The sequence below is a fragment of the Durio zibethinus genome, chromosome 14, assembly GCF_047325235.1.
Source record: "Durio zibethinus cultivar Kanyao isolate XHJ-2024 chromosome 14, ASM4732523v1, whole genome shotgun sequence".
NCBI classification, from domain to species: domain Eukaryota; kingdom Viridiplantae; phylum Streptophyta; class Magnoliopsida; order Malvales; family Malvaceae; genus Durio; species Durio zibethinus.
The window spans coordinates 17,960,032-18,032,120 of record NC_143175.1 but is presented as its reverse complement, the minus strand read 5'-3'; the positions used below and the strand labels follow the sequence as shown (position 1 = coordinate 18,032,120).

The 72,089-nt window shown below is 30.9% G+C and overlaps 4 protein-coding genes, 1 long non-coding RNA gene and 2 pseudogenes across 8 annotated transcripts; 2 read left to right on the top strand and 5 right to left on the bottom strand.

Annotated features, from left to right (window-relative positions):
- Nucleotides 1-61: 61 nt before the first annotated feature.
- LOC111293637 (ABC transporter B family member 20-like) lies at nucleotides 62-8,888 on the top strand. 2 transcript variants are annotated; one of them, XM_022886468.2, is made up of 11 exons: nucleotides 62-820; nucleotides 2,322-2,376; nucleotides 2,475-2,650; nucleotides 2,770-2,970; nucleotides 4,101-4,360; nucleotides 4,435-4,745; nucleotides 4,863-5,083; nucleotides 5,189-5,529; nucleotides 5,684-6,471; nucleotides 6,563-6,804; nucleotides 7,032-8,888. In XM_022886468.2, exons 1-11 carry the CDS (start codon nucleotides 413-415, stop codon nucleotides 8,259-8,261), a joined length of 4,233 nt encoding a protein of 1,410 aa, XP_022742203.2. In that variant the 5' UTR covers nucleotides 62-412; the 3' UTR covers nucleotides 8,262-8,888. The 2 variants fall into 2 exon arrangements, with proteins under 2 accessions (XP_022742203.2, XP_089599755.1); XM_089743629.1 differs by having other exon boundaries at nucleotides 2,475-2,678.
- Nucleotides 8,889-9,046: 158 nt separating this feature from the next.
- Nucleotides 9,047-10,810, bottom strand: LOC111293638 (photosynthetic NDH subunit of lumenal location 1, chloroplastic-like; annotated as a pseudogene).
- A 5,316-nt stretch (nucleotides 10,811-16,126) lies between these two features.
- Nucleotides 16,127-18,122, top strand: LOC111295004 (aquaporin TIP1-2). The gene is made up of 3 exons (XM_022888335.2): nucleotides 16,127-16,384; nucleotides 16,674-16,924; nucleotides 17,506-18,122. Exons 1-3 carry the CDS (start codon nucleotides 16,252-16,254, stop codon nucleotides 17,878-17,880), a joined length of 759 nt encoding a protein of 252 aa, XP_022744070.2. The 5' UTR covers nucleotides 16,127-16,251; the 3' UTR covers nucleotides 17,881-18,122.
- A 1,324-nt stretch (nucleotides 18,123-19,446) lies between these two features.
- On the bottom strand, nucleotides 19,447-21,085 carry LOC111294841 (F-box protein At2g39490 pseudogene; annotated as a pseudogene). Its single transcript, XR_016327635.1, has 3 exons — nucleotides 20,746-21,085; nucleotides 20,438-20,598; nucleotides 19,447-20,187 (listed from the first exon to the last, which is right to left on the bottom strand). The product of XR_016327635.1 is annotated as an F-box protein At2g39490 pseudogene (transcript).
- A 2,582-nt stretch (nucleotides 21,086-23,667) lies between these two features.
- Nucleotides 23,668-25,696, bottom strand: LOC111295188 (F-box protein At2g39490-like). Its single transcript, XM_022888578.2, has 4 exons — nucleotides 25,539-25,696; nucleotides 24,553-25,450; nucleotides 24,242-24,406; nucleotides 23,668-24,113 (listed from the first exon to the last, which is right to left on the bottom strand). The coding sequence occupies exons 1-4, from the start codon at nucleotides 25,634-25,636 to the stop codon at nucleotides 23,778-23,780; spliced, it is 1,497 nt and encodes a 498-aa protein (XP_022744313.1). The 5' UTR covers nucleotides 25,637-25,696; the 3' UTR covers nucleotides 23,668-23,777.
- Nucleotides 25,697-39,994: 14,298 nt separating this feature from the next.
- On the bottom strand, nucleotides 39,995-45,039 carry LOC111295080 (uncharacterized). 2 transcript variants are annotated; one of them, XR_016327634.1, is made up of 4 exons: nucleotides 44,638-45,039; nucleotides 41,876-42,001; nucleotides 41,665-41,708; nucleotides 39,995-40,543 (listed from the first exon to the last, which is right to left on the bottom strand). It is a non-coding gene; the product is annotated as an uncharacterized LOC111295080 (long non-coding RNA). The 2 variants fall into 2 exon arrangements; XR_016327633.1 differs by lacking the exon at nucleotides 41,876-42,001 and having other exon boundaries at nucleotides 44,638-45,035.
- An 11,645-nt stretch (nucleotides 45,040-56,684) lies between these two features.
- LOC111294153 (F-box protein At2g39490-like) lies at nucleotides 56,685-62,442 on the bottom strand. Its single transcript, XM_089742978.1, has 6 exons — nucleotides 61,880-62,442; nucleotides 58,861-59,107; nucleotides 58,623-58,754; nucleotides 57,657-58,533; nucleotides 57,395-57,559; nucleotides 56,685-57,217 (listed from the first exon to the last, which is right to left on the bottom strand). The coding sequence occupies exons 2-6, from the start codon at nucleotides 58,941-58,943 to the stop codon at nucleotides 56,903-56,905; spliced, it is 1,572 nt and encodes a 523-aa protein (XP_089599104.1). The 5' UTR covers nucleotides 58,944-59,107; nucleotides 61,880-62,442; the 3' UTR covers nucleotides 56,685-56,902.
- Nucleotides 62,443-72,089: the final 9,647 nt, after the last annotated feature.

Sequence of the window (72,089 nt, the reverse complement as noted above, 5' to 3'; positions counted from 1 at the left end):
GTGAAAGTGTAATTTAATTAATTAAAAAGCAGAAAAAAGAAAAACAAGAAAAATCGAAATCGCTTTGCTGGCACTGGTTCGTTAACAAAAACAAAAATGGAATCATCAAAAGGCCACAAAAAAAAAAAAAATTAAAAAGGTGTTTTTTTTTTGGTTTTTGCTTCATGTAACTGTGAGTGACTGCATTTTTTCTCATTTTCTTCTGTCTCCTGCGCCTTGTTTGACCTGCTCTCCATTTCCACCGAAAAAACAAAACCCCATATTAAATAAAATCCCGATCCTTTAACCAACTAGAAAAAGGAAAATCTAATTTTAAAAAAATGTTTTTCGTCTCTGAATTTAGCAGATCCGCTTAAAGTTTCTGATAAATTTAGAGAAGAAAAGAGAGTTACAGTTAGGGTTTTCTTTGAAAATGATGATATCAAGAGGTTTATTCGGGTGGTCTCCACCTCACATACAACCGTTGACACCAGTCTCCGAGGTTTCGGAGCCGCCGGAATCGCCGTCGCCATACTTGGATACAACTGCGGAAGCAGCTGCTGCTGCTGCTGCGGCGGCGCAGTTGGAGGCGGAGGAAGAGATGGAGGAGGCGGAGGAGATTGAGCCGCCTCCTGCCGCCGTCCCGTTCTCGAGACTCTTTGCCTGTGCTGACAGGCTTGATTGGGCTCTCATGATCGTCGGATCGCTTGCTGCTGCAGCTCATGGGACCGCTCTCGTTGTCTACTTGCATTACTTTGCGAAGATTGTTCAGGTCCTTGGAATTGGGCCGCCAGAACAGGGACCGAAGAGATTGGATGCGCAGTTTGAGAGGTTTAAAGAGGTTAGTGTTTTTTATTAAGGAAGTAAAACCCTTCATTTTGAGGATTTTAAAGGTTTAGTTTAGTATTTTAGTTGATAATTTTGATAATTGATGTAGAGTTCTAATTTTATGCTTTTTGTAATTTTTGAGAATAATAATATTTGGATTTTACAGTTTTTAGAGAGTTCGCATTTTTTGGAGTTTAGTTAACTAATGGTGTTTTAGTTTTAGAGAGTTGGGAAAATTAAGGGAGATGGAACCTTTGATTCTACTTGAAGCAATTCGCTTGATTTTTTTTTTTTTTTTTTGCGTATGTTGGATAACAGTGTCATTCTTGACAGTGTATTTTGAAATGGGTTTTAGACTTTTACGTTTCTGTGTTTGCAATTGCCAAAATCAAGTTCTTTTATCTTTTTTTTTTTTTTTTGAGTGGGGGGGGAGGAGTTAGTCTTATTGTTTTAGGATCAAAAGAGGAGAGTTAAGTATGAGGCTATTAGCATTGAACTTTGCTCTGAGAGAATTTACTTGTTTCTATTTTAGGTGGCAATACAATGAAATGAACTGCTTTATTAGTTTTTGGCTTTTCAGCTTGATTTATTTATTTACGGAATGGCATTGTTAGATGGATTGAGTGATGTTTCCTAATATGACATCTGAAATGGGGGTGGTAGTTTCACATCAAATATTAGGAGTTGGCAGCTGAGATTTAGCTTAGAAGTGGATTGTCAGGAAATTTTTGTGGTGTAAAAGCACGATATTTTGGAAATCTTTGTTATTTCGATTAATGGTTATTGTTTGTATGGGATTCTGAAATGTCATAGTAGGATATTGCTGTTTTGGTATTTTGGGTGGATGGTCCTTAACATTAGTCTTAACTACATTTTCTTCCCTCTAGGTTGGAGACAGGGTCTTTCTTCCACATTCTAGATGCAAGACATCCTTATAACAAAAGATGAGCATATTATTACATAATGAAGGATGTGATTATCTAATTATTTGAGACTTCATATTTGTCTGAAAGTTTAGGGAGGGGGATAAGATAGGTAGTGAACAACAAAAGGATGGAATTTTTAATGTGTAATGATGTAGTTAATTTCAAATCAAACCACCACATTTTGGTTGTAGTACAAGTTAGATGCTCCAGGCACATCAGGTTACGTAGCCACACTCTCTCTTTCTCTCTCTCATGTAGATTTCCCAATGCGTGCATGTAAACTGAGTATATGTAAGTATTCTCTGCTTATTTGTGAATAATATTTTGTTTTTAATCGTTACTACGAAGATATAAAAACTCTCTATCTTCTGGGTTAACACTGGATTGCCTTTATTCTCAGAGGTGTTAATTAGTAATATAATGTGCAAATCAGATGGAGCAAAGCAAAACCATATTTTGAGGCTTGAATTTCTGTATAATTTATCTCCTTTTTGCTTGGTATAAGCAACTATCATTTGTAGTTTCCTTGAGACATTCTGTTGATTTGTATTTGCGCACACCACCAACTATTTCATTCTTGTTCTGCAGCTTTCTTCCACTATTGTTTATATTGCTGTGGGTGTTTTTGCTGCTGGCTGGGTTGGTAAGTTGATTTACAGCAAAATCAGTTATTGCTTCATTTCTGTCTTCTTCCAATTGATGTGTCTTTTCTGCCATTTGTCGCTGACTTCTGTGTAATAGAGGTTTCATGCTGGATTCTGACGGGAGAGCGGCAGACTGCTGTCATCAGGTCAAGATATGTTCAAGTATTATTGAACCAAGATATGAGCTTTTTTGATACTTACGGGAATAATGGAGACATAGTGAGCCAAGTATTGAGTGATGTACTGCTTATCCAGTCTGCTCTTAGTGAAAAAGTATGTTCAGTCACATGTTGCTTCACATGTGGGTTTCCCTGCTTTTCTAATAATTTATTCTTTCATGGGATTTCCTTACAAATGTCTACTCTAATTCTAATATTCCTTTGATGATACAGGTTGGGAATTACATTCATAACATGGCTACATTTTTCAGTGGTCTAATTATTGGTTTCATCAACTGTTGGGAAATTGCCCTCATAACTCTAGCCACTGGTCCATTAATTGTTGCTGCTGGAGGCATATCCAATATATTTCTTCATAAGCTTGCTGAGAACATTCAAGATGCTTATGCTGAGGCTGCTAGTATTGCTGAACAGGTTTTTCAACCCGTCTTACTTTTTGTTAATATAAATCTCTAGTGAATATAAGTTGGCTACTTGCGTAATGTTCTTTTTAGAATTACTTGTCCAAATGGTAGATGCTGGTTTAAGAGTGCAGTTACCATTAACATTTAATTGTAATGAGTTTGTTTGAACTGGCTGTTAATCTAAGGACCTTTGGTTATGTTCTTTGGAGATATGAGATCACTTTAGGAGTTGAGTAATGAGTACAAAACTAAACTTTGCTAGTTGTTTGTAGTAGAGATAGAAAGGGATAACATCACGAATGTACTCTAAACTATAATGAAATGTTCAATGTGATATCTGAACTTTAAAAATCTCTAATCTGGTACATGAACTATGAATATGTTAACTAATGTGGTACTTAGAGGGTTGTTTGTTCTTCACATGTCATCATTTGAAGCTAGCCACATTGGGGTTGAGTACCACATTAGTTTACAAATTTATAATTTAGGTACCCTTTCTAAAGTTCAAGTACCAGATTGAATATTTCACTATAGTTTAGGGGCCATTCATGACATTAACCCAAACAGAAATGATGGTAAAGTTACCTCCCAATTCTTACTTAATATAATATTCATAGGGAGCTTTAGATGCTTATTGTTAGGAATCTGTTTGGCCAGGCTGGAGTTGTGGGAAAAAGTGCTGGTGGCTTTCCAAAAGTATTGTCAAATTGAGATAATTTGAATTAACAAGGAATATCTTTTGTTTATTTGAAGTTTCTATTAAACTTGTCAATCAGCTTTTCCCTAAAGGTTCTTGCCAGAAGTTCCAACTTTGAGCTTCGGCTTTTAGCCCTCCAAAGCTCATTTTCAGTTTTTATAGTAGCTAAAACTAATTTTTTAGAACTCTGTTTGAACCCAACTTGTGCTTTCTGGAGTAAAGAAGCTGCTGAAGAAGCTAGGCAAAACTTGCACTAGATATTTTCTTAATAATCCATGCATAGTACATATTATGCCTTTCTGGGTTCAATAGTGTTGAATTTGTTGAAATGGTGACAAGAATTCTAAGTTGAACTTCACTTTCTCCATAGAATTAGCCTTTTGTGTGGAGAAGCACAGCGTGGGAGTGATGCTAATGTACATATAGTTCTCATTTTTTTGCAGGCAGTCTCTTACATTAGGACCTTGTATGCATTTACAAATGAAACTTTGGCCAAATATTCTTATGCAACCTCATTGCAAGCAACTTTGAGATATGGTATATTGATTAGTCTTGTGCAAGGGCTTGGGCTTGGATTTACGTATGGGCTTGCAATATGTTCTTGTGCCTTACAACTTTGGGTTGGAAGGTTCCTGGTCTCAAATGACAAAGCTCATGGTGGTGAAATCATAACAGCTCTATTTGCTGTAATTTTAAGTGGCCTGTAAACATCACTTTCTCCCTTTTTTCTTGCTCCATGTAATCTCTACTGTCTCACTAATCTTCTTTTCTGTGCAGTGGGCTGAACCAAGCAGCAACAAATTTCTATTCCTTTGACCAAGGGCGAATTGCTGCTTATAGACTTTTTGAGATGATTAGCTGGTCATCTTCTGGTTCTAATCAGGAGGGGAACATTCTTCCGTCTGTTCAAGGAAATATTGAGTTTCGGAATGTATATTTTAGTTATCTGTCTCGACCTGAAATCCCTATATTGAGTGGATTTTACCTCACTGTGCCTGCCAAAAGGGCTGTAGCCCTTGTTGGCAGAAATGGCTCTGGAAAAAGTAGTATTATCCCACTCATGGAGCGGTTTTATGATCCTACATTAGGTATTATGGTCTTTTATTTTATACATCACATTGCACTGGCATGCCATTTAAGGTTTTGAAATCATTGGTGGCCAGTCAACCTTCATTATTTAAACAATTTTATCTTTTCTGATGCAGGGGAAGTTCTTCTAGACGGAGATAATATTAAAAACCTTAGGTTGGAGTGGCTGAGAAGCCAAATAGGACTCGTAACTCAGGAACCTGCCTTACTTAGTTTAAGCATAAAAGATAATATTGCTTATGGTCGAGATGCTACATTTGATCAAATTGAAGAAGCTGCAAAAATAGCACATGCACATACATTTATTAGCTCGCTTGAGAGAGGATATGAGACACAGGTGAAATATGGAAAAATAAGATATTTGTTTTGCTTATCTTACTGATCATCTTGATTATTCTCATTTATGGCATTTTTTGTTGAAATCATTTACTGTGAATTGCAGGTGGGAAGAGCTGGCTTAGCATTGACGGAAGAACAGAAAATCAAACTTTCTATTGCGAGAGCAGTGCTTTTGAACCCAACAATCCTTCTGCTTGATGAGGTTACTGGTGGACTCGATTTTGAAGCCGAAAGAACTGTTCAGGAAGCTCTAGATCTCCTCATGTTGGGACGTTCGACTATAATAATAGCTCGACGTCTTAGTCTCATACGAAATGCTGATTATATAGCCGTAATGGAGGAAGGTCAGCTCGTTGAAATGGGTACACATGATGAGTTACTAGCCCTTGATGGCTTGTATGCAGAGCTCCTCAAATGCGAAGAGGCCATAAAACTTCCAAGGAGGTAATTACAGCTTTGGATCCTTTTACTAAGAAGGCTGGAATTCAATGTTTGAAAGTCTATTTCTTGTCAGTGATTTTTGTTCATTTAGGTTGAAAAAAATGCTCCTCTGCTTCTAAATTCTAAATTCTGGTTTATGTTGTTTGTTTTCTTTCAGGATGCCAGTTAGGAACTATAAGGAAACGTCATCTTTCCAAATTGAAAAGGATTCTTCATCGGTTCACAGCTTCCAAGAATCATCATCTCCAAAGTTGATCAAATCACCATCTCTCCAAAGAGTTCCTGGTGTATTTCGGCCACAAGATGGTGCTTTTAACTCACAAGAATCACCTAAAGCTCATAGTCCACCACCAGAGAAAATGTTGGAAAACGGCTTGCCTGTTGATGGAGGTGATAAAGAACCCTCAATTAGGAGGCAGGATAGCTTCGAAATGAGACTGCCCGAGTTGCCCAAACTTGATGTTCAGTCTATCCAGCAGCAGAAATCAAATGGTTCAGACCCAGAATCTCCTGTATCACCCCTTCTGACATCGGATCCTAAAAGTGAACGTTCCCATTCTCAGACTTTTAGTCGGCCTCACAGTCACTCTGATGACATCCCGATGAAAGTTAAGGAAGCAAAGGATGTACATCATAGGGAAGCTCCATCTTTTTGGAGGTTGGCACAGCTTAGTTTTGCAGAGTGGCTCTATGCTGTATTGGGAAGCATTGGTGCAGCAATCTTTGGTTCTTTCAATCCACTTCTTGCTTATGTTATTGCTCTGATAGTAACGGCATATTATAGGCGTGAGGAACGCCATCACTTACGTGATGAAGTAGACAAATGGTGTTTGATAATTGCCTGTATGGGTATGGTGACTGTCGTTGCCAACTTTTTGCAACACTTCTACTTTGGCATTATGGGGGAAAAGATGACTGAACGGGTTCGCAGAATGATGTTCTCAGGTATCTGAATCTTCAACTTGCTATAACTAACTTACTGGAATGTTGAATTCCATGCAATATTGTTAACCTTGTTTTGCCTATTATGTGACAGCAATGCTGCACAATGAAGTTGGATGGTTTGATGAAGAAGATAATAGTGCTGACACCTTGTCCATGCGATTGGCAAATGACGCTACATTTGTACGGGCTGCTTTTAGCAACCGACTTTCAATATTTATACAGGATAGTGCTGCTGTTATTGTTGCTATACTAATTGGGATGTTGCTAAATTGGCGGTTGGCACTCGTGGCATTTGCAACCTTGCCAGTTCTAACTGTCTCTGCTATTGCACAGGTTTGCATATTCCTACTTTTTTTTTAATATTTGGTTTTCACTTCTTTATTGCAAACATGGAGTTTCTGGAGAGTTGGGCTTCTTAGTTAATTGTTATCAGTTCCATGTCTTGTCTCTGCTTCTTTTTCTCCTCTGTATCTTTGCCTTCTCCTTTCTTATTGAATTTGGATGGAATTGTCCTCATCCTCATCCAAATTTCTGAATAGTTGCCTACTTAAATGTTGCAGAAATTATGGCTTGCTGGATTTTCTAGGGGAATCCAAGAGATGCATGGGAAGGCATCATTGGTCCTTGAGGATGCGGTGAGAAACATTTACACCGTTGTAGCATTTTGTGCTGGTAATAAGGTAATGGAGCTCTACAGACTGCAGCTGAAGAAAATATTGAAACAGAGTTTCTTTCATGGAATGGCAATAGGGTTTGTATTTGGCTTTTCGCAGTTTCTTCTTTTTGCTTGCAATGCTCTTCTCCTTTGGTACACCGCACTCTCTGTTAAAAGAGGCTATATGGATCTGCCTACAGCACTCAAGGAGTACATGGTTTTCTCTTTTGCAACTTTTGCACTGGTGGAGCCATTTGGATTGGCACCATACATACTTAAAAGGCGGCAATCCCTCACTTCAGTGTTTAAAATTATTGATCGAGTCCCTAAAATTGAGCCAGATGATGACTCGGCATTGAAACCACCTCATATCTATGGAAGCATTGAGTTGAAAAATGTTGATTTCTGCTATCCTACTCATCCTGAAATGTTGGTATTGAGCAATTTCAGTCTTAAAGTTAATGGGGGACAAACTGTAGCTGTTGTTGGAGTTTCAGGATCCGGGAAGAGTACCATAATATCACTGATTGAGAGATTCTATGATCCAGTTGCTGGTCAGGTTCTATTTGATGGGCGGGATTTGAAACTCTACAATTTGAGGTGGTTAAGGAACCACTTAGGTCTTGTTCAACAGGAACCCATTCTTTTCTCAACTACTATTAGTGAAAACATTATATATGCAAGGCACAATGCTAGTGAAGCTGAGATAAAAGAGGCTGCAAGAATAGCTAATGCTCACCATTTTATCAGCAGCTTGCCTCATGGTTATGACACACGTGTGGGTATGAGGGGTGTGGATTTGACCGCAGGACAGAAACAAAGAATTGCTATTGCTCGAGTGGTGCTGAAGAATGCTCCCATCTTGTTATTGGATGAAGCTAGCTCCTCCATTGAATCTGAGTCAAGCCGAGTGGTGCAGGAGGCACTTGATACATTGATAATGGGGAATAAAACAACCATTTTGATAGCCCATAGAGCTGCAATGATGAGGCATGTTGACAACATTGTAGTACTCAATGGTGGTCGAATTGTGGAGGAAGGGACGCATGATTCTTTGGTAGCGAAAAATGGCTTGTATGTTCGTTTAATGCAACCTCATTTTGGGAGGGGTTTGCGTCAGCACAGGCTGGTTTAGGTTGGCTTACGATTGATTATAACTTACATTGGTTCTTCTGTATAGTACTCATTTCACCCATATGAATTGCTGGATCTGCCACTATCTCTTGGTTGAAAAATCCAGAATCAGAAAGGACAAATGGGGATGCTGCAGCTTGTAATGATGTTCTCTATGGGTGGTGAACCAAGAGCATGTGACAATGATCGAGGGTGGGTAGGCATAGCAGCGGCTGTAGTTACATTGTTTAAAAGTAGGGCTTAGAATTAGGGGTTTTGGAATTTGGGTGGGTGTTAAGGGTTAGATCCATATTCTTTACGGTGGCAAGCAGCATTAGATTGGGGCTGTGCTTTGTCTCCATGGTATATTAATTTTGTTTATTGATTAGAAAAAGGGATCGATAAGTTTAGTCCTATCGAGGTGTGTTTCTGGGATTTTCCGGTTTCAGGTTTTGCCCCTGATTTCTATGAATTTCTGCAACTCTTATCTCTCACCAAAGCCTGGATGATGTATGTGTTTGGCTGTAAAATTTGCAACTTTCGATTACTCAAAGAAAGTTTAGAAGAGGAAAAAAAATGTTGTAATCTCTGTAAATAAATATGCGGATAATTTACAATTTTTTTTTTACTTTTGCCATTATTTCTGCTACTTCACGTTCAGGTAAATATCTATTAGATTTTATGCCTTGCAAAGCAATGATGGTTAAAAAAAAAAAGGTACTAGAAAATTTTGATCAACACTGGAAGCCTCACTTACAAAACCCAAGAAATGGATGGTAGTAATAGGGGAAGAAGAAGAACAGTAATAATTCTGGTTGGTGATGCTAAAACAAGAGAGAATCTCTACTGTTTCCGGCGATATACGATGAAAAGAGTTGGTTTTTATTTGTATATCTTTCCACAGGTTTGAGGATTGCCTTGCTCTGTAAAACTGCATTTCAGATGTCAAGCACCATGAAGGAGTCGGCCACCACTTTCAGCTTGTTGCGAACCATTCACCGTCTTCCAAGTGCTCCCACAACTAGTGTGTAATATCTCCCTAGAAAGAAATGCAAGCCAGAGCTTTAACAAGAAAATCTTTCTACTCGTACTTCACTTCTTCAAGAGTACCGATAATGTTCTGAATCAAATGAAACCTTTTTGGCAACTGATTTGTCTATCTATGGCTAAGCTATTATTCAAGGATTAGCATTCCAACAAATGTTAGAAGATAGCCATTTTGAGACAATGGATGCTTTACCATTTCCAATGACTATTGTTGCAAAGGAAGCACTAGCATAGCAAAGGAGAGGTGAGTTCGTATTCAAAGATGTAATAATTTTTTCCATCAGTTGTTCTCTGCATTTAGAAGATAGTCATGAAAGAAACTGTCAGGCCAACGATTAAAGCTAAGCTAGATTGATTTCTGATCAATAAAACTGAAAGAAAGTTGCATGTGTTTTGGACAAACCTCTTGCATATCAAGTATGTTGACCATTTGATTTGGCGCAGCATAAACATGATTCACCAAATTGTAAACAAAGAAAAACCTTGTAAAACTCCGATTTCTTTCTTTCCAAAAACTTATGGAAAGCAAGGAAAAGAATGCCATTTCTTTACCTCTTCTATGGGCCCCAAATCATGGATGTCTTTTTTATCAGTTGGTATGAATCTCACCCTTACATTTTGCAGTCGAAGAAATCTGTCCCTAAATGCGGAATCATGTCCCCTAAAGTCAAATTCCTAACAAAAGCAACAAACAGATATCATATAGGGGATTTGCAGTCAAAAGCTAAGGCTTCAACTTGCTATTATTAAGACAACTTACCCTCCAATCTGATGGGTAGTAATAAGAGTACCCATCAGGAATGTCAACAAAAATTTAATAGTTTTGTGGTATCTCTGTCAAATGACCAAAACAAGAAAAGTTGCATTGATATAATTTACATGAATTGAGGTCATAAAATGCTTTATTGAGGCAACTATAAGAGATTATAAGACCTTAAGCAAGAAGGGAAGTTGCAGGAAGTAAACTTGATGTTACAGCTCCAACTCCCAACAGCAACAATCTTCTCGTGCAATTGTCTAAGATTCAATCAAAAGTAAGAACATGAGACAAAGGCATCGAGTTTTTGCTTCCATGAATATGTTATATTCAATTTCATGCCATGATGGAGTACAATTTCTCTCAAAACAACGTGGGAAAAGAAGAAAAAAAAGGATATGTTAGTGTTTGTCATGAAAAATATCTTACTTTCTCCATCGGAAGTGGTCACTTTGGGGTATGTGACAGAGTTGTGCAATGAAAATGCAGTAGTTAGAGCTAGCTCATTGGAATGTGACGCGTTTGACTGGGAAATATGAACAGTAACAGAAGAAAGAACCGAATCAGCTTTGAGAGAAAAAAACATGGAGAGCAAAGCTAACAGCAGCAGCTGATGAGAGAGCAAAAACCATCTTTGTAAAGGTAGCTGGAACACAGTTGAATGAAACTGAAGACATTGCCATGTAGTTTAGATGACAATGTGAAGCAGAAGCAGCTGTAGCCTCTCACAAAGTATGGGATATATTGATTCCTATTTGATGGATAGTGGGGACTGGGGACTTGGTTTCCCTTTCTTTTCGGCTCTTTTATTACCCTTTTCTGGTAGCACGTGAGTGGCGCGTGCTTTGATTGATAATTCATTTTTTCCTGGTTCAAATAAAAGAACATCTTTGTCGTCACATTAATAACATTTTTGTGAAGAATTATTTGATTTCAAATTCAGACCTCTATTCTCAAACTACGTAGTACAAATAGTCAAATAAACCTATATATATATATATATATGATCTAAAACTAAAAGGAAGGGTAATCCATGAATGTTCTATTATTTTTAAAACTACCGTTTTAGACCTTTTTCCATTCATTGTGTATATCAAAGCTTCTTTATATACTTTATTGCTTCAGTAATGATATATTGGATTAGCTCCAGTTGAAAGTAGAGGTGAATCCAAAGATTTTCCTCGCCATTTCCAGGGTGATACAATAATTATTGACTAGAGCTGAATCTCAAATTTTTCCAATAGATTCTCACCATACGTACTGTTCAATAAATAGAGTAATACAACCAATAAATTACAGAAAAAAAAAAAAAGAACAAACATTATAAATCAAGAAAACTTTGGTCAATTCAGTTTGAGGAATTTCTGTCTGTTGCTTTAAAAATAATGGTTCAGATCCAATTTCAGAACCCATAGAGCCCACTTAATACTTTTAGGCCCCAAATTATTTTTCCGATTTATTGAATTTGCTTTCACAATCCCGAAAACAAATTCAAGCTTGTTATGAATGTTAAGTAATAAGGGAGAATCGAATCTAAAAGAAATTATGAAAACAAAATATCGGGCTTGTATATAAGTTGATATAACTTTTCATAGAATTTTCACGCAAGCTAATCTCACGAAAAATCTATAATACTCGGCTCAAAAACTCTGTGACAAGAGATATTGAACTAAAAGCTCATAAGATTTTATATAAAAAAATCATGTTACTTTTTTTAGTAGAAACTAAAAAAATTATCCGACTACAGTTACAAATTTTTTTATTTTCATACACAATTATGAAATAATAAAAAAATATTTTGTAATATAATAAGAGGATATTATAATCATTTTGATAAATTATAATATAAGCAATATTTTATTAATTATAATAAGAGGAGAATTATATTAATTTTGACAAATGATGTTAGAATGGCGTTCATGTAATTATGATCATAGGAATATTATTTTAATTTTAACCAATTATGATAAAATGAGCATTTTAGTAAATATATTAAGAGGGGTATTATATTAATTTTTATTAATTATAAAAAAAGAGGCGTTACAGTTAATTTAGATGCATATAATTCAATTATCAAGTAATTAAAAGAGTTTATGATTATTTCTAAAATGATTAATTTTATATTATTATGTGGATGTTAAAGTTTAATGTGTAATTATGAAGCCATCAAAATGATATTTTTATAATTATGCTTAGAAGGTAATATAGTAATTTTGATCAAGTATAATATGATGGATATATTTGTAATTATGGTAAGAGAGGCATTATATGAAGCAATCAAAATGATATTTTTTAATTATGATTAGAGAGTATTATAGTAATTTTAAATAATTATAATATGAGGAGAATTTTTATAATTATGGTAAGAAGATATTTTTGTGATTATGATTTTAGAGGCATTATAGTAATTTTGACCAATTATGGTAAGAGCGGTATTAATAATTATACTAAAATAGATATTATAGTAATTTTAGTTAATTATAAAAAAAAGCATTACAGTCAATTTGAATGTATGTAATTCAATTATCAAGAAATTTAAAGAGAATTATGATATTTCTAAGGGTATTCATTTCACCTTATTGTATGAATGTAAAAATTAAATACGTAATTATAAAGCAATTAAAAATATATTTTTGTAATTATATTTAGAGAGTATTATAATAATTTTAACCAATTATAATATAATGAGTATTTTGATAATTATGGTAAGAGGATATTTTTGTAATTATGGTAAGATGACATTTTCAAAATTATAGTTACATGGTATTATATAATTTCGGCAAATTATAATGAAAGATATTTTCATAAATATAGTATGAAGGGTATTATAGTAATTTTTAGCAAATGATGGTAGGAAGGCATTTTCATAATTATGGTTGTAAGGACCTTATAGTAATTTTGATCAATTATGATAAGAGGAGTATTTTAATAATTATGTTAAAAAGAGTATTATCATAATTTTAGTTAATCATAAAAAGAAAGGTATTACAATCAATTTGGATGTATGTAATTCAATGCTTATGTAATTAAAATGACATTATGATTATTTCTATGGGATTAATTTCATATTATTATAAATGTTAAAATTTAATGCACAATCATGAAGAAATTAAAAGAGTATTTTTGTAATTATACTTAGAGGGTATTATAGTAATTTCGATCAATTATAATACAAAAAATATTTTTTTAATTATGGTAGGAGATGCATAATATAAAGAAATAAAAAGGTTTTTCGTTTTTTTGTAATTATGGCTAAAGGGTATTATAATAATTTTAGTAAAATATAATATAAGAGGTATTTTCATAATTGTGGTAAGAGAAACATTATAATAATTTTAATTAATTACAGTAAGGGAAAAAGGAAAAAAAAACACACGATGTAAATTTAGTATCAAATGTGTCTTATGAAAAAATTAAATAAAAAAATTTTTTTATCAAATTTTTTAAAATATTTAAATACAAAAAAAGTTAAAAAAGAAAAAAATTTAATATAAGTGGGTTTCAAATATAAAAAATCTTTTAAAAGAATATATAATTTTATAACTTTTAAAAAGTATTTATTAAATAATTAAAAAAAATTTTGAAAAACAAAAAAAAAAGGAAAAAAGTAAAAGTGTAAAACCCAAAAAAATGACGTGCTATAGCCAAAGAAAATAGGACTGTAGATCGCATATTATTTAAGTGTGTTAAAAAAATTAAAAAAATATTAATTACTTTTTTGTTTAGAAAAGAAAAATTAAAAAGGGTAAAAAATGAAAAGTGAAAAATTGATATAAGTTGGTCTCACATATAAAAATACAATCTTTACAAATATATATTTTTTAATTTAGAAAATGAATTAATCTTTTAAAAGGAAAAAAGTAAAAACAAAAAAATGCAAAAAAAAAAAAGAAAAAGGATCAATCACAAATTTACACATGGCACTCTAACGAATGAATAATGTTCATACGTAAATTACCAAAATTAATGTTATGGATTAAAGAAAAGAGAAAAAATCCAAATAAAAGAAAAGTTGAAAGTTGAAAATTTTGTCTCTCAATTGAAAGATCAAGGTAAGATTTAGTTTTCAAAACTTAAGATCTTTTATTTTTTTAATATTTGAATGGAAAAATTTATGCCGATGTTTAATAATTGAGTGTAGAATTGAGATGTTACAAAATTTTAATATTAAAAAATTCTAACTAAAGGACAATGATCATTGGGTGGGGTCAGTCAAGAAAAAAAAATATACGTTAAGGGACAAGTTCAATTATTACAAATATGTAACTTTGATTGTAGGAGAAGCTATATTTAATGGAAATGGTCGGTCCAATATGATAAGATTGTGCTAGTATTTTCAGCTTATTAATTTCGGGGGTGATGTAACATTTGCCATCGATGTGTCGGCGTCCAATGTTTCAGTTTGGATGGATTTTTTATTCCATTCAAACATGTTTGTGTTTGATATTATAAGGTTTGAAACTTAAATTGAATTTTTGACAAATTAGGGTAGTTTTTCAAGTGCATGTAAATTAACATTAATTTATGAAACCATTGTAATAAGATAGAGATTTTTAAAAGATTGTTCTTATTGATAGTTTTATTAAAAAATTATATAAACAAATAAAATTACAACTACAAGCAAAATTTTAATACTATAAAAAGAAATCAATGAATAAATCGAATCAAATAGTTTTCAATATTCAAAATATGAGATTTTTTAAAGTGAACTCTTGTTGATTTTTGTTTTACTTTTTTAATTGTTGGTTGGTTCTCTTTTCAATTTTTTTTTTGTTCATTTTGAAAAATACCACATTTTATTCCTTTCCTTTTTTCCTTGGACTGATTTTATATCTGTCCAATACTAAGAGAAGGATGTGGTTGGTTGTCACATTTGATTTGTTTTGAATGATTGATGGCCCACCTTCTCTACTAAATGCTTAACCTAATCACCCCAACCCCTAAACATTAATTTATGCTTGAGGATAAGCCATCTCAGTTTTTTTTTTTTTTTGATAAATCAAGTTTATTGGATTAAAATAACAATTAGATAGAAACTTACTTTTTTTTTTTAATACAAAGATAGAAGATTAATTACTAATTTAAATGTACTTCATTGGTGTCTTTTTCCTAAATCTAATATCACGTGGTCAAGCCAACCTATATATGGAGCTGGCCAACAATTTTGCATTTATCGGACATAAAGCCAGAGAGCCTGCCTGCCTCCGTCACATTTTACATACATAATCTATCAACAAACTCTACAAACATCTAAGTTTGATAACCATAGCAATCAAAGTAAGTGAAAGGCCAATAATAATTCATCAACTCACCTTTTTGTCTCACGTCACGGATTTGATTATCAACGAAGTTTTAGGGCAACTTGTCTGTTAGTATACATACAATTTTAGATTACATAATAAAAATAGTTTTTTTTTTTTTTTTTCATTTTTTTAACTCCATCTTGCTTAACTTAGAATTTATTAAATTCAAGATTATCAAATTAAAATCTCATGTTTTAATAATTGAGATGTTTTTCTTAAAGACACAAAAATATAATTTAAAAATATTATTATATTCTACCAAATTTTAATGTATAAAAAATAAATTCAAAAAAGAAATATACGGAAACACATATCATATTCGAAGGTGAAAAAAAATAATGATATAGAATGATTGGATCCTAGTGCGCCCATTTACAACACACCAGAACCCTATCAAAGCGTATGTTCGTGGGCTCACAACAATCACACACAATTCACACGTTTGGTTTTGAATATTCAAATGGTCGGTTTTCGGCCGCCCATCTCGCGCCACTGTACGAGACTTTCAGGGGACCACACACCACACAATCATCATCCCGGTCCAACAACATCATTTGGTCGGCGATCCAGATCTCTTCTTTGCCTAATTCTCAGTGGCTAACAATTAATCACAACCACACACGTGGCAACCAAGGGTCCCATTTATTAGCTGCAAATGCACCGACATGTGGCTTAAAAAAGATGGCCCCTACTCTTCCAGGTGTGGTCCTTTTTTCTGGATACCTGCATTACAGTTGCCTTGGCCGTTATTTTAGGTATATATATAAGAAGCAAGCTCTTACTCAACACTAACTCAAATTTAAGAGCTATTTTCTTTCAAAGCAAAAGAGAAAGAAATATCTCTTGGTACTTATATTGGTAATAGAGAGAACTTAGGCTGAGGAAAAGAAATCATTTTAGAGAAAATGCCACTTAATCGAATTGCGGTTGGAACACCGGGAGAGGCGAGCCAGCCGGATGCTATAAAGGCGGCTTTGGCGGAGTTCTTTTCTATGCTTATTTTTGTATTTGCTGGAGAAGGGTCCGGCATGGCTTTCAGTAAGATCTCTAATTTGAATATCTTTTATGTCTTGCTAAAAATAAAATGTTCATTTTCATGTAATTACGTGTTCAAAATTTGTTTGGATGGGTGTTTTGTTATTATTTGAGTGATTCATTTTATATGTTTTTCATAATAAAGTGAATTTTTTTGACATTATACAAAAAATTTTTAGTGTGAAAATTTATGCTTTAAAATATGACGAGTCATAGCTACTAATCAAATGATTAGAAAAATAACTGAATTTGTTGAAACAATGATTATTAATGGGCTGATATTTGTTGGCAGACAAGCTAACCGATAATGGGTCAAGCACACCAGCCGGCCTTGTAGCTGCATCATTGGCTCATGCTTTTGCCCTATTTGTGGCGGTTTCGGTCGGTGCAAACATATCAGGGGGGCATGTTAACCCTGCTGTGACCTTTGGGGCATTCATCGGTGGCAACATTACTTTGTTGAGAGGCATTTTGTACTGGATTGCACAGTTGCTAGGCTCAGTCGTGGCTTGCTTGCTTCTTAAGTTTGCCACCGGCGGATTGGTAAGAAACTTGTTAAAATTTTAATCATCTTGTAAACTTCAGACAAGGAAATTTCTACAATTTAATGCAGTTATATTAATTTGGACAGTTTACCCTCAAACTTGGACATGATTTCACGCATATATAAGTATATAACAATATTTACCATTTCAAAACGATTAAAAGTTCTAATGAGTTGAGCTCTTGTTCATTACTTTTCAATCCATTATTTTCAATTCATTATCATTCAAACATGCAGGATCTACTCAAACGTCATAGTTGTGAACGGTGATTAAAATTATATTAGTAGTTATGATAAAAAAAAAAAATAGAGGAAGCTGGACCTAGTTCAAACAGGTTTGTGAAATTTATTGCATAGTTTAAAACCTTTGAAATTATTGCACATTCATGTAAAAAATATCTATAATATTAGTGGCAGGTTACGTTTCAATCATCGCTCTCAGTTATAATGGTAGCTGGTCAATCATTTTCCTTCATTAGAGCTTATCAAGTCTATTTTGTTTTAATTTCTTTATGATCAGTATGAAAATGTCAAGTAATATTGTTCAATATTTAATTTTGTTTGACATGATCGACTGCAGGAAACATCAGCTTTCTCCCTATCCTCTGGTGTATCCGCCTGGAACGCACTTGTCTTTGAGATTGTCATGACTTTTGGCCTAGTTTACACGGTATATGCCACAGCAGTGGATCCAAAGAAAGGAAATCTGGGAATTATTGCTCCAATTGCAATTGGTTTCATTGTAGGTGCCAACATCTTGGCTGGTGGTGCTTTTGATGGTGCCTCGATGAACCCAGCAGTCTCCTTCGGTCCTGCCGTTGTTAGCTGGTCCTGGACTAACCACTGGGTCTATTGGCTTGGTCCATTGATTGGGGCTGCCATTGCTTCCATTGTCTATGATAACATCTTCATCGGTAATGGCTCCCATGAGCCTCTTTCTACCGGTGACTTTTAAGAACTTTCCTGTCAAGGGTCAAGTTTCTCTCTGACATTTTCAGGTCAAAGATGGAATAAAAAAAATTGGAAAAGGAAAGTGAAATTGGGGTTGAATTTGGATTTCTTTTACTTTTGTTGTGGTTGTAGTTTGTTTTAAATTTGTGTTATAGGAGTGTATAAGATTTTCTTGGCTCTCTTGGTTTTTATTTGTTTGTGGGGAAATCTGTCTCAAGAAATTCTAGTCCATGATTGTTTCAGCTATCTACTCAAAACTTCCATTTAAATTGACCGGGGAATATCATCAAGAGATTAAAAGGTAGTTAATGAGCACTAATTTCCCACAATTTGAAGGGCTTCAAGCTACGTAGACAATACACTGGATTGGTCATGAACTTCTAATAAGACAACTTCCACTGATCCAGAAAAAGCAGTTGCACAAGAATGAACTTTTCAAAATGACCATTATAATTTGTTCTTATAAGATATGCTATGCCATCTTTTTGTAACTAATGGCTAATCTTTTTGTTAGCATACAAGCAAACCTATAATGGGTCAACCACAACAGCTGGACTTGCATCAATGACTTATGCATTTGCCCTGTTTGTGACGGTTTTTGTAAGTTGAAACATCTGACCTTTGGTGTTGCACTGAAGTTTGCCATCGGCAAATTGGTAAGAAACTAGTGAAAATTTTAATTATCTGTCTGCGTAATGTGAATTAAAAAACACATACATTTCAGACTAGGCAAATTTCGACAATTTAATGCAGTTCAATTATAGCAACTTGGACGAGTGGAGCCCCAAACCTGAGACTTTAATTAACAAAACTCAGATAATGTAGCCCTGGAAAAAAAAAATTCACATGCTTTTAACGGGCTTGAAATTTAATGCAAAGTTCATTAATCATGGCATCAGCTTCTTCAAACCAATGATGATTAGCAATATTTTGTTTCCTATTAAGGTTAATTAAAGTTTCTCTATGACATTTTACATGAAGACGAAATTGTAAGTTTGAACATTTCTTTGCTTTTTTTGTAGTTGATTGGTCTGATTTCTGTTATAGGAGTGTATAAGGTCTTCTTGGCTCTCTTGACTAAAAGTTCAGTTTATTTTCTTGTTTCTCTGGAAATCTGTGTCAACTATTGAATAATTGTTCACAGTTCAGACCAGTCTCATGGGAAGTAATAAACATATCAAGTAAACTAAGATTGGCTAATTCAAAACTCTGTCAACTTTTTCCTTTAACACTTTGAATTCCTAGTTCCTTGTTCAATTTATTTCCCCTTAATTACAGACATATAAATCAAATTATTAACTATCAATATTGAAGTATTATCCCCACTAAAAGTCTTGCTTGATATAATATATGCTTCTGTTCTCAGATTCAATTCTTTCTACCAGTTAATTCAAGCATTCAACTTCTATGATCAGGAAAATAAATTGGATAAATTTCATGGATGTGACTCCCCCTATTCTTTAATGTATACTACATGATTTTAAGCTTTAATATAATATCATAGTCAACACTTGTGCCATAATCGAATGAACCAATAAAAAGACTAAAAACAACAAGGATTATGGTGACTGCAAAAATCAGCTTCACGTTGTTCATTTATATTCGTGAGCTTAAAGGGAATCAATGAATCTTGTGAACTTGTAGCACACCCTTTTACATTTTCTCTACTTTCCCAGTAATCAAACGGGGAAGACTCATATGCTTTCATTGTTCCTGTTTAAGCAGGGTCCAACTTTAGAAATTTTCAACACAGCAAGGCAAAAAAAGATGCATATTTCACATAATCTTACTAAACTATGTCTATTTCTGTTTTAAGTGTACGGAGAATTTGTGTAACAAAAAAGTGCATCATAAATATTGGTAGCCTTGTGAATCAGACTTCATCTTACTCAAGGAATAATTTGGTTGTTCCCTCTTGGCTTGGAAATGAAAACTTTATCAGAGAAACTTGTGATTTTGAGGCCCTACATACTGATCATGTGAGCATGGTTGGGACATAACTCATCCATGTTTTTCACTGGAACAGACTCGTAAAAAAACTTTCTTGTGTAATTGGTGAAGTATCCTCTGGCTGGTGAGATTCATGTGAAGGAACCTTGGTCAAATTTTGGAAACAAATCCCATCTGATGTTGTTAGGATTAATGGTTCCAGGACAATAATATCTTGTAGATGCTTGGCGAATAAAATCTCATCCTCATGATTGTCAAACCCCTCCAATTGTACCAGTCTGAGATGCTGCAATTTTGTATTTCTATGTACTTGCTTGGAAAGTGTGGCTGCACTTGGAATGACATAGCTTTTATGATCAATCTGCATACTCAATAATCAGTACACAATTCGTCTAAAAGGATCAAAATTTTAGCATATTTAAGTAGAACTGCAGGCTTAATTTTATTGCCTTTCTAAGAGTTTAATTTTAAGGTTGCTTTCAAATTCATGATTAAATGAAGTGTCAAATATTCAAATACTAGGATTGTGCTCAATGTCAGAACAAACGCACCAAAAAAATAAAGAAATTCAAGTTCTCTGTCTCTCAAAGTCAAGGGAAAATTAAACTTACAGTTGCGAAGAGTCGCTCTAAGGAAGGACAGAGTTTCAAGAAGGTGATTAGAGCATCACTATTGCCTAATCCCTTTAATAATTATCAATCCACCACAACTCCTTTAGTCTATAAAATTGAAAATTGGCTCGAAAGGATGATAATAATGGACAAATTAATGCCTGTGTTTAAAAGAAAATTCTGATTAATTTCAATTTAGTTGCATTCAATAGTTAGTCAACATAAAGTAATTCATTTTGTTATTCATCATGACTATGGTAGAAAAAGCATAGTTTGAAACTAGAATTAGAAAAATAAAGATAACATACCTCAAATGTCCATTTACACAACGTAAGAATTTCAGAATTCTTTATTGTCAGCAAGACTCGATCCAAATCTCTAGTTTTGAAGGTACTGTAGCCAGGGCCTTGCCTTGAATCAAGGATGGCATTTGCCAGGTTGAAATGAAACTCAGGCCAAAACCAAGGAAATTGCCCTCTATACAAAAAAGTTCTAAGTTTATAGGATCTAATACGGAGAGTTTTCAACTGTGGACAATCAAATATGGTTTAAGTTTAAAAGCTTTGTATCAGAATCAATGCTCAAGGATTCCAATCCATTGCATCCAATGATTTTCAGGTTTGGATAGATAGGAAAATGGTTTGGATAGCAGATTCAAAGGGAAGTAAAGAAATTATGTGGAAAAGTATCTCATCTGGTAAACTACTGATGAAATCTGCTGCTTTTACTTCCATGGCAAGTCTCCTGTTTCAAAGCTAAACCAGTCTTATAGCTCAAATTGAAAAGAATTTGAGAAAAAAAAAAAAAAAAGATCACAACTCACCCTGGCATTTGGAGGATTGAAATTGGAGCTCTTGGAATCCCCTCTTTTATGATTGATTTCTTGGGAGGATGGTACAAATGGTGGTTATAGGATCAATCTCACTTGCTTATGTGATTGTGTGCTTTTGTATACAAATTTCTCAATTGGATTAGCCTAGTTGTAACTATAGTCAAATTCAAAAATCACAAGCAACAGCGACTTCAATTAATTTTACAACGTAGTCATTGTTCCGATTATGCGAAAGCATGCAAGGAAATGTTGTTTGAAATTGTCAATAATAAACCAGGCAGTTGGTCTTGTCATTTTCTGCTGCAAAGTTGCAAGAAAAATAGTTCCCGTTTGGCCAAAAGAAGAAAATGGTTTCCAATGAAATGGAATTGGGTAATTCAGTTGCTTTAAGTTTCTTTCAGTTACTTCTACAATTGTCACTGAGTATCTCTTTGTATTAATACAAACGAGTTAAAATTGAAAAAATTAAATACTCTTCTAAAGTTTTAAAATCAAGAATTTTATTTTCTTTAAATTGATTTTCTTACAATATATTAGATTGTTTAAATTTAAATTTAACTATATTAAAAAATGTGATTCCTTATTATATTGTATCCTTAGATCTTAAATAGTTTAAATTTACAAACCCAAATTATACCTAAAATTGAATTAATTAATTTAAAAAATTAAAATTTATCCTTAAATTAAATATTACATGCCTTACAAGATCCAAGCAAATCCCATTGAACTTCAATGGTACATGATATCATTCTCTCCATTTTATTTTCTTTGTCTATATTTCCTTTGATATATTTCAAATTTATATCCTCTTCTATTTTTTAAATACCTAAATTACTTTTTTTTTATATTTTAAAATTATTTTAATTATTTTTTTTACTTTTTAACATTAAAAATCATGAAACTTTTGTTTTATAAAAAATTCAAATTTTAATACAAATATACTAAAGTTAATTTTTTTTCTTAAAATTCGTAAGATTCAAACAAATTCAAATAATTTGGGATTTAACCAATACTAAAAAAATTTAAAACTAATTAAAAAAAATCAACAAGTCAATAACATTGTAGTGTGAATACCTAATTCACACTCAAGGTTTCCCTTAATCCAACTTTACAAAAACAGAAGTTTTTTCCTTGTCAGCCATGAACATCGACTGAGTTGACAAACAACCCTTGGTATCCGTCGCTAGACCCCACCAGCGATGATCAATCTCACGAATCTCGCTCTTCAGGAAACCTTATAAACTTAATTCAGCTTTACAATCGCCAACCCTCATTGTTGGCTACTGAGAGGTAATCAAACCCAGGAAAACTCGTAAAATCCAGTGCACTTATGTACAACCCCGAAACTTGATTGCATAGTCTCCTTTTGGACTTGATCTTTACAATCAAGAGTAATGCTATGTGACATCAAGCAATTTTCGTTATTTTTACGTCGTATAATTGAAGTATTTCGTATGAAAATTTTATGGTTTAAAAGCCTCACACCAATCAATATTGTTATAAATAAACTCCAAAAAGTATAGTAATTACAACATCTTCTGTTGAGTTACGAGACGTCGGTAGTTTGGTAAACAAACTAGGAAATCTCTTCTTTATGCTTTCTTTAACTACCCAATTCCCTGTTAGAAAGTTTGATTAATCCCAAAATGGATCAGATTGAATATGGGAAATTAGACAAGAAAGTACGGGCCTGCAGTTACTAATTTTGTGTATATATTTATTTTACAAAAGAGATCATAGTGAGAATAAGAAAAAAGTTTATAAATATTAAGATTTAAATTTTAGATTTGTTAGTTATTATTTTTAAAAAAATAATTATATAAATTAATTGAATTAAGTATTAGGTGTTATCTGTGTGAATTCAAGTCATTATTGAAAAAAATTAATGAGCTCAAAAGCTACTTTATGGTTATCTTGGGTTTCCAAGGCCAATTCAATTGAATTCAGTGTTTGATTGTTTTGATTGTAGATTTTTTTCCTTTTTTGTTCAGCTAATATTTTGACAGTGCTGCCAGTTAACTGGTAATCTGCTTTATTAATTGTCAATTATAACCGTTGTTCTTCTGTGACAAATTTGGTTCATGCACATTTTATTTCGATGGAAGAAGAAAAAAGTCTAAAGGAATTACTAATTCTCTCCCCAATTGTATGCCAAGAAGAAAAAATCATTGAGTCACAGTTTGCATGAGTTGTGTGCTGACTGTTGCTTGCATAATTTATTTTATATCCTACAAGGGTTGGCATATTTTTGAACAAGAATCTTATTAACATGCCATTTTTTTTTTACCTTAGATAGGAAATAAAAAATAAATTAAAGGCATTTTTTAATTAAAATGAAGACCTTTGATTATTGCTAATTTCAGATAATTTCCTAAAAGGTATTTCCATTCGATAATTAATCCTAAAAACATTGCATGCTCAATAAACTTAAGAAATAAACAAAATAAAACCACATTATATCTTTTCCCTTAATCTTACAAAGAAATAAACCATAAGCAAAAAATTCTCTTACAAGCTCATGTGAACATGTTTAGGGCATAAATCATACAAATGTTCAACTCTTGTCTCAATAAACTTGTATGAATCTTTCCTTTCCTTTAGCAGCTCATCATCATCATTAGGTTTTTTTACAAGAAGTCTCACACAATTCAAATAATTTGACTTTGCTACAATTAGTGGTTCCACATTGAATTCCTGTTTCAGCCTCTTTGCCAATATAATCTCTTCCTTTTCATTTGGGAATCCCTCCAATTTCACAACCCTGAGATCTTCTAATCTTGGAAGCCACGCGGCTTCTACTGAATACTCAGTTGTATTTGTCCTGTTATAGCTTTTAGGATCAACCTGTAAGGTATAATTGTTGGAATCGCAAAATTCAGAGCGATTGATTGACAACAATTGATTTGCAACTGCTTAATTATGGAGAGAGTAATATAGCATCAATCAATATTGTTAAAGCAATGATGACTTACTGTGATATAGAGTCTTCTCAATCGAGGGCTGAGCTTCAAAAAGGAAATTAAGGCATTACTATTGTATCTCTCCTTTGAATAATCAATCCACCATAACTCTTTTAGCTGTACGAGTTGAAAGCCCCAGAGAAAATGAGAAAACGGTAGCATAGGGCAGATCAATGCCTAAAAGAAACGAGAAAAAAGGAGAAATTAAGAGCCTAAGGGCCGAGGTTAAGTACATCAAAAGTAATCAAAGGTTGAATACGGGTAACACATAAAAATTGGAAATTTTATTCTAGAATAATGGGCAGGTTATAGTTGAAACATACCTCAAAAATCCATCGGCAAAGTGTAAGAGATTCAACACGTTTAATGCGGTTAAAGATCGACTTAAATCCACAACTACTAATGTTGCTATAGCCAGGGCCTTGTCTCAAATCAAGCATGGCATCTTTTAGGTAGAAAGCATTATACCAATGCCCAAACCAAAATGAGCCACGATCGTCACATTCAAAAGACAATAATTTTCCTCGATATCGTAGTGACTGCAAATTAATGTAACACTTAAGATGGATAGATTCTAATTGTTGGCAATCCAAGATTGTTAATTTTTTAAGCCTTGGATTACCAGCTTTTATTCGTAAAGATCTTAAGCCATTGCATTTTTCTATTGCCAAACTCTCAAGAAACTCGAAATTGGACATCATAGAAGAAATTGCCTCGCTGGAAAGGTAAGAAACTGATACTAGGTGAAGGGTTTTTACTTTGAATATAAAGGGTGATGGTCGGTGAGTATGGATATCAAAGTCTGATAGCAAGAAATTGTACCAGTGGTTGTAGCTTGGGTCATTGATCTCCAGCAACCAATCAAACCTCCATGGAAATTCATGCTTCACATTGGAAAAATCAAGATGCAGTGCTTTATTAGGTTCACCAGCAGCTGAGAGGAAACTACCTTTACCAAAATTGAATTGGAACCCAAAATTACTTCTTGGTTGCTGGGATTGATCAGAAAAACCATGGAGAAAGCTTGAAATTGCAATAAATGTATCATCTATGGTTCCTTTCCTCACTGGAAAATTCCTCTTCCATAGATCTTTCCATCGGGTCGAAAGGAAACTGGTTTGGACAGCCGTTTTAAAAGGAAGAAAAGAAATGATATGGCAGAGTATATCATCATCCATACTACTAATAATATCATCATTCCTTTGTTCAGAGTCCAATTCCCTGTAAAAATATCAAATTATTCTCACTAGAAATCAACTTGCTTTACTAATAAAAATTAAGAAGGAAAGATGACAGTAGTGGTACTTACTTTCTAACATCTAGAAGGGAAATGGACAATCTGCTTCCAGGATTTGAATCAAGCCGCTTTTTCCATTGATTTTTTTTGTTCCTATTCTTCTTTCCCATGGATCTTTGCTCTTCAGCTTATTGATTTGTGTGGAATAAGAGCATTTTTAATGATCACCAACTGCCTATTAAAAAATAGATTTGGTAATGACTTTGAACTTTTATGACAAAGACTTCCATGTTTAAAAAAAAAAAAAAAGTCATAGAATTTCAGTGAACTTTCGCCTGATTAATTCGAACATAAGTAATTGACCTTTTGTAATACCCAACCCAAATGATAATTAGGTTAGATTAATATTAAAGCCCATTAATTTATTAAGAGATTAATTAGTAAAAAAAATGCTTGAAGTATTATATGAGAGAAAATTTAACCATCGTGAAATAGAAAAGAAATAAAAGTTCTTCTTTCTCATCTTCCATGAGGTTAAAGAATATAAAAAATTAAGTTGACAATTCAAAATCAGAGACTATAATAAATTTAATCCCTTCAAGGTGAGTATATGCCGTCTTTTTATTTAAGAAAAAATATTATATTGATTGTTATTATTTGGAGTTGAAGTTTTGAGAGAAAAACCAAAAAAATTATAAAATCTTTTATTAATCTTCATGATCTATTTGGATAAATTACTGGTCTTTATTTATTTCATGTTCTTAAGATTTGTTGATGATTATTGAATGGAGTTTAAAGGCTGAAAGTGGAGATTTGAGTTTTTAAAGATTGAAGGAGAAATTCTGTTTTTGGATGAGATGCTATGATCTACAATAATAAATTAAAATAGAATTTCATATTAATGGATAGATTGTTTCTGTGATTATTATATATCATTGGAAAACATGTTAAATCTACTTTCTAATGAAATAAACGGAAGTCGAATCCAAGTTTTTTATGAAGAGTTGTATAATTTTTACTTAAAGATATACAGGCTATAAGGCAGCAGCATTAGAGTTGAATTGCGAAAATGATCTTAAATTTATACAGGGAATTAAAAATTGAGCCATACATGTTTGAAAAGCTTGTTAAGTCTACTTTCTAATGAAATAAGCAAAATTGAATTTGGAGTTTCCTATGAATAAATGCATAATTTTTATTAGAAGATGTACAGGCTGTTGGCAGCAGCATATGATGTGGATTATAAAAATTATTATGATTAATCCACAAGGAATCATGAGATGGGCCATATATGTTTAAAAAGCTTATCAAGTCTAGTTTCTAATGTATTAAAGAAATCTTAATTCTAAGTTGGATATCTTGAGATATGATTGTTTTAGTGAAAGGAGCTCATGCTGTCAGTATTAATTAGTTGAGTTAACCCTTGTGTAACTTAGTTGATTTTTGTATAAATGGTCTAAAAAAGGATTGATTAATTTCTGATGTGTTGAAATGATCTTGAATAGACCATTAATTATTTTAGGGGAAAAACTAAATGGTGGAATCGAAAGGAGGTAAGTAGAATCTCACACACTTTATTTGTTTTTGAATCTATGTATATATGTATGTTTCCAAATGAATAAATGTTTTATTTCTTTATTTTTGATATATGAAAATAGGATCAAACATATGATTATTTTGTATTTTTGCTATGTAAATGATGGATCATGCTTATGAATGAATTGAGAAAGTGATTTTTGTTTAAAGAATGATTTTATGATAGTTACGTTTTTACATCTCTGGGAAGTGGGATCATCGACACCAGAACTAGTTCTACGACATTGACTAACAAGTTAAAATAGTTAGCGTAAGGCCCTGGCTAGTGGGTTATAATAGTTAGCAATGATCATGAGGATGAAATTATCGATATGATCAGTGTCACGGGTTATAGCAGTGACCGTAACTAATGATAAACTAATGATAATGATGATTAATGATGATTTTAAAGATTGATCCATGATTTGTATATAAAGATGATTTACGATAATTTTTAATGAATGATCTATGATTTGGTTTGATTACGATATTTGAATGGTAGCATATTTTGCAATGATTTATGAATTGACATGTTTTTATATTGATTTATGAATTTACAAAATGTTTGATAGAAAGATGATCTTTGAAATGTTTTGACATTATGATTTGATGAATGTTTTGAATGATCTATATGATATGTATGAAAACGATGTTTGATCCGATAACGTGTGTGAGCTTATATTTACTGAGCTATAGTTTGCTCATTCCCCTTTACTTTTTCTTTACAGATAAGTAAGTGATAAGTTGCTTAGTTTTGTGAAAAGTTAAAAGATCAAATAGGAAAGATTACTTAGTCGTGGGAGACAATGTTGGCAAATGAGATTTGATGAAACAGTTTTGTATTTTTTTTATGGTTTGTATTTGGATATATAAAGATTTATCATTAGTTAGATTAAAGAAATAGATTTTACTTGACAGACTATATTAGTTTATTGAAGAATTTTAAAATGATTAAAAGAGAAAGCTTCGTATTACTTTGGTGTTTACTTCAAGGTAATATGATCATGTTGCATCTTGGTTTTGGGGCGGGACACCTTTGACTTTGCCTAAAGAAAAAGAAAAAGAAAAGAAAACAATTTAAAAACTTGGTAAAAAATTGTTCTGCCAAAGAAAAAGTGGAAAGATTCAAAAATATAATTATTAATCTATAAAATTTACATTATTTACATACATGATTACCATTAATTTTATTTCTCTTTCTTTCCAGGTATTTATAATACTATTCATTTTTTTATTGTTAACAAAATTTTTAAATTTAAAAAAGTGCATTGCCTATAATTCATGACTCTCAATTCTCGAATTAACTTAGACAAAAAAATGTCTAATTTAAACCATTTGTGAAAAATATGCACTGACAAATTTTGCATGACACTGAATTCTTTAATTTAAGGGGAATTTCTTATCAATTTCCCTTTTATGAAAAATATGCACTGTCAAGTTGATGATACCAAGTAAGGATTGTATATAGAGATTGCAAGAATGTTTCTTATCAATTTCTCTCCCCCAACCAAGTGCTTTTGGACGTTTGAGTAGTCATTTTTAATTATTAGTAGCTTATATTTGTATCATGAAAATCTAAATAATGTTACCATTTCAACCTTCAAATTTATCTTTTTGAAAGTGTTATCCCTAAAAAAAAAAAGAAAAAAAATGCACTGAGCCCGTACAACAAAAAATTTCGATAAAAAATCATTAAAAGTTCAAGTTACACTACCAAAAAAATCACCATTATTGATGAAAATTTTCTTCGGTATTAGTCAATTTTACATTGGTAATGGTAATATCGATGAAATTATCGACAAAAAAAGTCTGTCGATAGTACATAAGCTAGAAATGCCTTTCCATTAGTAACATTGAATTTTTGTAAGTAATTATCGATGGAATTTATCGATAAAATTTTTCTGTCAATAAAAATTTTGTTGATAAATTTTGTCAATAATAGATTGATAGTCGATCATTACATGGTGATTTTTCATCGATAAATCTATCAATAATATGTTGGAATAATGAAATTCTATTAATAAAATCTATCTATAAAATTATAATTTTATTGATAATTTAATTAATTTAATCTATAATTATTTAAAAAGCATGTAAATTAAAAGTAAAGCATGTGTAATTATTTAAGAACCTTATTATTTCTATTATTATTAATTAAAATATAAAATCCACATATCAAATCCATAAAATAACTTATAAAACAATTCAAATTATAAAGTTAATATTCTTAACTTCTCTAACATTTGTAAAATATAGTACTAAAAAATATTCATAACATCCATAAAATTAATGATACAAGTCCTAAAAAACATGTCATTATGTTGCTGCATCTCTTAGTTCAGAATCTGTGTTGCTGTCATTATGTTTAGAAAATTATCTAGACCCCATCAACTGTATCATCTGATCCATGAAAGACCTTAACTCAATTCTCAACTCATTATCTATTCTTGTATCTGAGGTTGAGGATGCTGAGAAGGCACAAATGATGGAGCACAAACAGGTGAGACATTGCTACTGCAACAATGGACTGACTTGAGTAAAATAGGTCCTTAAATCTATCTATAGATCCAAAGCTATATACATGAGTGCATGTAGCTTTAACCCCTCCAATAGCTTCAGTCCATGTTATGGATTGAAATCTAGATGATTGAAAAAGTCTTCACCATATTTCGGAGCTAATGCAGCAGTGTAGTTTTCCTACAAAAAGTTTAAAACATTTATCATTCCATTTTACCTGTATAAATCAATAAAATAAGATAAGTTCAAACAATTCACAACGTTAAATTTGATTATTAAATACGTAAGGGTTTTTACCTTTGGCTAAGTCATTGTATTTCAATACACATAAAATACTATTTAGGCTTTTAATTACTATATTATCTCTTTCATCAACCATCACAATACACAACGAAAATCACAAAGTAAAATACGTAATAGTTTTTGCCTTCACAAATTCATTGGATCTCAATAAGAACAAAACACTATATTGTTCAATATTGAATTTCTTACAATGTTCACGCTTTAAATTACTACATTATCTACTTCATCAACAATCATAATACATAACTAGAATCACAAAGCAAAATACGTAATAGTTTTCACCTTTACAAATTCATTGCATCTCACTAAGCAGAAAACACTAAATAGTTCAATACAAAAATTCCTACAATGTTTAGGCTTTTAATTGCTATACTATTTACTTCATCAACAATCACAATACACAACCAAAATGACAAAGCAAAATATGTAATAGCTTTTACCTTTATAAATTCATTGTATCTCAGTAAGCATAAAACAATATATAGTTCAATATTAAATTTCCTGCAATGTTTAAGTTTTCAATTATTACATTATCTACTTCACTAACAATCACAATATGCAACTAGAATCACAAAGCAAAATACAAAATAATTTTCACATTTACAAATTCATTGCATCTTAACAAGCACAAAACACTATATGGTTCAATACTAAATTTTTTACAATGTTAAGGCTTTCAATTACTACACTATCTACTTCATCAACAATCACAATACACAACTAGAATCACAATGTAAATATGCAATAGTTTTTACCTTTCATAAATGTGATCTCATTATAATATACTATAAAGATAGTTCACCAATAATTACGATACACAATCAGAATCATAAAGCAAGTTACACATCATCACTTTTCACAAAGTTTTTGCATTTCAAAACATACATGTTATCTTTTTCAATAAAGTAAGACAGCAATTTGAAAGTATTCACAAAGTCATTGGAAAGTCACATACACTGACAATTTTGAACTTGTTGTCAACGAAATCACCACGTCCTCCTAAACATCTGTGAGTATGATTCAAAACTTTTGTAAATATGGGTTCTCATTGCAATTCAAGTGATTGCATTTGTTTAGACACATTTAAATGAAATATGTAACAATAAAATTTGTATAAAATTAACATATGAAAATAAAAATAACTCATAAAAAAATCATACTATTATCCTTTTATAAACAAGAAATGCAATCGAGCAGCCAGTATGCTTCGTAATCTATCTTTTTTTTGTATTTGATGATTTCATTTGGTTTTGGTAAAGATGTTTTACCATTTCGAAATGTTCCATACATTCTTAATGAAAACATCCCAAATCAAAGCTATAATCCACTTTCACTCTGTCCCTTTGTAGTATATGATGTTATCAACTTCATGTTCTTTCATTGCTAATTCTCTCTCATTGGACAACAAATTTTTAATTGATTTTTAAAAATATTATTCCATGCTAGTTGAATAAGAGCATCATCTGACTCAGCCCATTGACATTTTTCCTAGCATAATTAATAGGAGTACAATAAGTTGTTGATAAAAATTTAAACTTTTCATTCAAATCAAATAGAAATATATTCAAAAAATAAATATTCACTACCTTAAATTTATCAAACATCAATACTTCACTAGCCTATGAACTTTACCTCGTGTTGGTCAAAGATCAGTAAAATTTGCTTGAATTATTCCTAAAATTGTTAAGCTAACCAATGATTGCTCAAAATAACTATCAACATCCATTTGTTAGTAAGATTAGTTAAACTACACGAATTCTTTCAAAAGCAAATACTAAGAAAAAATTAATAGTAAAAAATATGTCATATCTTTCTTTTAGCGAAGAAATCCCCAACCGCTTGTTTGGATCTATAGAAGTTGTTAAGCCTTTGTTTGTTTTCTTAGTCCTTTGCCTTTTTGTTGTACCTTTTTTTTAAAGTGGTGGTTCATTGGTGAATGATGGATTTACGTCATACTTCATCGATGGATCATCCATAATCGATGCGAAAGATAACCTGTAAAGTGGATCATGCTGTATTGATACTAAAGATGACTTGTATCGTGAATCATGTTGTATTGGTATGAAATGACTTGTATGATGGATCATGCTATATCAGTGCTATTGATTACCCAATATGTGAATCATTTTTCATCAATCTTGCTGTAGAACCACCTTAGTGAATAGAATTTTTTGCATGACATCCAATTATATCTGTCATATAAAGCATAGACATTTCATAAACAAAAAAAAAAATAATATTACTTTAGTATTATAATCTTAGATGAAATAAGAAAAAATATAAAAATAAACATATTAAAACATTATAATTAAAATAGCCTAAATCAATTATTATATTTAATGTTACATATATTGACCACATTATATATATCATTAAAAGTCATACTTAATATAACAATCATTGCTAGAATAAGCAAACTCATGTGTTTCATCATCATCATCATCTTCTTTTTTTCCTTTTTCTTTATCAACATTATCATCATCATCATCATTTTTTTTCTTCTTCTACTCAAATCACTTGTTCATAATCTATTTCATTATAATCACTAGCAACAAAAATTGTAGAATTATCAAGTTTTTATGAGGTATTTCATGGAATAAAAACTTCAACTTATTGGTATACGTCTTCATTTAAATTAGTCATTTGTTCTTCATATCTATCATTATTACTTAGTCGATATGCGCTTTTGACCTTTATTTTGAAGACTGCCCACCAATAATTTCAATCTCTTCTTCTAAAAGGATAGCTTATATATGAAACTTGATGTATTTACGAAGCTAAGACAAATGATTTATTACTAGTAAGTATTGAATTGTGTTTAATTTCAATAAAACCACAATAGAAATTTACCCTTACTCTCTTCTCCATGTTAAGCTAATGACATTTAAAAAGTATAACCTTATTTCCTACTTTAAAATACTCTAATTCAATGATATTTTTTAAAATACCTTAAAAGTCATGCTTATAATCATTGCAACAACTTTCTTTCACACATACCCCATAATTCATTATCTTTTGAGTTTGACTATAGTTAATTGTATGAAACTTAAAATCATTCACAAATTAACATTTGAAACAACTAACCATGTGTCTTAGGCCATAAGCTATCTTAACTAGACAATGATCAATTTTGCCCTTTTGCTCTTCAACCTATCTAATCGTAAAACATTAAAATTGATCATTGCTTTTAATTATATGAGAATATGATTTCTATTCGTATATACTATTATGTTCTAAACTTAAAAATCATCTTAACCATTGCGAAAATCTTACATCGTCTGCTTTCTCCAACTTTACAGCACTTATATTTACAAATTCTCTTATTATCGAGTCATTAAATATCTTATCATTGTAAATTACATATTAGAAAAAACTTAAAAACTAATTAGAAACAATCCATTATACAGTTGACATAATACTTACTCAATGTAAGGATTTATCTTTTCACAATTTAATAAAACATTTAAGTGTGTCATGGTATGCTCATTCGCTAATAGTCATTAAAACTTATCTTGTGGATCTAATGCTCAGCCATGATGAGTGAATACCCAAAACCATCCCTTAAATTCCACAACTCTTCTAATATCATTTCTTGAAAAATGATTCAATCTTTTTAACACATGTGGATCAAAATATAATGAGCAAAAAGTAAATATCTCTTCGATAACATGTGCCTCACATATAGATGCTTCAACAAATGCTCAATTGGTGTATTTTTTCTTGAGATGATAAAGAAACATAATAATCATCATAGTATAACATAAATGTTATTGATGAAAAATTAAATTAATCAATGTTAATGTCTAACAACTAAAATATATTACCTCTTAAATGAATACATACATCGATAATGAATAGGTGCACCAATTTTTGTCTCGTTAGGCAAATGAATTGGCAAATGCTCTATAGAAACAAAAAACCTTAGAGGAAAAATATTTTCTAATTTACAAATTGTTTGTACAATGATTTTTTTAACACTTTTGTATGATCTACATGTAATTTAGTAGAATACAGATCTCTAAAAAAATGAGATAGCTCAATAATTGTCTCACAAATGAAGTTAGACACCAAATCACAAAAGGCAATTGGAAGCAATTATTGCATGCAAACATGACAATCATGATTTTTCATCTCATAAAACTTGTAATTAGCCATGTTTATGCATCGAGCTATATTAGACGCAAAACCATCAAGAAGTTTTAATTGTTTAATCTATGTACAAATATCTCTTCTCTACTTTTTGCTTAAAGTGTAAAAAGATTTAGGCATAAAACTTTCATATTTTTTTTAACTAGTTTCAACTCGGGTCAGTTACAATATACCTTAAGATTTTGTCTAACCTTTATGTTATCTTTACTTTTACCCTTAGCATTCATTATTGTGTTAAAGATATTGTCAAAAATATTACATTCAATACGCATCACATCAAAATTGTGCTGAATAAGATTGGTATGCAAATGGGGCTATTCCTAAAATATATTTTTTTTCACCTAATTATGACTTTCACCAAAATCAACTAACTTCCTATCATTACATTTCATGCCAAATGTGCAATAGGAAAGCTATCTAATTAAGCTAAAAATTTTTCACCTAATAATGAAATAATAGGGGAGTCACGTTTAATATTTTTTTGTAGATTTATGTATTTGCCTTCTAAAGCGATGATCAAGAGGCAAAAACTAACAATAACAATCGAAAAAATGAGGCTTCTTTTCATAAGCCAATTGAAAAGACTTTTCATGTCCCATGTAATAAGGACACAATAAAATTCTATGAATGCTCTATCCAGACAATAAACCATATGTGAGAAAATCATTACTTGTCCAAAAAAAGGCTGCCCTCAAATGAAAGTTTTATTTTTTATATGCATCATAAGTACCATGATATTTTTAACTCATTTATCAAAAGTTTCAAGAAAACATCAATATTTTAACCTGGATTACTGTTTCATGGAATGGCCATATTTAACAAGCTTTATTCTTTCTTCATACACAACCATGGTGACAAATTGTACATCACTATTATTATTGATCAACAAGAGTATGGTTTCATACTTGGACCGAATAGACAAAAATCATCAACACATAATCCTTATCTTATATTTCAAATTTCAAGTATAAATGATTCATGACTGCGATTGAAATGTTTCCAAGCTTTACCATCAATAGGATGTTGAAATATACCATCATGACTTTGATTATAGGCATGTCATGCCATATATTTAGCAATTTTAGTTGACATATAAAGTTTTTGAAGTCTCGGTATCAGTGGATATAGTGTAAGATTTTATAAGAAATATATTTTTCCTTTCATTACTAGATTTATTTCTTAAATATCGAGGATGATCACATATTAAATAATATGTCAAGTTTGTTGTTTCCTTATAAAACAACATGCAATTGTTTTTGCATACATGAATTTTTTTATAACCAAGTCAAAGTTTCATCATCCTTTTTTTTTTTTTTTTCATTTTATGAAAGTTTTTTGGTAATTTATCATTCATCAACAAGATATCTTTCATTATGCCCATCAGATGATCAAAACATGACTCATTCATGTTAAATTTTAATTTACAATTTAAAAGTTACAATATAGCAAATAAGATTGTATGTTTTATATAACCTGACCATAATTATTCATCCATATCATTCAACAAAGAATAGAAGCTTATTGCGTCTGCATTAAATTTTTCTTGTCAACTCTTGCATCACTAGCGTGAGAAGCATTCACCCCAAAATCAAGATAGATAGCATTTATAACCATTCTAGTATATGGATTTTCTATTCTTCTTTACTAATTTGTTCAAAGGTATCCCTATTTGTTGATGGTTATCCTACTTCTAATTCTTCATGTGAGATCCAACTCATATAATCAAGAATAAACTTTTTATAATAAAGGTGCTCACACATCATCCACATTTAAAAACTATCTATTCTTCCATAAGGGTACAAGGACACTTAATCTTCCCATTACTTACAAAGTATGGTTGAGAATAAACATATCCAATAAATTCCTTTACACCATCATAGAAATTTTGACTAATGTATCTATTTACATCTAAACGAGAATATATCCAATGATGATCTTTGTCTATCATTGCATCATCATAAAGGTTTAAAAAATATAATTCTTAGTATATTGTATTAAGTACATATGTAATAATACTTTATTTAAAGTTTCAAAATATTTTTAAAATTTTACTTTGAGATTATGCTTTTATTGCGGTAACAAAGAAATGTCTATTTCAAGTTCAAATAAAAAGAAAAAGAAATTGCCCATTTCAGTCCAAAGAAAGTAAGCAACAATAATGAATTATTTCAACACAAATTCTTAAACACAAGTATATATGCAATAATATATTATTTAAAGTTAGAGATTGAGATTTTGCTTTCCAACACAAATACACAAATTCTTCAACACAAACACAGAAATGCATATTTCTACTTTAAATAAACAAAAAATGAAAATACTTATTTCAAGCCAAAATATGAAATTTCAACACATATTTAGTCTAATAGCACAAAATTTCAACACAAATTTTTCAACACAAGTATGGTTTAAAGTTAGATATTGAGATTTTATTTTCCAACACAAATACAAAAATTTTTATTTCTAGTTCAACGCAATCACATAAATGCCTATTTCTAGTTTAAATAAACAAAAAAAAAAAAAAACATTTCTAACCAAACAACAATATTTCAACATAGATTAGTTTGAATACACAAAATTTCAACGTATATTTACATTTTTCAACTTAGTATTTGTGCAAGGAAGCAAGAAGGGCATGATCCACGAATAGAGCAAGACAAAATTTTGGAGAAATGGGGTGGATTGGGAGGCTGATGGTGGTTCACGAATAGGTGGAATCACAGCCGTGTTAAAAGGGTGGATGAGTCTTCACGGGCTAACTGTGAGGAGAATGAGGCACCAACGGCAACAAAGAGAGGAAAGAGGAGAGAAGAGAGGAGAGAAAAAAAGTAAGGGATTTCAAAATCGAGGAAGATAGAAAAAGTGGAATGTGATTTTTTCTTTTAAAGGATTTAGCGATGGATTATTAATGAAACTTTTGTCGGTAATGCAAAATTTTTTCACTTTTAATGATAGATTATTGATGGAATCCATTGATAATTTTGTTTTTTAGAGACAGATTATCAACAAAATTTGTTGGTAATTAAAATTTTTTTCCCTCCCAATTTAATTTGAAAAATATATTTTAAAATATTTTAATCAAATTTTTTTTATTGATGGAAAAAATCTATCGGTAATCCGTCGTTAAAAAATTTACAGACGGATTATAGATGGGTTTTTTTTGTTAATAAATCCTATGCCAATTTCCTACAACAACATCACCTATGAAATATTAATGAATAATTTTCTATTGATAAATTCTATCGGTATTTTGTTAGTAAAAAAAAATCTATTTTTTTTTCAAATTTCTATTGATTAACTGTTGAAAATTCATTGACAATTTTCAATGAAAAAATTTCATCTATGCCATCCATATTATTGAGATTTTTTATAGTGTTAATTTTTTCTAATTAATTAACACGAACACAAAAAACGGACAATACTCTTTTGGGTAGAAACTAATCCATAGCATAGGATTCGAAATTATATTCAAGTTAATAAACAATTCAATGAGAATGCATGCAGGTAACATCAAGATAAGGTAGCACATAAATCAAACAACCCCTAACAAAACTAAAAATAGAGACGAAAAAAACAACCCTTCAATATAGAGAGAAAAATCAATAAAAAAATTGACAATAATTAAATATATTATCAAATAAATTGACAATTGTTTATATCTCAAGTTTTTTTTTTTTTCAAAGACCCATGGGAATTTTAAATAATATTGACAGTTTTTTTATATAAATAATTACTTTGCAATATCTTTTAAATAACTATGTACTCTTGCATTGTCTGTGTATAAAAATAAATGAGACTTGTCTACGAGTTGGTAGAAATTTTAAGCTCAAGCCCAATTTAATCTAGCTTTTGAAAATATTTTATTATTAAATAACTAATTTTTAGTTAATTTTAATTAAAAATATTAAAAAATTAAATTATTTATATAAAATTATTTTAATATTAAATTGAAACTAAATTGACCTAAATGAAAATGAACGAATCTGGCTGAGTTTTGAACAAACATTTTGAGCCATGTATAGCTGCTCATGAATCTTTCTAGAACATAAGCCATTCAACAGCTATCCAATCCAAAAAAATAGTACGTTTTTCATTTGTATGAAAATTGCTCCTATGTCAACAGTAGAGTCCGTTTGAAATACAAAATTCCCTTTTTAACAACGGAAAGTAGCACAAGTGAAAGATATTTTGCACTTAAAGGCCCATATGAACATGTGTAGGGCAAAATTCATAGTCTACAACTCTTTTGTCAATAAACTTGTATTCATGTCCAGAGTCGACTCTTTTAGCAGTTGTCGCACATGATTCCTATAATTCGACTTCACAATGATCAATGGTTCCACATTGAAAACTTGGCTATTAAAAAAAAAAATGTGACAATGAAAAAAGACTTCTATACATAAAAATTTCATAATAAAATCGCAAGGCGCTTTCACCTAACCAAACTCAAATGAAAGTAGTAGACCTTGAATTTGTCGCCAATTAAGCAGCTGAAATTTAATCTACTAGATTTCTACCCTTGCTTCGCTGAGGGCTTTTCTTATGTGTTGATTTCTTTTTTATTTTCATTGGCAGAGAATAATGCAGTGGAGGCATCAGCATAACTTTGCTTTTTTTGTTGCCAGTTAATTGTCACATTAAATTCATCTTAAAATGCTTTCACCGAGCATGGCTCAAAAGGTTCTAAGATAACATGCCACAAATAAATCAAATCAAAATTTATTTCTAAAGGAAAAAGAAAAATATGCTTTCTAAACTTAAATTGAAATAAAATTTCAACTGAATTAAAAAATGTATTAAAAGTAAACAACATTCAGAACTATCTTAACATTTCATCACAAAAATGAAAGAAAAATAATAGAGTTGCATGAAATCAATCTAAACTTCAAGCAATCAACGATTGTGAAACTCTCCTACAATATTATATGCAGTTTCCTATAATCATACCTTAGACAAAAGCTCTGTATCATCCATAGCATGAAGATCCAAAAGCTTAACTCCAAAATCCACCCTAAACTCTTGAGAATAGAACCCATCTGATGTATGGTTATATCCGATCGTGCTTCTTTCTTGAATTTTGGGTAGTTGATGTGTATGGTTCTGACCCAAATTCCTGATTAAAATTGAATTCTCTCGTTAATTTGAATAGCCTCTGCTTCTCTTCTGCAGATTGAGCTCTAGAACCTTTCAATAGTGTAATCGTAGCTTCTCATTATCTTAAAACATATAAACTGTAAACCTATTTAAACATATAAAATAATAACAAGATGTATTTAAAATACAGACAGTTCTTTCAAAAGCAAATAAAAACTAAAATGCTCATGGGAAAAATCATGCCAAATTAATGAGGATAATGAGAAATTACTATATCAAGACATGATTTAAAGCATTTAAATTCATCAAAATTGACCACCTAAAGTAAATTTAAAGCAACTAAAAATATGATTAATCCAATCCAAATTACGTACATCTGAATCGAGCAATGAAAAGGTAATAATTAAAAGCAACAGAAAAGATAAATAAATACTCGTGAAAATTCAAAGCAGTGCGTTGGTTACCTTGCATGAAAGAGAAATTAGAACTTAAAGATTTTTTCGCATACTTCAAGTCCTGCTGCTTAGCACAATTAGAATCAAGGGATTAGCTGTAATGCTCCATCAGTTCTCATTTCATTATTAGTTTAGCTTGTTTGTTATCGAGCAGTTCTAGGTTAAAAAATGAAACTTCATAGCTATCCAAAACAGTAAGCATAAGACAAAACTAAGTTTCACTTCTTTTTTTGTTCACCACAGTTGAAAGCATAGAGCATGATGCTAGTGTCTTGGTGTGTTGTGCTATGAGTTTCTTTATGGAGTCCCTCCTTTTGTTGTTATATCCAATCATGCTTCTTTCTTCAATTTCCCTTTCTCTTTTTCCTTCCCTTTTCTCTCTTCTAATTTTTTTCGGTTGTGATGTCCATAAGCTTTTGCTTTGTTTTTCGATCATTCTCTCCCCTTTTTTTTTTGTTTTCCTTTCTTTTTTCTTTTCTCCTTTCAAATCTAGAAGCCTCTCCCCTTACGACATCTAGAAACTTCGTCTGTCCACTGACCGTAAAACAATATTTTCTCAAATTTACCCTTTAAATTTTTTAATACATTATTAACATATACAATCAAATGCAGTTCCTTGCAGTCTGGAGACTGCTTAGTTTCTATTGTTTTTTTCTTTATCTTTTGCTTTCTATTCATTTTTTGCAAGAAAATTAAAAAACAGTAAAAGCATCAATTAAACCGAGTCTATTATGAATAAAGTTTTAACTTAATTTCAACCATTGAACAACTATAACACATGTTTTTATATTGAGTCAGGACAACTGAAATCCCAGAACAATATAAATAGTAATTACTCTCAAGGCCTTTCTTAAATTCAACAAGCATTTCAGAATTCCAATAAGCTATGGTCTTTTAGAACCCTCATCCGCATATGCTCGGATGGTTTCCACCCTCGCCACCTCCTTGGCCAATGCTGACAGATCCTCCCCAATCCTTCTCCATCTATAACATAGTAATTTCCACAAAGTAATAAATAAAATCACTGCTCTCCATGCAAAAATTCAAAAAACATGCCTCAACTTTCCAACAAAAATAGACAAAATCAATATCAAAATGGAAACTTTTACATTGATTCGAGCCTGAAACAGAGCTTCGAGAACAAATGGAAGATCCTAGATCAATAAATTTCTAATTTACATCATGTTCCACAGTTAAATTGACATTTGAGAACATTGAAATATTGCATGCAACCAAAAGAAACAGTGATATGGCACCTTTCAAGAATGAATTTTCCCTTTTTGTACTTCTTAGTCTTCTCATGTGTAGACTCCTACACTCATTCACACAATTAGCAAAAGGGAAAAATGTTCTATGAAATTAATTCATGCAATTAAGCCTTGTAAAGAAATCAAACCAGCAAAACTCAAAATTGCTAAGCCAGTTTTTACATATTTCCATCCCACAATTGAGCCACACCCAACACAGATTTTATCAAAAACAATGTGCATTTTAATCATCATCATGCGGTATGCTTCCTCTCCTGCTGTGATATTCACATCGTTATGCATTAAGAAAGAAAATACATTGTTTGAACCATTTGTATCTGCAGAATGCATATGATTTAAGTAATGAAACGTGCCCCAAGACTCAAATCCATCATTGGCATTTTGCATTTGGCTACTCGATGGTTATTCTTGTAACAATTACTATGCTTCACTTATAATCTAGATGTTAAACAAACAATATGAAGAATGAAGGCAAATCATAGAAAAGGATGACCGACTTATTGATTATTAGCTATCTGTTTGCCAGTGGGTTGTCTAGAATAGCAACTAGTTGACTGGTTCAAATTGTTGATTTTTTAGTTGTTTATTTAGTAGAAATAAGATGATTTCATTCATTTTTATATGCAAATAAACAGAAAGGAAATAAAAGGACATATCATACCACAATCAAGACCTTACAAATGCATAGCTTTCATTGATTGCAGCAAAGAAAGCATATATATGGTAATATAGTAGAAAAACATGAGCATGATTTTTGAATATAAAAGAATATTTCTAAACAACATTGTAAGTAGGCAAAAATTGGCTTTATAGGGTATAGGACAATGAAACACTTACACTTTATCAAAAAAATAAGCCTTTCCATGCTTACAGTGAAAAAACTGAAACACAGGTAAATGATGAGGTTAGTATGTGTCTGTGTTGCTAAGCAATAGCTGACATAATACATGGGACAATGAAGAGCGTGATTATGATGAAGAGATAGATAAGACAGAAAATCCATTTAGATTTTTGAGTAAGGAAAGGGCTATTGACAATATCACCGCACTTTCATATCTCTCATTTTTTTCATCCATCGAGCAACAAAATAGCTTTGCTGTTAGTGTATGCATTATGCAAGAAGCCTCGTATGATGATAATTACGTATAGTCTATGGACATTGGAACCAGTCAAACTGTATCACAATAAAATCAATATTAATAGTCAGGAAAAAGAGGGTAAGGTGGTTTTAAAACATATAACAAGAATGTTCAAACTAAAATGATAGACTGATGTACAAATCACTTCTTCTACTTCTTCCTTTTGTCTCAATTTTTTTATGTTTCAAATTTACAATATCAAACAACATATTAGCCATAAAACCGAATAACCCCCAATTCAACCAGTCAATGTCCATTTAGGAATTGATACAAAATCAAAATAGAAAGGAAGTTATATAGTACTTAGTAGTGACTTATTTTCTAGCACCAACTAAAAGCCTCCATACAATTGAAAGAGGCAATCATTCTCAATGAGACAGTCGTGATGATTCTTAGACTTTCTCTCATCCCAATGACTTCTTCATCCATCAAAGTTGTAAGTAAATGTTAATTCCAAAGTAACATCCATAATTGCAAAAAAAAAAAAAAATTACAATTGAATATTATGTGCAACGTTTCTGCTGTATTTCTATTATCAAGGGGAAATACCATGACAAATGGAATCCCTCAGAAAAACTTCAACAACCAAACCTAAAGAAGAATCAATCTGTTTCAGTTAAATCCGATGATGGGTTCAATCATTTTCATTATTTTTGATCCATTAGTCACATATTTACAAATTTTAGATAAGCCAACAAAACTTCACGAAGGAACCAAGGATACAAAATAACCCAAAAAAGAAACTAATGTATTTCACAAAGCACGCAACAATGTAGAAAGAAACACGTGAAAGAAGAAAAAAATGTGGAGACAGATCATTTGATTTTGTTAGCAAAAAGAAGAACCTTAGAAATAATGTCATCAAGCAGAGCACGATGGATATGGCAGTGCTTGCAACCATAAATGCTTTCTTCAAGAGTGATTACAAATAGCCTTCCCATTTTTTTTCTTTTCTTTTTTCCTTCTTTATCCAAGTATCAATCTATCTAGAAAACCTTAAAAAAAAATTTTTAAAATAAAAAATAAAAAAAATTCAGATAACTGTTTTGTTCCTTTAAATTCTTTTTGTGAGGATGATTGTGCAAAGATGGTTTCAGGTTAAACGTTCTGGTTCTTGACTCTATGATTCCTTATTTTGCATGTGTCTCCAAGCTCTGTAGGACAACAATTTGTTTGTATCCGTTGTAATTCATTAACAAAGTAAGATCAGAAAAATTCAACAATTGGATGTTTGGTAAAGTAGACATATACGGTTTAATTGGGAAAAGATTCAAGGCTTCAGCTACCATCAATAACCCTTTTTTTGAGAACATAACGGTGAATGAAAATAAAAGATCGATTAATGAAAAGGCTGAAAGAAAAAAGGCAAATTAACTCATATGGTTTAGATTACTAAAGAGCGTAATAATCAGACTCTACATGGGGCATACAGCTAAATTTACACAAATCTATTTAATTCAACCATAATATATATATTATATATATTAATATTAATTAAAAAAAAACTTCAAATCAAAATTGAGATTAATTAAACACATCACTATTCTATTCTCCTACAATTTATTTATAAATTATATGTAGTTAGGATATGAACAGTGTATATACTATCTAAGGAAACCAAAAGCTTAAAAGTTTCAATCATATTTTTATAGAAACATATAATCTTCGATTAAGCAATTAATATTCCCATTTCAAATCAGTTACAATCTAAAGTTGAATTGAAATAAACCTTTTTTTTTTCTTATCTGAATGAAGACCAGTATAATTTTGCTTACACAAAATTAGTTAACCAAGTATTATCACATTATGCTGATGACTATCAAAATCTGACTTCTTAACAGCCACTCGATGGGCATGTCTATCAAAACGATTACTATTAAACCATTATTTATAAATGTTTATCAGAAATAATCAAAAAATAAAGTACTTTATCTGAATGCAACCATTTCTAGGAAAACTATATCCACCTGCAAGAAGAGAAAATCAGGATTCCCTCCAAAGTTGTGGTCATCTGCAGGGATCCATTAGAGGTAAAGACAAGCATTCAACTACTCAAATTGCTTTCTTGGGTTGGGCTGCTTAAACTGAATGTTGCTGGCCATTACTTATAAGTAACTTATAAATTTATATATATGTCAACAATTTTCAAACACCAAACACCATAAAAAACTCATGCATTCATAAAAAAAAATACAAACAAAGATAATAGTGATATCCAGCAAAATCTCTATCAAAACATGCAAAGAAAAAAGCTCCATAAACACATGCATATAGGCTGATGCATAAAAACTCACTGTGCATCTTTAATCACAACTCTTAGCCTAACTTCATCAATGCAAAATAAATCAACAAACATGTAAAAAAATCATTATTTTTTGCATGTTTTTCGCCATTTTCAAAGTATCATAATTCATAGTAAAAAAAATTCACCTAGCAGAAAAAAAAAACTAATTAAACCCCAATTGATTAAGAACGCAAACCCCAAAATCCCACTAAACCAATCAATACCCAACTAATTTTTCTACAAATTAAACCAATCTAAACAATACCCAGATGCCAAAACCAAGCATTTAGATAGAAAACCACAAAAAATTTTAAGAAAAGGACATCCCTACATTACTTTCTTTCCAAACTTCGTACACACATTTTTCCATGAGAGAAATTCCAATACCTCCTCTTCCTTTCTCATAGCTTTATTGTATTACGTTGGAACGGAGTCGAAGATTTGAAACTTCTACGGGATTTTCATTTTATTTAAAAAAAAAAATCACAAAACCTCTTCTCGCAAAACCCTTCTCCACCACACTGAAAATAATACTCAATCGTGAGTGAGGGATTTTTAGAAGGAAATGGAAAAGGGAATGCTTTGAAGTTTTTTGGAGAAGACGCTTCCGAAGAAGAAGAAAGACACCAATTACCAAGAAAGATATGGAAAAGGAAATGCTTAGAAGCTTCTGGAGGAAGATTCTGGAGAAGAAGAAAGACGTAAATTACATTACATTGCTGAGTTGTCCCCATTAAAACCAATTGGGGACAGCTTTTATATATCTTTATGGATGTTCTCATTCAAACGACACAATTGTGTCATCCTCCTCACCTTAATTAACCATGATAAAAACCCAAAAAAAAAAAAAAAATTCTGGGCAAATTCCTTCTCATTCTCCACTTAATTTCCCACTGCATTAATTCTCAAAATCTATTACGATTTTAGCACAAAAAAAAATTTATTACGATTTGATTTTTAATCAATTTGAAAGTGGGTTTAGAATTTTGCAGATAAGTACCCTAAGAGCATTTTTTTAATATTAGTTAAGATTCTATTTATAGTAATTTAGTTTTTAATGAATAGAGTAGTTGACAACTATTGTTTTAAAGTTCCATATGTTAAAAAATTAATTACTTTATATAGTAACTTTAAAGGGTACTTGTTAGTTAAACCCTTGTAGCAATTAATTATCTTTAAGGAAGACATACTTGTGTGTGTGATTTCCTAAGTTCTTTGGAGTTTTGATAAGGAGAAACTTAAAAAATATAACATCTTCATATTATGGACAAAGGCAAAATTTTCTTGATTTTGGTCGATAAGACTAAGACAGCCTAGTTTAAGTAGACCGGCCAAATGTTTCTTAGCAATTTCTTTCGCACAATAATTCAATGTTGAATTTTAATGGCATTTGTTTTTAGTGATAACTTTTTTTGGACAATGGTAGGATTGTACCAAAAACTTTTGAATGGACCAATTAGAATTAAAAAAAAAAAGTTAATGTGATGAATAATTTTTAAATTATAATAAAATATTAAATGTAATATTTGAATTTTAAAAAATTTTAATGTAATATTCGAATTATAAATTTATTAATTAATATAATATTTATCTGTAAGATAATTAATTTAAAATGATGATACGTAATGAATAAATAATTTTTTGATTATCATATTAATTAATATATTTATAATTTAAATATCATATTAGATTTTTTTATAATATATAAATCATTTGTAACATTAACCTAAAAAAAATAATAATTTAAAGACCTTTCATGATATTAAAAAGAAAAAACAAACGAGTGCCAATGGTGTTGAATTTTTTTTAAAGTCTTGACTTTATTTGTTTCAATTTCGGATGAACAAAATAAAAATTACATTAATTATTGTTCATTTTTTTACCGTTAAAACTTAAAAGGTACTCGAATGAACATATTTTCGTCTTTAATAACTATTCTTTCAATGATGTGATGTTGTCTTGACTACACTACGTATACAATATACACAAAATACAAAGAGGACTATCCAATTTTGTATTAAACTAATTAAGTTTTATATTATTTCATTTTTTTATATAATGTACTTTGTAATATTATTTGCAATGTTTCTGGGGTCACGATCACGATTTGGATCATGCTTCTTTTTTGGATTCATCATATTCCTATTCCTTATTTGTCTAATTTTGTTCTTCATTTTAAGAATTCAGGTTTTAATTTCTTGATTTGGTTACTCAAAACAAAGACAATATTTATATTTTATATACTATAATGGGATGTTTGGTTGGGAAGAATTGCAATTTCGTCCCCCATTGTTTTCATGACTTTTTTTTACATTGTTTAGTCCATTTTTTCAGTAAAGAATAACTATTCCATGAAATGTCAATTCCTTAAAAACAAAAAATAGCAATTCTTTACTCTCCTTTAAGAATTGCATTTCCAATTCATCATAAATTGAAAATAATATTTATTGGATAATTTTGTCTTTATATATTTAATTAATTTTAATTTTGTCCATACATATTTAATTAGATAATTAATTCATATTAATTAATATTAATTTAATATAATTAAATAATAATTAAATATTATTACAATATTATTAAATTTATTTAATTAATATTTATTATTATTAAATTAATATTTTATATACTATAATGGTCATCAAAGTGAGGTTAGCTAAGATTTGAAGTCAATTCTATTAACGTAGAAATTGAAAAAAGCCCAAAAGAAAATCGAGATGGTTGAGCTTAGCCAAAGCTTTTTTTCTCTTTTTTTTAATAGTTTTTTTTTCATCTTTTTAATTTTTTAATAAAGAATGGTTTTAGGAATTAGCAATTTAATAAGATTCATTGGTATAAGAATTGTTTATGTCGAGTTGATCTTGAAGGATAAAATTTTGAAATCATAAGAGAGAATAAAATATAGCAATTAATAATAAAGGTTGAGAATGATTTCAACGTTTATGCTTTGACGCTCAAGTTAGTGGTTGATTAAGAAATAGGAAGGAAAAAACAAAGAATATGAAGAGGTAAGATGCTTGAAAAGTACTTTGATGGTACTATTTATACTTGTAAGATAGAGGTTGCAGGTAGTTTAGACTATCTAAGGTTAGCCTTAATGGTTAGGGGTGACCTAGTAGGTCCGAGCTAATGTGGTAGCTGACTCTTCATTTAAGGCATGTCAAGTTAGCACTTTGGGGGTCTAACATGTGGACTCAATGAAGTGGCTGAGCTAATGTGGACTCATGAATTTAGGTCAACCTGACACGTCAATTCGATCGAAAAGTCCAAAATGCCTTTAGTTATCTGCTAACTTATACTAATGGGAGAAAAATCCTTTTATCCTTTGAACCTAAAAATACTTTTAACATTCTATCTCTTGTCGAGTAGTTGGAGGTATCTGGCTAACAACCTTGAATGAGACCAATTTGATCCATCCTTGGTAAGACTGAACTAGTACTTGAGTGTGAGCTTTGAAAACTTTTATATTGATGATTATTCTGACCTCATTTAATTGAGGCGGTGAGTAGCAAATGAGGACAATACTGGTTAGTCTCGTAGTGGTGTTACCGACGTGGGTTAGTGTGGTTGACATCGTATTTTGCGATATTCATAATTCACTCATCATCTCATTATCTCGATGGCTGACATGAGACTTTGTGATTTTTCTTTCATATTGAGCCATTAAGGAACTTAACATGCTATGAATGCATGGTTGATGTGGCGATATGTTACTCTAAACAGTAAAATTAGTGTTGAAATGACCAAAATGCTCTTCGTGCAAATTTATTTGAATATAGATTTATCAATGAGAAAAAATTTGACAGTTAAATATATGAAGGCTGAAAATGCAAAGGGTCATTTTCAATATCTATTATGATGATGTGGCTTAATCTATGATGTTCATATGATCTCTAAATTAGTTATATAAAGGGCCTTTTAGGGCTTTAGTGCCTCACTTCACTAACTTCTAGCTCTCAAGCCGACTAGATTTAACAGACCTCTAATACTTCTAGCCATCTTTCATCTGACCTTTTTACTTTCAAACTTTTTGAGACATTTTTTTTTCTTTCATTATGTATTTTGATTCTAACATGTTTAATAACTTTAGGGTAGAAGTAAGGAGAGGTCAACTTGACCATAAAGCTTTTTGTTCAAATAATCAGGTTCCTTTGTCATTGTAAAAAGAGACTATCATCAAGTTGCTTAATGGTTAAATCCTTTGTTTGCTCAGGATAAAAAATAGATTGAAGACAATGCTTAAGTAAGGAAAGAATAGGTATATCATGGTATGGATGAGCTCCTTACCACAATTGATTTTGACCTATAGAATCTTTCAGTTCCAATAGCTATGGTTAGTTTGGCTCTTTTTGTGACTTTTTTCTTTTTTGTCGACTCTGCCTTTTAATAATCCTCATCATTCTCAACATTTTCATCTTTTTTATCTTTTTTCTTTTTCCTAATGATCCAATAATCTAAGCTTAGAGTCTAACTCTTACTCGTTCTTTGAGTCTAAAAAGCTTTCTGACTTTTTTTCAACTTTTTTTTTCTTCAACGTAGTGGAGGTCTCTACCCTTATTTAGATTCAAAGGCTTGCTTCTTCTTTACAAGTTAAGTCGTCGGGCAATGAGGTTTTTAAAACCAAGTAGGCTTAGAGCTCTAAGCAAGTGGAAGGGTCCAACCATGTCAAGGATGGGGTAAAAAAGAAGGAGAAATAGAGGTTTCTAAAAATGATGATAAAGACCTCATTTCTTACTATACCCTTACTTCTTAGTTATAACCCCAAAGAAGGTGATACAGAGCTTAAAAAGTAGGGTTAACCTCGAAAACTACCTTAACTTGTGCTTTGTTCATCATGCTTGTGCAAAAAAAGTCAAATTTGATTTTCTTGCAAAAAGATACAGTAGAATAATGTCGACCTCTGATGATTGGATCACCACTCCTTTAGGCTTTAATAAAATTTGGGTGATTAGAAGTCTATAATGGTCGAACTTAATTTTTTTTTTTTTTACACTTTCTTATTGTAAAGATTATTTTATCTTACAATTTAACTATTAATAAGCTCATCCAAATTTTATTCGGTACATGATAAGATTTATTATTCTTTGTAGAGAATTAGGATTAGTTCCCACTGTCTCTTTATTTAGAGAATTTTTTATGGTGAAGAAACATCCACATGATAAGAGTTGGTTCTATGTGACAGCTCATTCCACGAAAAGGATTTTTGCTAACTGCCTGAGCTCAATATAAAGTTGCCTCTTTCTTTGATAGAAAAAATAAAGGGGGTTTGGGAAATAAATAATGGACCCGATGTTTTTTAAGAAGATAATATCAATCTCTTAAATGAAGACAAGCTAGGTACTCAGGACATAATAGTGGACTTTTTTAAATAAGTGAAGCTAATAATTGATGCTTATGAGTTGACCTCCTCTAATGTTCTTAAGGAGGTCAAGTACTGAGGTAGGTGTAAAGTAACTTTATATTGCTCTTGCTTTTTTTCAATTTTATTCTAACACTTAGTTCAATTCCTTTTCTAGATATAACAAGTTGAGATGGAGATTTTGACATGTCTTGGTTTGTCCAACTTTCCAAGGGTAAATGAGGGATAGAAAAGGTAAAGGCCCTTATTAGCTTGGTGTCCCTTCAAAGGGTATTAAAATAATTAATCCACCATATTTTCAGTTAGGCCAAGTCAGTGACAAGAGTCTTGGCACACTTCAAAAAATAAAGCAAAATAGTGTTGCCCAAAGGCTTGAGAAGAAGCCTAGGACTGAGGCCTTTCCTTTAGAGCATGTAGTCAAGCTCTAGCTCACCTTGAAAAAGGTGGCAATCAACATAAAGTTCAACTCCTTGGAAAATGCCTACAAAGATCATAACGTGATAAAGAAGATCACCCAGGTGTCCTTATCAAAGAAAGGTATTCATATCATCAATCTCAGTTTAGCTTTTTCCTTTTAAATTATTTCTTATCACTTAGCTCGAATTTTCTTTTCCCTTTTACAGTTTCTGATAAGTTTTTTACCTCCGTCTTTAAAATATGGGGCAAAGTTTGATGCATTGCTATTGATCTTTGGCTCATTACTTCATAACTGAGTAAGACATTAAGATTTATGCCTAGGACCTTAACAATTTCAATGAGACGATAAGGAAGCTTAAGGCCTCCAACACCAACTAAAGGGTGACCAACGATGAGCTTGGCAAGAATGTTAAGAACTTGACTTAAAGGCTTAAGAACATGTTAGTCCAAAAAGCCATAATTGAGTCTTTGCAGCAACAATCTAACTTCAAGCTAAGTGAGACATTGATTGAGGTGAAGAGGCTAAGAGTGAGCTTGAAGCTACAAAGAAGTCTAAATAGTGGTCTACGAAGAACTTCCTTAAGTTAACATACAGACTGACTTTTTTCAAGACTAGGTCTTTGGTTTTTTCAACTTAATGTTAAAGGTGGTGATGTTCCTCTTTGCTGATCTAGACATGCCATTGACCAGCATCAATAATATGAGATTTTAACAAGTCGTGACACCTATTAAAGCTATCTAGGATAAGAAGGAAATGAAAATTGAACCCACTATGAATGCTACCATTGAGGTTGAAGTTAAAGCCTCAAAGGGAGGGAAGCCTAAAGCAAAAGCTTAGACGAGTGAACTTTAGACATCGACCCTCAAGCAATAACCCAAAAATCAACTTGAAGAATGGGCTTAGGATTGTTTTTCTTTTTTTTTTTTTGTTTTAGTTTTTGTAGTTTTTTGTTTAGACTTTGTAATATCCTACATTTTTTAATGAATAGGAATTTTTTTGCACAACTGTTAGCTAAGCTTCTCTCTTATTATTTTGTAGCTCTTATTTTCAAAATAAAGTGTGAAAATCTCTAAGTCTCAGCTTGGTATTCAAAGATAAGAATGCCAGATAAAATTTGAAATGACTTCACTTTTCAATTTAGCTTGGTGGTTGATTTTAGCTCAATTTTTTCCTTGAAATACTAATCAATATGCAAAGGTTTTGTAAAGTAGAAAGTCTAAGATCGTTTTTAAAATTTTAGCCAATTTGAGTAACGAACTTTAAACTTTAATTTAAAAATATACTACAAGTATCAGCTTGAACAATTTAATTGTAAATAACTTTGATTTCAATTTAAAGAACAAGTTCTATTTAGAAATGAAATTAGACCTCAAACCATGGCTATTTTGATAATTCATATGATATTATCACTTCAGATTCAATGTATAATAAGTAATGTCATAATATATAAATTTGCAGACCTATCGTTAGACATGACTTTAGGAGTCGCCACTAATATTTTTGGTTTAGGTGTGATTGGTCACCTAACTGAATCTGTCTTATTTTAAAGAAAAATCTTAATTGCTCATTTTGGTGAAGTTGCAAGTGCATAGGTTACATCCAAGTAATAAGAGTGGGAATAGGGTTTGTCATTCTTTGGAGGACTAAATAATGGTGCCAGATCAAGCACCAAAAGTATGCCTTTTAACCTCATATCTAGATGGTAAAAAATATGGGAGATTGAAATGAAGTTTGATAATGTAAAGGCCAACCAATAAGACAAAATAAGAATCTTGCTAGTAATAGTGTAGGCTAAATGGAACAAAGTAAAAGAAAATAGATTTGCAAAAATAAACTTTAACCTAAATGCTTAAAAATACAAATAGGAATAGTTGAATGTGCTTCAAAAAAATAAAATTGATTACAAGTTTAAAAAGTGAAAACAGAATGCTTTTAAAGGAATTATAAGTAAACTAAAACCAAATTAAGTGCAATAATAAACAAACTGAAAGGTTTAGAAAGTAAACAAGAGTGCTTAAGGGAGATTAAGAGAAAAAAAATTTCTTGCATTAAACTAATTAAAAGAGAGATTATGTAAATGTAAAACAGACTTAATATTAAAACAAAATTAACAAAAGTAAATGCTAAACTGTCACCTTAGCCAAATGGAAAAGAAAAGAAAATAACTAAAAGAGAATCTAAGCTAAAGAACAAAAGAAAGGAATAAGGAATGTAAGATGGGATGCTTTACAAAATAAGTTTATGGCCTATTTACAGTGTAAGTTTCAGCCATAGGGGGAAGAATCTAGACATTCTTGACTTTGGCTGGTAGTCAATTATATTGCCATTGATTGAGGAATTATCCATGAATGTGATTGATCCAAATCTTACTCTTTCTTTCAATACCATTGTCACCCATAATTTGCAATCCAGGATTTCATTTATTTCCTTGAAGAGGCTTCGTAGTCGAAAAAATTTTATTTATTATTTTTTTGTCAAAAATATATCTAATTATTGCACCATTTGGGCCAATTAGAAATATCTTTTCTTTTGAATTTCTAAATTTTTCACCATTTGGGCCTATTTAGAAATTCTCTTTATTTTTCTTTTTTTTGTTGGAAAGAAAATAATATGAAAATTATTTTTTATTGAAACTTCATCTAAATTATTCCACCATAGGGTACAAATTAAGATAAAATTTCTCACCTAGAGATTTCTTCGAAATTTACCATTTGAAATTTTTAAAAATCTCATCATTGGATAATTTGTATTTAATTCCAAAATTTTTATATTTTTACATTTTTTATAATTTTTGTGTTTGAAACTAAATATTAATTATTGATATTGAAACTTTTATCTAAATTATTCCACTATTTGTGACAAATTTAGACAAAATTTCTCACCTATGAATTTTATAAAAATTTACCATTCGAAATTTTTATAAATTCCATCATTGGATAATTAATATTTATTCTCAAAATTTATTTTATTTTTACCTTTTCATTTTTATTTTTCTAAAATGTAATCATGCAAAAATACTCAAAAAAATAAATAAATAAAGTGAAAAAAAAACCCAAAACAAGAGACGACTTGACTCTAATGGCTATAGCGTGGCTTAGCTGCAGGAAGAAAAGCTGGAATGACTTAAAAAGTGGCTTTGCTTGGCTCGGCTTGAGACAAAGATTAGAAAAAGTCATCGGAATCTGAGAATTTTTCATATTTTTTTCAAAAAAAAAATTTAAAACTCTAAAAAAATCTTCGAAAAATTTTTTTGACTGCTTTTTTTGATTTCTACCTCTTTCCCTAATTTTTTTTTTGTGTTTCTCTAGCCTTATTTATAGGGCTTCAATTTGAAAGCCCTAAGCCAAATGGGATTTCCATCCTTTCTGATTTCTAACTCTAAACTCTAACTCAACTTAAACTCTTCAACTCAGTCATATCCAAACCCAATCACCTTTTTTCTTGTTTTTTCAATTTTTTCATTTTTAATTAAATTTTTTTAATTTTTTAACAAAAATCAAATATAGATTTCGGACATATTAAGGTGTCAACAATACTTGTACATAAAATAACATAGTTAAGTCAAGTTCGGTGATATTTCTATGTTTATTTTCTGCTAAGCCATTTTGTTTTGAAGTACCTAGACATGACATTTGATGATGTATTCCATGTTCTACTTAATAGTGTTTAAGGTCTTTGTTAGAAAATTCTCCACCACCATCAGATTGAAAATTTTTAATTTTCTTATCAAATTGATTAAAAATAAATTTATCAAAATCTATAAAGCACTTTAAAAAATCTATTAGTGCATCCATCAATAAAAATAACATAATAGTGAAAATTGTGAAAAGAGCTAACTGGGTCTGAGCCTCATAAATCACAATGAATTTTTACTAAAGGTTCATCAAAGAATTCATTAGAAATGAAGGCAGTCTACATGCTTTGGCCATTTGACAACTACAACATAAATGATCAATTTTATTATTAGAACTTTGAATCAATTTTTTTTTCTAAATGTTTAACTACTTGTAATTAGGGATGACCCAATCTTTAATGCCAAATCTCCACGTTCAAAATGCTGAACCGATTTGAATACGTAGCCATTCCATGTTTTGGTTGTAAGACATAAAGATCATTGCTTCTTATTTCAGTAGCAATTACTAACCCTATTTTCCTGTTTCTTATAACAAATCCACCATGTAAGAATTCAATATTACAAAGTAAATCACTTGTAAGTTGGCTATCATATACTAAACTCTTTTTAATATCAGATACAACTAAAACATTATCAAGTTTTATCTCATTATTGCTTACATTTAAAGTAATGGATCCTAAATAAGTTATGCCAATAAATTTACCATTTCCAACCATTATTTTTTTAGGACCATAATACGGAACTATCAAATTAAGCTTACCAGGATCTGAGGTCATATGATTGATTGTGCCAGTGTTAGGAAACCAAGCATTGTTTGGATTTTCAATTATGGCTAGTGCTGCAAATTGCTGAGGAATCTATTCAGATTGATAAGAGTGATTGAATCTATGATAACATTCAAGGGCAGCGTGATTTGTTTTCTTGCATATTTGAGGGACCACACTTTCCTCTTTCTTTGATTTTCCATTTTGTGATGAATTTCCTTACAAATAAGATTGAGAATTTCCAAATTTATTTGGAAAATGACCTAAGTGAGTAAATCCACGTCCTCTAGCCGTGAACTGATTTGATGAGTGCTTCTTTTTGCGTGAAAAATTCCTTCCTCTCCCTCTTTGATGTTTAAACATAAAAGCCGTATTCTGATTTGCTCTAGTAACACTATCAAAGCTTATAGCTTTAGTAATTTCATGACTTTGGAGCTGGGAATCCAATTCAGTATAAGTTGGTCTGGCGGGTTTCAACATGATTGTGGCATATGATTCATATTTATGACCAAACCCGGTGAAAACAGAAAACAAATTATCTTTGTTCTTGATAGGTTTTTCTATAGTTGAAAATTTATCACAAATTTATTTAAATATTTGAATGTATTTAGCCTTAGTGTAACTGTTCTTATGATGATGGCGAAGTTTCTACTCTAAAGTGAACTCGGTCTGAGTGCTTTGGGCAAATATGTGTAAAAGAGCTCTCCAAACTTCTACGAATGTGTCAAGTCCAACAAAAATCCCAAGAGGTTCATTTGACAATGTACTAGTGATATAACCACGAAGAAGATGATCAGATTTTTGCCATGCTAGATATTTTGGATTCATAACCACATCCTTTACAATAGCAACTTCAGCTAGCAAACTTTCTATATATTATTGTGGCATAGGTAGAGTGCCATCAATAAATCCCAGCATATCTTGTGGCTCAAGGAGTCCCATGATTTGGGTTTTCCAAAGTAGGAAATTGTTTTGTTTTAGTTTGAGAGAAAAAAAATTCCAACATTAATGATGGAAGGATAGGGGTAGCTTATGCTTTGAGATTAAGCAGAGGAAGCTATGACTAATTTTCGAAAAATAAAAGGTTAAGAATTTTAAAGAATTAAAAGGTTTTCTCTGATACCATAAAATCTTTTGAGACTTTTGGTAAAAAAACCATTGAATGAGTGATTTGTTTTTCTTTGATAATTTTATTTATAATGATAATAAAGTATACAAGTTGATTAATATAAAAGAAAAACATATAAACACCAAAGATAATAGAATCAAATCTACCTAATCTCTAATAATTTTGTTATTTTACTAAAGTTTTGGAATTTAATTTGTATTTTAACCGTTGCTTGCATGAAATTTGATTGCTTTATCCTCTTCTACAAGACTAGAACCAGGTTTAAAAACTTCAACAGATCAAGATTATTAACATCACTCCCTTGATTACTCCACCATGAATTATTTCTAGTCAATAGATTTTATGTATATTTTTAATCATGTTATATATTTATTTATTTTTAGCTTATTCATCCTATCGATTAAACTTTATACTATTAAATACAAATACAATACAACATATACTTTAAGTCGTTTTCCTCTCGATTCTTTCTTTTTAAAACTTATTTTATGGACCCATGAAGATCCAGTGAAGAATTTCCCTTCAATAGCAGCTCTCTTTCCATTTTAATCCTTTCTTTTTCTTTTTCTTTTTTTTTTTTTAATAATTACACTTCTGATCCCTTTTTTTTTATTATTATTTTGTTTTACTTCTAAATTTTTTACTTAAAACTTTTTCAAATTATTTATTCTTTTTTGGTAGATCAAATTATTTATTTTTTTAACTTTAGCATTTTTGTTTTCTTTTTGTTAGTTTACTTTTCAATTTTTTATTTAAAAGTTTTCAAATTATTTAATTAATGTATTAAATGAATTTCTATAATTATATAATAAATAAATAGTTAAAACATTTGAATAAATGCATAAATTTAATATGTACTAATTTTTTATGGAATATAATTTTTAAGATTTTAAATGTTAAATAAAATTAAAATATTCATAAAAATAATTAACAAGTCATTTTTAGATTAGTGTGATTAGTTTTCATTTTTTTCAGTGTCATCACTATTATTTTCCTGTCTAAATGCATATTTGACAATTAATTTTAATCTCATTGCTGCAACTCCAATTTTACCATTTTAGTAAATAATCTTGCTGCTATCTATGTTTTTACTCTCATGACATCATTCTTAATGTCCATCCAAAAATTTATTAATTGTCATTTAGTTTCAATTTTTATTAATTGTCATTTAGTTTCAAAAATAAATTATACCATCCAAAAATTTAACGAAGAAGCTTCATGGCATCTAAATTGATTGTCTAGAGACGCATATGAACATGTTTATGTTTATACGAATTGTCACTAATGCATTCTTCAAACTCAAATGAAATCTTCCCTTCCTTCATCTGTTTCACCAATCATGAGACGGTTAGAGCTTCATATGAAGATGATCAGGATATGTTTCATGAAAATTTTTAACCTCTTTGAACTTGTATGGATACTTCCCTTCTTTTTCCAACTCAGGTACTTTAACCAGACGCCGCAAACAAGCCCCCTTAGACTTGGCTAGGATCACTGGTCTCAGTCTGAATAAAGGTCTAAGCCTCTTTGCAAAGAAAATCTCCTTGCTCTCATTTGCAAATCCTTCTAATTTCAGGAGCTCAAGATCTTCAAGTTTTTCCAGTCTATTGACTTTAGCTGGTAACTTTTTTGTGCTTCTCATGTTATAGCTTTCAGGATCAATCTGCAAGTTTGATGAAGAGCAGTATCAAAATTGTCAATTAATTGTTACATTTTTCTGAGTTGCTACCATGAGAAGCATTCAATTTTTAACCAAATAGAAGTACAATTCATTCTCCCTCTATCAGCTTTTTTTTTTTCCCAGCACTCTACTTAATATCATGAAAATGGAACGACTTACAGTGACATAAATCCTTTCCAGACCAGGACAGAGTTTAAGAAAGCAGAGTAGGGCATTAACATTGTCTCTCTCCATTGAACAATCAAGCCACCACAGCTCTCTCAGCCTGTAGAGACAAAAGCCAGAGTCTCTACCTAAAGATGGTAGCATGTAGGAGATTAATGGCTGCAGAAGTTAGAACAAAATAAAAGTTTGAGTAATGAATGTTAAGGAGTCCAGAAGCCTAAAAAAAATCTTTTTTGAGAGTGGATAGATCTGGAACATACCTCAAAAACCATCTACAAAATGTTAGAGATTCAACACCTTTAATGCTGTCAAGGATTGACTTGAGGCTATCACAATTGATGCTATTGTAGATAGGAGGGCCTTGTCTGAAATCAAGCATGGCATCATAAAGAGAGATTTTGAGGGCAGACAGACCAGACCGCAAGCGCAATAAAGGACGATAATTATTAGGGGCTTTAAACTCATAAGGTACTAATCTGCCTCGATAATGCAAAGACGTTAAAGAGGAAGCCTCAAAACTGAGAGATTCTAATTGGGGGCAGTCCAAGACAACTAGCTTGTGAAGCCTTCTAGCCTCTTTTATTTGTAAAGATCGTAATCCATTGCATTTGGCGACAGTCAAACTTTGGAGAAAAGGGAAATTCGACACCATAGAAGAAACTGCCTCAATATAAGGATAGCTTACTGATACTAGGTACAAAGATTTTACTTTGATTTCATTAAAAGATGGTTGTTGGGTATGCAATGGGTGATTCGATGAAAGATTCAGCTTCAACAACCAATCAAATGGCCTTGCATATTCTTGTTTACCAGCAGAGAAATCAAGCGAAAGTGTATTATTAGGCGCAATAGCACCTAAAACGACTATACCATGGCCAAACTCGAATCTGAACCCCCAGTTATTTCTTGGTATATGGTGTACAATAAAATCATCAAGAAAGCTCGATATAGCAGTAATAGCATCTTCAATTGTTACACCACGAACCGAAGTCAACAAAGCCCCTTTCCAGAGATCTTTCCAGTAAGTAGAAAGAAACGTGGTTCGTACAGCGGATTCAAAAGGGAGCAAGGAAATGATGTGGTAAAGGATGTCGTTAGGCAAACGACTGAAGAAATCATTAGGATCCATATTACTGTTCAAAAAACAATATTTGATCATGTCAAAATTAGTTCTGATCATAACAAATAATAAGATCCAATATATATATACAGAGCTTCTCACTTGGCAGTGTTCCTGGTGATATTATCAGGATTATGCTCTTTCTCTTGATGCTTCGATTTATGGAGTAAGGGAATAATTTGGTGAAGAATATCATTATGCAAAGTACTGATAAAATCATCTATATTCAAATCCCTGTTCAAATACAAAAATATATTGGTCTAAAAGGACTTTCCTTTTCCAATTGTTGCAGGATTGAACCAATAGTTAAAATTCAGAAGAAAAATACTTAAGTTCTTACCTTGAACTTTTTCTTCGGTTATCATCTGGATCCTGCGGCTGTTTCTTCTCATTATTCTTCTTGATCCTTCTCTTCTTTCCCATTTTCTCTTCAATGTGTTTCAGGTCGTGGTTTGACTATTAATAATCTATACAGTGGGAAATTACTCTAAGCTTTCTTGCAAAGGAGGACTTGAACTGTTGCACAGGACGATGTCGTTTAAAAATTGCATAGTGGAGCTCGCCTTTTCTAGGAATTAACTGTGAGACTGCAAGTGAAAGTGACGTAGAACTTTTATATTAAGACAATCAACAAATAAGCTGAAATTGTAATCTAAAATCTCAATAACATTCAAGAAATAATTTGAAATATCTCAAAAATGCATTAAATCCAAAGCTGCTATAGACTAAAATAATAAAGTTTATATTTGATATATTATCAGTGTATAAATTTTATATATTATCAATAAGTAAAATAATATTATCTTATTGATGAATAAATATCAATATTTAAAATAAATATAAAAAAAATTAATTTTTTAAAAAAATTAATTTATTAATAAAATATCATCATTTAATTCACATTATTAATGAAATAATATCATCTAATTCACTTATAATATATAAAATTTATATACTAATAATATATCAAATATAAATCCAAAATAATATTGATAAGAAAGAGAAAAGTTCTCTAAATCCTCAAGATATTTCAAAATACTGCAAACCATATTTTCATATGCAAACAGAATTTTTTGTTATATAAATATTAAATAGATATATGTCAATGGACAACATTTCAATTCCATCTGCCCCAACGGGACTTCAGCATATACACTACTTCGTGGTTCACTTGCCTTCTATGTTATGTTTTTCTGGATTTTTTTTTTTTAAGGATGAAACAATAAAAAAAAATTTCAAAAGTTAATAAAAAAATAAACTTGATAATTTTAAATACAATATCATGATACAAAAATAATACTAAAAAAAAAATTGTGAATAAGTTTAATGTAATCATATTTCACATCGATACAATTAAAACTTAACATTATTCGTATCGTGTTCGTATTAAATAATGATGACCCATATTCGTATCAAATAATGATGACACGTTTAAAACACGATACTTCTCATACAAACATATATAACATATAAACTATAAAAATTATTTTAATTTAATTTTTAAATAAATTAATAATCATATTTATTGTATCATTTCGATGTTTAAAAAAATTATAAATATTTAATTTTTAAATAATTTTTATTTAAATAATAATTTAAATAATTTTTGTTTAAATAAATAAATTAATCATATCTAATCGTGTTATTCGTGTTTAATTATATTATCATGTTGTGTCTTGTCATATTACTCATGTTGTGCTAAATAAATTAATTTTAAATGTATTAATCGTGTCATGTCACGTGTAATACATATAATAAATATATCATGTTCGTCTTTAAATTATTCGTGTCATTTAAATATTTATATCATATTCGTATCAAAATTATACGTATGATGTTTGAAATTATGTCTGACACAAAACAAAACACATGACACGAATTGCCAGATCTAATAAAAGGACTTAATTATGGGATGCAAAACAAATAACAATAGTTTTCTTTTATTGGTTACCCTATTAGAAAATTTTAAACAAAAAAAAGAAAGTAGCAAAGTCCCTTTACTCAAAAGGAAATTGAATTTTATTATACCTATTTATTCAATTAACAAGGTCAATTTTTATGACCTCGTAGCCAACACATGCCCAACAGCCACATCACCATAAGTGAGGGTCGAAATTCAAACTTCTCACAATAAAACAAACTTGTCCTTCACCAAAGAAAGACTTGTCTAACACCTCCACTAATGTCCCATTAAGGCATCACTTTAAAACAGCACAATCGACCTCCAACTTGCTTAAAATCATTAAATGCAACCCATACTTATATGGAATCATTAAAATAACCTCCAATCACCCACATAACCCCTCTTTGAACTTCATGTAGACTCATTATCAATTGTCAACTGTCCTAATCATGTTGCTACCCTTCGTCTCATATATAAGGTAAAAATATGGCCCAAGTATGTATGAACTAAGTATCCTTCTTCTTGAAGCTTCCTCAGTATTCACTATTTATCTTCTTCTTCACTAAACCTTTGAACACTTCAATAACTTGCACGTCGAAACGTCTCCTAGATAGCCAACTTCAACACCTCTTAACCATGCTTTCTTGCTGCAAGTTCCAGTTTCCCTCCACATAACTTATAGACTACGTCCTTTGAGCTAATACCTAAAAACACCATCAATAATTTGTGCCTATAGACACTTCATTTGATATGAGATTTTTTGATATTAATGGGTCTCAAATTTTATTTTGAAAATTGGGTTCAAAATTATTTGATTGGGCTTTAATTATGAAATTGAATTTTAAGCCAAAATAAAATGGCTTAACACTTTTATTTTTTTTCTTCTTCTTATTATTTTTTTAGGTCAAAATCAAGGTCAATAGTAGGATCGGGTTTGGATTTGGATTCTTGAGAATGTGAAAATTGGAAAGTTTTGAATTTGAGAATCAAGAATAGCTTATTGGTATTGTGAGAGAATTTGGAAATTTTTGGAAAAAACTTAGGACCGAATAAAAATCAGAATCGAAATTTGTTTGCATATTTGATTTCTCAAATATTCTCATTGATTTAGTATACAAAAGTTAGCTATTAAGCCCTAATATAAAGGAAGAAGAACACAAATGGGGGAAGGACAAAAAATCCAAGTAATCAAAGGCTAGGTGAGCATTACCCAAAATTAGAGGCAATAACAAGCAAGCAAGGAGGCAACATCAAACAAAAGGATCCAAAAGGGGGAAATTATGGGGCAATAAATTTTGAAGTATTTAGGTTTAATTTTTATAGGATTTTGTGTCTAGGTTTCCTACACCAAAGTAAGCAAAGAGAATGTCAAGCAGAACATATTAAAGCAATTTTATAACGCACAACTCCAATAACTAGCCTCCAAACAAAAAAGCTACCAAACCCATCTACAAACCTAGAAACAACGATAGGCGAGCCACAAGCAAAAACAGAGAGCTTCAACAAGCAAAAACAGAGCTAACAACCGAACCAAACAAGATACAACCCAGAAGTAGTTCCCAACAAAGCCCTATTTCCTGTAGCAAGAATCAAGACGGGACACTAATCAACTCCAAGAAACAACAACATAGACATTTAACAATATATAGTAATCACATGATTAAAACATTGATTTTTTAGGTTTAGAGCTAGAAGTCCAGAAATTTGTTTAGGGCTTTTTGTTGAAACCTTACGAAGAAAATGAGAAGGAAGAAGGCTGGCTGTGGTTGAATGATGATGAAATTCATTAACGTCTGCGTTGCTATTCGGTTTTCAGTTCAAAGTTTAGAAATTTAAAAAGATGTGGCTGAGGTTTCAGGTATCTAGGACAGAAAAAGAAGAGGTTAAAAAGATTCGAAAAAGAAGAGGTTTCTAGAATAGATGAGATGACTAGTGGTGGTGGTGACGGTAATAGCTACTAGGATATGGGTTTAGTGTTTCGCTGGTTCTTGGCAGGTTTGAATAATTCTAGAAAGAATGGAGAGGGTAGATTTTGTAGAGAAAGAGAGTAGCAGTAAGAAATAGGGGGAAAATAATGAATTTTGGTTTTTAAATCAAAGATAAAACGGCACCGTTTGAAAAGAAGAAGTCCAATCTGCATCTACCGAAATTTGACCTAAGACTCGTTTGAAATCCATTTTCCAACTGACTTATTTGGTTGTTGACTTTCGATGACTAGGCTTTTTTTTTTTTTGCTTTTATGATATTTTTGCATATTTTTATAAAATTTTTACATGATTATTATTGTATGATATATTTATGACATTATGATGATTTTTTTAAATATTTTTGTATGAAATTATTTTGTAAATGAATAAAAAAATTAAAATTTAATTTTCATAAAATATTTAATAAATCTAACGACGGAACTTCTTCAAATAAACGAGTTTATCTTAAATATTTTTTAAGTGAGAAAATTTTCTTTTTTGGTGAAAACCTAAAGACTTTTTTTTAATATTTAAATATCAAAATTAATAAAAATAAGTAATAAAGATCATTTTAACTGCAGCTTAGATAAGATAACATAAGACTAGTTTGTACCAATTTTGAGCATTGTGGGGGTGTTAAAATCTTATTTATATGTAATCGACTCCTAAATTTAATTATGTTGATATAGACTAGAACATATTCTTTTTACAGACCCTTTATCAAGGTTATGATAACCTTGAAAACGATAGATTTACATAAATGATCACTCACACCTAAATAAAAAAAGATTGGTGGTGACTTCATATTTTTGTGTCTAATGAGTAGGTTCTTTGACACCACGATACAACTCCATTTTCCCATTTCCTAGCAACCTAGTGTTGTTGAATTCCTAAACCACGTAGCCATGGATTATTACCAAAATTTAATAGGAGTTTTATCTCCAAACATGACCCTAACCCCCTATTGGTCCACACCACTACTGCTAGACCTTCAAACCCAACCTCCATGCCACCCTCTATGCAAGTCCAGTTTTCACAACGAATTAATGCAATTCATTGGCAAAATATTCCTCCTGCCACATCCATTGTACAAGTTACACTCGCAGTTCCACAAATCCCCAAATACCAAACAAACATTCAACAATCTCCATCAAAGTTTTACCATGCTTTAATGACCCAAATCTAACTCTTAAATGTTCAAGTAGCTACCAACAAATATTACTCCAACAATAATAGCAAGCCACCTAGCAACCTTACAAAAAAGACCATACCTAAAAGAAAGCTCTATCTCTTCCTTTCGAGAACCACCCCAAGTCTTCCCCAGCATGATAAAAGTTCCCTTCAACCATCCAAGACAACATTTACCTCACCAAACCCATAACACAAAACCAAACTCCCACTAACCTCAACTGGGAACGTGAGCTAGCAAGGCAGGTGGCTACCCTATAAAAGGAACTAGCTGATATCAAGAAGGAAAAGAACATGGATCTACAATGGTTAGAAGATGGGCACAACCCTGTAACCACTTTCATCAGACAAGCTGGCATTTCCACCTAACTTAAACTTCCCCAAGAATCCTACAATGAAACCATTGACCTAAATGACCATTTTGACTATTTCAAGACCTTCATAGACCTTTACAATGCCTCATATGCAATTAAATGCAAAGCATTTCTAACAACTTTACAAGACAAAGCCTGTACATGGTTCTATTCATTGGCCTTAGCAACCATTGATAACTTTGACACTCAATAGGCAGTTTTTGACCTATTTTTTCAACAATAGGGCCACAGTATGCTCCTTTACAAGCTTGTTAGCTGTAAAGCAAAAACTCGAAGAAACTTTATGGTAGTACCTGAAAAGGTTTAAAATAGCCACCCTAGACATCAAAGACCTAAACATATAATGGACCATTCAAATATTCACTTCTAGGGTAAGACACCATCACCTTAGATACTTTTTCAACCTAAATAATTGTATTAGCTTTATGAAAGAGCCTAAAAATTTATAGAAATAGAGGAACTTTGGGCTATAGACAAAGTCGAGAGGCATGATCAGTGTCAGGAATGACCATGAGGTGATAGTAAACAGACAAAAACCCCTAGCTGACGATTCCATAATAATCGTAAATGCCACAACCAACCTAGAAAAAAAATACTAGCAACATAGTCAAAGTTGAAGCTCTAATCATAGCCCAACCACTATCAAATCACAAATAAAACCTTGAATGCCATCACATAATGACCTGCCCAAAAAAATAACTAAAGACCCATCAGACAAGACCAATACCTAGAAGACTAAATAATCAACCTTAGCAAAATGATATTGTAACTATCACTAAATAAGGGGCATTCTACTGATGATTTCATAGTACTCCAAAAAAAGATCGAAAGATTGAAAGGCCTAATCAATAACCAACCTACTCACTATGATAAGCATCAAAATAACCCACCTACCCATTCACCAATAACATGCCCGTTTGCCAATAATGTGAAAATTCTTCTTAACATGAAGAATAGATTCACCAAGCAAAGGCAGCTGACAACTAACCAGTTTAAGGGGTAATGTATGACATTGTGGGCATAATGGAAGACTAGGCCAATAAAACATCCAAACGTAGGTCCCAGTTATGTAGTGTGATGGATATTGATGTGGCCCTTAAAAATTATAAACAAATGATTGGCAAATGGAATTCTCATATGACGATGATGATATCCTACTCGATAATGGCAATGAGCCTATCATGGTCTCCGTAACCATCACAAACTTCTAGGTGCAAAGGATCTTGATTGACAATGAAAGTGAAATGGACCTCATTTAATTCTAGGCTTTCAAGTAAATAAGATTTTTAGACAGTGACCTGAGGCCGTTTGGGCCTATATTTTGTTTCACCAACTAACTCGTCAATGTCAAAAAGTCTATCACTCTACCAATCACAATGAAAGATAGTGAACAAACTCAAACAATGGTAGATTTTTTTTCTTGTAAACCAACCTTCAACGTGCAATGTCATTTTTAGCTAGCAATTGATGAAAAAGGCAAAGATGGTCACTACTATTTATATCTTAAAGTTAAATTCCAATACCTATAAGGGTAGGGTTCATGAAATCCAATTAGGTGATCGCTTGCCAATGCCACTTACTTTTTTACAATTAATAGAGAAAAAAAATACATCAGTGAAAGTAAAACCCCACCACTTACCCCTACCAACAGAACAACCCAAGGGACAACCTACACCCCCACATTCAACATATGTTATTAACTCTATCCTAGCACAAACCCTTAGTATTAACAACTTGGATACCTATAATGAGACGAAATGAGACAATACAAGGCTTGCCCTATCGAGCAGACTATAAGAACTATATCCTTCTAGCTTAAAGTTGGTCAATCAAAAATTTTCCTTATTAAAACCTAAAGCCAAAAGCACACTACATCGATTCTTGTAGTGGATTGCAGATGTCTTCACCTAGTCTACTATAGATATTGTAGGCATTGACAAACATATTATCACCTATCACTTAAACATAGATCTAGTTGCCAAGCCAATGAGACAAAAGAAAATGTGTTTTTTCTCTACGCATATCTAGGTGATCCAAGAAGAGGTGGACAAATTATTGGCAGCAGGATATATCAAAGAAGTGAAATATTCAAAATGGCTCACCAATGTGGTAATGGTAAAGAAAGCTAAAAACAAATGGCATATGGATGTGGATTTTATAGTTTAAATAAAGTTTGCCCTAAACATAGCTTTCCCTTACCTTTTGTTGACCTGTAGATTTAATTTTCACTTACCTTCTGTTGACCTGTAGATTTAATTTTCCCTTACCTTCTGTTGACCTGCAGGTTTACTCCTCTATGGCTCACAAATATTTGAGTTTCATGGATCTCTTTTTAAAGTACAATCAGATCAAGTTGGCTAGACCTTACTAAAAAAAGATGCCTTTCATAACTCAAAAAAAGTTAGCTAGACCTGACCAAAAAAATATATCTTTTCAGGGTACAATCAGATCACAACCATTTTTTATATAAATCTTCTAAGAACAACCAAGAAGATGCAAAGACTAATAAGGTGAATAGTAACCTTAATAGATTTTTGTCAAAGTTGGTCAGCAAGTACTTACCGTTTTTCAAGGTTCTTCAAAATGCCACAAAATTTAAGTGGGATGATCAATGTCTTAAGGCCTTCGAGGAGCTAAAATAGTATCTTCACTCACCCCTTTTACTCACAAGTCTTGTCTTAGGCAAACCCCTATATGCATTTAGTTTCAACAAATGAAACAATAGATATAGTACTAGTTCAAAAAGAAAACAAAAGTTAAATCCCAATATACTATGTTGAGGGCACTGCAAAATAGAAAGTTAATTAAGTCTTGTCTTAGGCAAACCCCTATATATATTTGGCTTCAGCAAATGAAACAATAAATATGGTACTAGTTCAAAAGGAAAACAAAAGTTAAATCCTAGTATACTATGTTGTAGGGCACTGCAAAATGGGAAGTTAATTACACAAGGTTGGAGAAGATTACCTTTGCCTTAACAGTAGTTGCTTGTTGACTAAGGAAACTTTTTCAAGTGCACACTATTATTGTGTTAAGAAACCAGCCACTTAAGAAGGTACTATACAAAATAGACATTTCAAGAAGAATGATAAAATGGAATGTCAAACTCAATGAATTCCATATTGAGTATAAGCCTAGAAAAGTTATCAAAGCTTAGGCCATTAAAGATTTAATCATTGAACGCTCTTTTACCCTTAAGACTGAAACTCTACCAAAACACATTGGCAAACCCAAACTAGAAAACCAGAACAACAAAAGATAAAAGACAGGCAAGGATAATAAGTCTATTACTAGCCTAGTATGATGAATGAAGCATTTGAACTAGTCAAGAAATGTGACCAATGTCAAAAGTTTGCCAAGGCTCTATGACAACCAACGGAAGCACTTAATCAGATTTTCAGTCCATAGCCATTTGTGCAATGAGGTATCAATATCTTAGGTCTTTTCCTTATGGCAATCTTCCAAAAAAATTTATGATCGTGGCTTGTGACTACTTCACTAAATGGGTTGAAGTGAAACATGTAACCGCTATTAGTACAAAAAAAAGTGAAAGATTTTGTGTGAAAGTATGTAATGTGCATATTTCGTTTACCTCACACCATCATGGCGAACAATGGAACAAAATTTCATGTTGACAAATTAAAGTAGTTTTGCCAAAATTTTAAGACAGCTCTAGTACACAATTTGATGGCCCATCCCTAAACCAATGGTTAATTAGAGTCAATGAATCAAAATATCTTAATTGCCCTGTAAAAGAAACTTGATGAACCAAAAGGGGTTTAGGTAGAGGAAACCTTTAGAATACATTGGGCAATCAAGGCTATCGACCATTTGACAACAAGAGAAACCCTATTCATTTTAACATATAGGATAGAAGCAGTGATACCTGTTAGAATGGCATACATATATTTCGGACAACACAATTTAACCATGAAAGGAATGAAAAAGCCTTGAAAGCCAACCTAGACCTATTACAAGAAACCAAGGATCTAGTTATAGTAAAAAAGGTTGTCAAGGTGCAACAGGTCACCAAACACTATAATTCTTGAGTCAAACACAAATATTTCTAAATAGGTGACCTAGTACTCAAAAATAAAGAAGTCAGTATACCGATAAAGGAAAGAAAAAAGTTATCACCAAACTAGGAATGACCATATTAGATTTTTTCCATCACTAGTTTTGGAGCATACAAACCACAAAACGTGAGGGTAATCCCACAGCAAGAACGTGGAATGTCATTCACTTGAAGAAATATTATCTCTAACAACACCTACTATCAAGTTACCATATTTTCAAGTTGGATTAATATAAAAATAACCCTTAAACTATACAATTTCTGTCAGTTTGGTACCTAGATAAATAAAACTATTTGATTGATACTTTAATTTTTATTCAGTTATTACATTGGTACCTCAGACTAATGCCATTATTCAATTTTACTAATGTGACAAAAACATCCAATAATATACTAACAAGTGTCAAAAAGTTCAATTGTGCCATATCATCACCACCATGTCATCATTAAAAGAAATTTTCTTAAAAAATTCTAAAAACATTATAAAAATTTTTAGCAATTTTACAAAAATTCTTAAAAATTATGAACAAATTCTAAAACTTCTAGGAAGATTCTGCAAAGTTCTAAAAAGTTCTAAACAATTTTCAAAAATTCTAAAAACTATAAACAAATTTAAAAAAATTTTTAGAAAATTCAAAAAAATCAAAATTTTCAAAAAAAAAATGCAACATTTTTCAAAAAATTTTAAATACATTCAAAAAATAAAGATGTAAATAAAAATAAAATTTTCTTAAAATTAAAAAAATTTCACAAAATATAAAAAATAGTTAAAATAAAAAAATCTAAAATTTTTTGAAAAAACATAAAAATTTTTTAAAAATTCAAAACAATTTTTAAAACAATTTTAATTTTTTATATATTATTTGAAATTTTTTCGATTATTATTAAAATTTAAGTTTTTTATTTTTTTTAGAATTTTAAAAAATATTTAGAATGTTTCAAATTTATTAAATTATTAAATTTTCAAAAATTATTAAAAAGCTTTAAAATTTTCTTGAATTTTTTTCAGAATTTTCAAAAATTTTCATTTTATTCTCTTTAAATTTTCAAAAATTTTCAAAAAAAAAAAATTAGATTTTTTAATTTTTAGTTTTTTTATTTTTTGAACCCTAATAAAATCTAATTTTTATTAAAATTTTCATTTTTTGAATACTTTGGATTTTTATCATATTTTTCAAATTTTTTAAATTATTAAAATTATCACAATTTTTTATAATTTTTAAAAATATTTCATATTTTTTATTAGTTTTAAAATTTTTTAGAAATTTTCAAAACTCTTTAAAGTTGCTTTGAATTTTTTTTAATTTTTTAGAAAAAATTTTATTGTTTATAAATTTTAAATATTTTTGAAATTTTTTAAGAAAATTTTAAGAAGTTTTAATAGTTTTGGAGAATTTTTTTGAATTTTAAAAATTTTTTAGAATTGTTTTTAATTTTTTTAGTTTTTAAAATATTTATGAAATTGTCTTAAATTTTTTTTTAAAATTGAAAATCTTTTTGAATTTTTTAAAAAAATTAGTATTTTTTTAAATTTTTAAATTCTTAATTTTTTATAAAATTTTTTTAAATTTTTGTAGAATTTTTTGAAATTTTTTATGCTGATGTGACATTGATTGGACTTTTTTTACCCATGTGAGCATCTTATTAAATATTCATACCATGTTAGCAAAGTTGACTAACGGCGTCAGTCTCAGATACCAATGTGACAATGGAATAAAAATTCAGGTATCAGTCTAACAGTATTATTTCTTTAGGTACTAAACCAACAAAAAGTATGTAGTTTATAGGCCATTTTTATATTTAATCCTTTCAAGTTTATTGCTTTCTAGTATTCAAGAGTACTTATTCCTTTTATGTATGAATTTGGATTTCACCAGCTCTTTTGTAAGATTCATGTAAAGGAAATCTTAATGAAAATATTGGCGTTCTATCACCTTACTCCACTTGTCTCGTGTAACACATTCATCTCACGTTATGGCATATAGACAAGCACAAACTTCACTTCTTGCCAGCACACTCAATGCTCCTTGCGTACCGTATCTTTATTTTGCATTAAGTTTCTCACACCAACACACTCAATGTGCCCTGCACGCCACACCTTTATTTTGCATTAAAGCTCTCACCTATCTTTTTTTATTTATGTGTGATAGGCCTCTTAACTAAATCTATCCCATTTCAAAGAGATATTCTAAGCTTAACTCAGGTATCTTTAAAAAGTAGATTTTAGTTTTTGAAACCAAGATTAGGTTCAAGAGTGCAATTATACGTGAGAAATCTTATTACAACCTCACTTACGAATGATGGTACCAGTTGATTTTATGTTATCCCAAGCCTTGAAAACATATTTGTATTTGTACAGAGTAAATTTAGTATTGGAAATTAGTCTCAAAATTACTCTAATAGTTTTGTACTAATTTAAGAGAATTCCCTCATATTAAGAGTATTTATGGAGACTAGTGTCCTACTCTGAATAGGCTCCGTCATCGAATTTCTTAATGCATTTTATTTTATGGATAAATTTCTTTTTTTAAAAAAGATCAATAAGATATTCCATTACTTTGGTAAGATTCCATTAATAATTAAATTAACTCAAAAGATAAATAATCATGATAAAGTAAAAAGGATAAATCAAATAAAATATATATTTATACAAATAACAATAAAATTGAAAATAAAATAATAAAGTAAAAATAAAATATACATATATAAAAATAGAAATTCAACAATTAGGCTTGTATCGAGTCTGAACCCAATTGGTTTATGCCAGACTAAATAGAGTGTTTATAATTTCCCTTTTTTACATAATTTCTATAAAATAAGAATTGCGCAAAGACAAAGGCACACCACTATTTAAAATCAAGAGTTCATTATAACAAAGATGCGCACTTTTAAAAAGTAAGGGCTCCTTTAATACAAAGGTCTGCAGCTTTAAAAATTAAAGGCTCCTTCAACATGAAGGAACACAACTTTTAAAAATTAAAGACTTTTTCAACACAAATGCACATAACTTCAAAAAAGATAAGGACAATTACCTAAAGGTTTTGACAGTTATGCCTAGAGGTCTTATAGATCGCATTCGAATAACTTAGAGATTAGGCTCAGAGGTTTTACAAATCATTCCTAATATTGAAAAATGCTCTTTTAGAACAAAGGCTTCACAACTTTAAAATTTAGAAAAATCTTTCTTAACCATAACTTATTTTCTTAAAATGTCTTTTTATTTCAAAAATTAGAATATTACCTCCTAAGTTTCCTCTCAATCGAAAATTTGAATTTTCTCGCTGAAAAACTCCATGCTCACATTCTCTTTGTTGGATCTTGTAATGTCCCCATTTTTTTAGATGCATGCACTAGATGTTCTTAAATGCAATGCATGTAATGAAAATGCCAATTAATGCATTTTCAATTATGGTACACAGGATATCAATACTCTTTTCCTTTGGATTCCTAGCTTTTCAAGTCTTGGGCTACCAAATCAATCTTTAATTATCTCCTATATCTTTCTCTTTTCAAAACCTTTCTTTTTCATCTATGAAGTCAATGTCTTTACTAAGCCATGAATTTTCATTTTTGCCTTTGTCACTTTCAACTTTTCCAAGGTAATGTAAGAATCATTCATGCCATTATTCATTTATTAATCATTATTTCAACTTCAAGGTATATAAGATGCAATCATATATTTCTTCTATTCATTGCAAGGTATTTTTTAGGGAAAGAACAAAAATAGACTAAAAATGAGATATAGGCATTAGAAAGAAAAGAAGAAGGAATGAAATGAAAACAAAATATCTTTTATTTGAAAGAAAATAATGGAACAATTTTGGCAACTAGACAATATAAAATGAAAAAATTACAAAGTTGGATATTTGGGATAACAACACCCAAAATGAATAATCAGATAATCATGATAGCATATCTTGAATTTTTTTTCAAAAACTCAACCACATAATGCATTTAACACCTTAAACCTCATTAAATTGTGCTAGCTTCCATGCTGGTGAATTCCAAATGATGTACTCTCCTTATTTAAACCACTTATTTAGGTTTTCAACTTAGAAAAAC

Bases quoted from the DNA above. Each gene is read 5' to 3' on its own strand.
- LOC111294153 (XM_089742978.1), bottom strand. From the start codon at position 58,943: ATGGGAAAGAAGAGAAGGATCAAGAAGAATAATGAGAAGAAACAGCCG. The intron at 58,534-58,622 runs GTGAGAAGCTCT...TTTTTTGAACAG, and splicing joins ATCACCAGGAACACTGCCAA to TAATATGGATCCTAATGATT. The intron at 57,218-57,394 runs GTAAGTCGTTCC...TCAAACTTGCAG, and splicing joins TGGAAAGGATTTATGTCACT to ATTGATCCTGAAAGCTATAA.
- LOC111293637 (XM_022886468.2), top strand. From the start codon at position 413: ATGATGATATCAAGAGGTTTATTCGGGTGGTCTCCACCTCACATACAA. The intron at 6,472-6,562 runs GTATCTGAATCT...ATTATGTGACAG, and splicing joins TCGCAGAATGATGTTCTCAG to CAATGCTGCACAATGAAGTT. The intron at 6,805-7,031 runs GTTTGCATATTC...TAAATGTTGCAG, and splicing joins CTGTCTCTGCTATTGCACAG to AAATTATGGCTTGCTGGATT.
- LOC111295004 (XM_022888335.2), top strand. From the start codon at position 16,252: ATGCCACTTAATCGAATTGCGGTTGGAACACCGGGAGAGGCGAGCCAG. The intron at 16,385-16,673 runs GTAAGATCTCTA...ATTTGTTGGCAG, and splicing joins AGGGTCCGGCATGGCTTTCA to ACAAGCTAACCGATAATGGG. The intron at 16,925-17,505 runs GTAAGAAACTTG...GATCGACTGCAG, and splicing joins AGTTTGCCACCGGCGGATTG to GAAACATCAGCTTTCTCCCT.
- LOC111295188 (XM_022888578.2), bottom strand. From the start codon at position 25,636: ATGGGAAAGAAGAATAGGAACAAAAAAAATCAATGGAAAAAGCGGCTT. The intron at 25,451-25,538 runs GTAAGTACCACT...ATATTTTTACAG, and splicing joins TCCCTTCTAGATGTTAGAAA to GGAATTGGACTCTGAACAAA. The intron at 24,407-24,552 runs GTATGTTTCAAC...CGTTTCTTTTAG, and splicing joins TTTGCCGATGGATTTTTGAG to GCATTGATCTGCCCTATGCT.